This window comes from Ursus arctos, unplaced genomic scaffold, assembly GCF_023065955.2.
Source record: "Ursus arctos isolate Adak ecotype North America unplaced genomic scaffold, UrsArc2.0 scaffold_39, whole genome shotgun sequence".
Lineage (NCBI taxonomy): Eukaryota > Metazoa > Chordata > Mammalia > Carnivora > Ursidae > Ursus > Ursus arctos.
In genome coordinates, this window is record NW_026623055.1 from 1,322,842 (window position 1) to 1,394,930 (window position 72,089).

The following is a 72,089-nucleotide window of genomic DNA, read 5'->3' on the forward strand; positions in this document are numbered from 1 at the left end:
TCTTACAGCATACACAAAAATAAATTCAAAATGGATGAAAGACTTAAATCTGAGACAGAAATCCATCAAAAGCCTAGAGGAGAACAGAGGCAGCATCCTCTCTGACCTTGGCTGCCGCAACTTCTTGCTAGACATGTCTCCCTCCAGAGGCAAGGGAAACAAAAGCAAAACTGAACTATTGGGCCTTCATCAGGATAAAAAGCGTTTGCACAGCAAAGGAAACAGTCAAGAAAACTAAAAGGTAACTGAAAGAATGGTAGAAGATATTTGCAAATGACATATCAGATTAAGGGCTAGTTTTCAAAATCTATGAGAACCTATCAAACTTCAGCCCCTGGGTGGTTCAGTCAGTTAAGCATCCACTCAGGTCATGATCCCAAGGTCCTGGGATTGAATCCCACTTCAGGCTCCCTGCTCTGCAGGGAGTCTGCTTCTCCTTCTGCCCCTCCTCCAATTAGTTCCCTTAATATCTCTCTCTCTCTCTCAAATAAATAAACTAATAATATTTTTAAAAAAAGAACTTATCAAACTCAACACCCCCAAAATTAAAAAATTCCATCAAGAAATGGGAAGAAGAAAGGAGGGGTAAACAGAAGGGAGAATGAACCATGAGAGACTATGGACTCTGGGAAACAAACTGAGGGCTTCAGAGGGGAGGAGGTGGGGGAATGGGATAGGCTGGTGATGGGTATTAAGGAGGGCATGTATTGCATGGTGCACTGGGTGTCATAAGCAAGTAATGAATCTTTACATTGAAAACTAGGGCTGTACTGTATGGTGACTAACATAAAAAAAAGAAAAAAGGAAATGGGCAAAAGACATGAACAGACATTTCTCCAAAGACATACACATGGATAACAGGCACATGAGAAAATGCTCAACATCTCTCTTCAACAGGGAAATACAAATCAAAACCGCAATGACACACCACATTTCTAAGGTCAGAATGGTTAAAATTAACAACTCAGGAATAATAGATGTTGGTGAGGATGAGGAGAAAGGGTAACCCCTTACACTGTTCTTGGGAATACAAACTGGTGCAGCCACTCTGGAAAACAGATGGAGTTTCCTCAAAATGTTAAAAATAGAACTACCCCACAACCCAGCAATGCCATTAGTAGGTGTTTACTCAAAGGATAAAAAAATGCTGTTGAATGGGCACATGTACACCAGTGTTTAGAGCAGCAATGTCCGTAATAGCCAAAATACAGAAACAGCCCAGATGTCCATCCACAGATGAATGGATAAAGAAGATGTGGTATATAAACACAATGGAATATTATTCAGCCATCAAACAAATGAAATCTTGCCATTTACAACCAGGTGAATGGAACTAGAGTGTTATTATGCTAAGCAGAATAAGTCCATCAGAGAAGACAAATGCCATATGATTTTCACTCACATGTGGAATTAAAAAATAATACCGAGGAACGCCTGGGTGGCATAGCGGTTAAGCGTCTGCCTTCGGCTCAGGGCGTGATCCTGGCATTATGGGATCGAGCCCCACATCAGGCTCCTCTGCTATGAGCCTGCTTCTTCCTCTCCCACTCCCCCTGCTTGTGATCCCTCTCTTGCTGGCTGTCTCTATCTCTGTCAAATACATAAATAAAATCTTTTTAAAAAATAATACCAAGGAACATAGACGAAGGAAAGGAAAAATAATATAATTTAAAAACAGAGAGGGAGACAAACCATAAGAGACTCTATAAAGAACAAACAGGGTTGCTAGAGGGTAGGTGGGAGGGGTGATGGCTTAATTGGATGAAGGGTATTAATGAGGGCACTTGATGTAATGAGCACAGGGTGCTGTATGCAACTGATGATTCACTAAATTCTACCCATGAAATAGTTCACTGTATGTTAACTAATTGAATTAAAATCAAATATATATAAATGTATTGTGTATCCCAATATCATTTGCTGTTCCAACAAACAATGAAAAATTAACAAATTAAATATTACAAGACAATATCATTAGTGGGCATAAAAGCAAAGTGTCCTGAATATATTAGTGGGTACAGCCCATGATACACTTAGAATGATTGAACGTTACAATCAGGGAAGATGTTGATTGGCACATGTTCAGAGTCTCTGGAGGTTGGTGTGAATGAATGCTTCACGGACATTAGATGTGAGGTAAGTGATATGCAGAGTACATCAGCTTCCCCAGTTAGGGAGAGAGGCCCTGAGCTCTCAGCTCTGAGTCCCTGATAAAGTCTGGGAGAAAAGGGTGGAGTCACTGCACACATTGTCTTGGAACTCACTGATATCCTAGCCCAGGGCTGGAGGAATGAATTGGCATGCCCTTCAGAGATTAAAAGCCCAGCCCTAGGAAAGCTCATGGCTGCCTCAAGTATCATCGCTAGAGGACACTTGGATAGCTACTGTTTGACCTTCTGCATTGTGGGGGCTCCTGGTGCCCTGGTTCTGGTCCCTCATCCAGCTTCCCACTTCTCCCACTCACCACTAGCTCCCACTTGCCACCTAGACAGTCCTCAGGCAGAGTAATTCAATAATGCAGACCCATGTAAACATCTGCAACAATAAGCAACCTTGTCTCAGGGATCCCTCTAGCCATCAGGGATCCTTCTGAAAACTATGGCAACCCTGCTTATTCCTGAAGAAATACATAATACATGCAGTTCTGGGGTCCCTGATCACTTCTCTGAATCCATCTCTGGGAACAGAGCCACCTACACCATCACAGGGGCCCAGCCGGAGGAGGAGGTGGACTGTCACTGTATGCTGTATATGGAGAGTAGCATTCCACAGTGACCAAGTCTATGAGGAAGTGCAACCAGCACCTCCTCTGGGGCTCAAAATGGCTCAGCCTTAGAGGTGGGAGAGAAGGTGAGGGGGGAATAGTCAACACCACCATGGGAATGGAGGCTCCCTGGTCCCATTCTCCTGTCCAGTGGTTCCTGACCATGTGCCCCAACCCAACTCTCCCAGGGTGTGTCCATCTCTCCAGTGTGACCTTCCAGGGCTCTTATTTCTCTCTGCATCCCCACATATGATGATGGGGAGGGGGGTCAGCTCCTAAATATATTAATCAATAGTGAGACTCAGAGACCCCACTGCTCTCTGTGAAAGGCTTCTTATTCAGATGGCATTAACTGACATGTCCTCATTCAGTATCTCAATAATGGGAGACCAAGTTAATATTGGACATTTCTTCATCTGGACAGACATGAGTTGGATCCATAGCCCATCTGCTGTTCTGTTCCATGTGCCAGATGCTTCTAGTCAGTGTGCAGTGAAGATCATGAAGAAGCAGCCTTTGGAACAGTTCTTGTGTGAATGCATGTGAAAAAGTTAATTGTCTTCCAATACCCATGTCCCACATTTTTCACCTCTTCTGATTTGAGACTTCACTTAATTACCTATGACAGAGTTGATCGTTTTAATGGTGTAATTTAAAAGATTCTTGAAAGCTAATATTAACAATGTGGCAGAGTTTAAAAATTATTTATTCCTTTTGGAAAGTATTTTCTGTCTGAGAAATCATATAATCAATTTATATAAGGAACTTGGGTCACAGCAGGCACATGGGTGTTTATGGACTGGCAGTGAGCAGGTTGTCAACCTTGACCCCAACATCATTTCCCCCAGTGCTGAAGTTTGGCCAGTGGCAGTAGGGGTTGCTGAGGACCTTCCCCAACACTGCACAGTGAGAGTCCCAACTAAGTACCCCCACAAACTTTCCAGGGCTGGATAATTCATGCCTGCAGGTGCTGGTGAGGACTCAGCAGTTTTGTCGTTTCTGGTTAGGCAGAGTCTCCTGCTCGCAGGTCTGTGAATGTTCCCCAGCAGCTGCTTCCTTCCTGGCCCCTTCTAGAAGACAAATTCTGAGACTCGCCCTCAGACTCTAGTCTGTCTAAGTACCAAGATCAAACTTCAGCTCATGCTCAGGAAAAAGTTCATTGGAGAAGCTGTCCCCTTTCAGGCCACTGGAGAAGACAAAAGAGGCCTGGTGACCCCGCATCAGCTTGGCCCTCAGACAGCTGTGTCCTCACGGCCTGGATTACTGTCCTTTTCATGCACCCCTCTCATGGTCACACAGGGAGAGGCCTCAGATATCCAAGCATGGTACCTGTGAAATCAGATGACAGGAAGGGATTAGAAAAGAACAAGATTGTCCCAGGGGTTTCTGTTTATAGATCACTGGGAAAGGAGTTGAATTGGGAGGGAGAGACTGCAGTCATGGGTCTGACCTACAAAAGCAGACAGGGAAAGAAGGATCAGGTAAGAAGGTCTGGAACCACAGGTCTGCACACGTCAGCAGGGATGAGGAAGGTCTTGGGGCCTGGCAGTTGAGGGCGGGGCATTAGAGGAGCCTGCTTCACCCAGGAAAGGCCTGACTCAGTAACTCCTGAGCTCATATTTGGCTGGAGCCACCCCAGGAGCAGTGAGGCTGTCACTCACCTGAAGGTTCTCCTGGCCAGATGCTGAGGGCTACACTTCCAGAGCCACCACCACTGGCCTTTCCTGCTTTATGCCATTCTCAGGACAGGGGCCGTGCCCTCCCACCTCTGCCTCCTCCTACACCTGGACCCCAAATAAGCCAGAGCTGCGGTATCTGAGCACATTAGATTCTTTGTCCCCTGTAGGCCCCTGCAGGCACAGAGATAACTACCTCTGCACCAAGCTGCATATCTTGGAAAGACGGTTCTGTGGAGACACACCCCTCCTAGCAGTCAGCACCTCAGGGGACATAATTCAGTCCTCAAACTCTGTACCCATGGGACCATCTAAATCTTGCTCATTTGCCAAGCCTGTCACGCTCCAGTGACTGAGCCCTGTCCCTGAACTCCATTTTCCCCAGTGTCTAAATCATGTGGATATTCCATATATATCTGTTTAAAGAATGAGTGAAGGGTGCCTGAGTGGCTCAGTCATTAAGCATCTGCCTTCAGCCCAGGGCGTGATCCCACCATTCTGGGATTGAGCCCCACATCAGGCTCCTCCGCTGGGAGCCTGCTTCTTCTTCTCCCACTCCCCCTGCTTGTGTTCCTTCTCTTGCAGGCTATCGCTCTGTCTGTCAAATAAATAAATAAAATCTTTAAAAAAAAGAGTGAGTGAGTGAGTGAGTGAGTGAGTGAGTGAATGAATGGATGAATGAATCATGCAGACTAAGCTCTCACATAGGCAGATACTGTAACACCTGCATCCTTTCTATGGCAGAAGGAAGGTGTCCTGCTACCCCTTGTTGTCTGTGAGTGTTTCCACACCTCTCCAGATGACACACCATGGTCTCAACATTACACAGGGACAACAGAGCCATGACCAGCCCTCTACCTGCTCTCCCACCTGACCTCACCTGTGTCACTCCAGTCATCCCTGTCTCCTTGGGAGTTGCCATCTACCCACCTGATACTCTGTACCATCCCTCCCCCTCCCAAAGACCAGGGTCCAATCAGTCACCTCCCAGTGTCACACCTGGTGACAAAAACCATTTCTCGGGGAGAAAAAAGATGGCAGAGGAGTAGGGGACCTTTTATCAGCTGGTCCCCTGAATTGAGCTGGGTATCTACCAGATCATCCTGAACACCCATGAAATCAGCCTGAGAGTTAATAAGAAACATCTGTATCTCTACAAACAAACATCTCCAGCGCTGAGTATTGAGGTATGAAGCGGGGAGCCGTGAATCTGCACACAGATATTGGAACATAAACGGAAGGGGGAGGGACCCGCCGTGCTTGGGCACCAGGAAGCAGTAGTCACCTGCACTGGGTAGTAGGCCAGACTTGCAGACCAGTAGCCCCTGAAAAAGCAGACTGAAACCAGGAGAATGGGAGCTCGCATGTGACCAGACTGAAAACCAAGGGTCCAGAGCGCACACTCGAACTAGACTGAAACCAGGAGCTCAAGAGCACACGCACATCCAGACTGAAAACTGGAGCTCTGGAGTGCACGTGAACCACACTGAAACAGGGAGATTGGGAGTGCACATGGGAACCGGGGGCGGCTGGTGTTGTTAGAAGCACAAAGGACAGAGACATGCCAACCCTAGAAGCGAGGACTGGGAGAATTGCTGTGGGGCCCACAATCTGGGATGCTGCAGGGTTTTTAGCAGCACCAACAGAAACAGAGTTAAAGTGGCCAGGAGAGCTCAGTGGAGAGTGGACTGCGATCTCTCTGTTCTGAGACAAAGGCCAGGATACGGCCACTGCTGCTCTTTCAGAAGAGTCACAGAAAATTGCCAGGGAAAGCTGCCAGAGAACAAAAGACCAGAAATACCAGTACACATTGTGCTCATCACCCCCTGCCCCGCAGGGGACCTGGAAACTATACCCAAACAGGGTTGCCTGAGTATCAGCGCAGCAGGCCCCTCCCCCAGAAGACAGGCTGAAAAAACAAGAAGCCCACATCCCTATGGTTCCTGAAAACAAGTGCACACTGCTTGTGTCCTGGTCAATAAAATGTGCTCTGTGCATCCCCGCAACCTCTCCGTATCAGAATGACAAGAGGAGGAACCCCCAACAAAGCAAAAAAAAAAAAAAAAAAAAAAAAAACCGAGACTGTGGCCTGTGCCACCGAACTAATGGATATGGATATAACCAAATTGTCAGAAGTGGAGTTCAGAGTAACAATGGTCAAGATGATGTGTAGGCTTGAAAAAAATATTAACAAGAATATAGAATCTCTAATGAGAGTGAATCTCGCAGAAATTAAAAATGCTGTGAATCAGATGAAGTATGAACTGGATGCTCTGATAGCCAGGGTAAATGAGGCAGCATAACGAATTAGTGAGTTGGAAGATGGGATGATAGAAAAGAAGGAAAAAATAGGAACATGGCTCAAAAAATTCCTATGTCAAGAATGTAGATTATGGAAGATTACTGACTCAATGAACGTTCCAATGTCAGAATCATCAGCATCCCCGAGGGGGTGGAGAAAGAGAGAGAGGTCTAGAAAAGGTATTTGAATAAGTTGTAGCTGAGAACTTCCCTCATCTGGTGAAGCAAACAAACATTCACGTCCAAAAGACAGAGAGGACCCCCTCCCAAGATCAATGAGAACAGACCAACTCCAGGACACATAATAATACAATATGCAAATCTTAGATCGAAGGATAAAATCTTGAAAGCAGCCAGGAGTAAGAGAATCCTCACCTACAGAGGGAGGAACATCAGAATAACTTTCAAAATCATTAGCCATTAGGGAAATTCAAATCAAAACCACATCAATTTTTCATGCTATTGTAAATGGAAAGGATTCCCTATTTTCTCTTTCTTCAGTCTCATTGTTCGTGTATAGAAATGCAACTCACTTCTGAGCATTGATTTTGTATCCCACCACATTACTGAATTGCTCTAAAACTTTTAGTAGTTTGGGGGTGGATTCTTTTGGGTCTTCCATATAGAGTATCATGTCATCTGTGAAGAGAGACAGTTTGACTTCTTCTTTGCAGATTTGGATACCTTTGATCCCTTTTTGTTGTCTGATTGCTGTTGCAAAGACTTCTGGTACTATGTTGAACAATTATGGCAAGGGTGGGCATCCTTGTCTTGTTCCTGACCTTAAGGGAAAGGCTTTCAGCTTTTCCCCATTGTGAATGATGTTTGCTGTAGGCTTCTCATAGATGGTTTTTATGAGATTGAGGAATGTACCCTCTATCCGTACACTTTGAAGGATTTTAATCAGGAAAGGATGCTGTATTTTGTCAAATGCATCTATTGAGAGGGTCATATGATTCTTGACTCTTTTGTTGTTGATATGTTGAGAAATCGTTCTTTCTGATAGCTGAGTAATATTCTATTGTATATATTGGAAAAGTGTCTGTTCATATCTTCTGCCCATTTTATGATTTGTTTATTTGCTTCTCATGTATTGAGTTTGAGAAGTTCTTTGTAGATCTTGGATACCAGTCTTTTATCTGTAGTGTCATTTGCAAATATATTTTCCCATTCAGTATATACAATGGAATATTACTCAGCCATCAAAAAGAACGATTTCTCAACATTTACTGCAACATGGATGGCACTGGAGAAGATAATGCTCAGTGAAATAACTCAAGCAGAGAAAGACAATTATCATATGGTTTCACTCATTTATGGAACATAAGAAGTAGGAAGATCAGTAGGAGAAGAAAGGGATAAAGAAAGGGAGGTAATCAGAAGGGGAAATGAAGTATGAGTGACTATGGACTCTGAGATACAAACTGAGGGCTTCAGAGGGGAGGGGGGTGGGAAATGGAATAGGTTGGTGATGGGTATTACGGAGGGCACTTATTGCATGGAGCACTGGGTGTTATACGCAAACAACAAATCATGGAACACTACATCAAAAACTAAGGATATACTGTATGGTGACAAACATAAGATAAAAAAATATTTAAAAATGAATAAATAAATAAACTTCTTATATTGTTTTTTCTAAAAAATATATTTTACCCAAACTTTAGGTATTTGCACATGGAATCTATAGATTCTTTTTCCTCCTTGAGAATTAAATGATGCTGCACCCACAATGATTCTGAACGCATCCACAGAGACAAGATCGGTTGCACATTTCAAAATATGTCATCCTTTTTCTTCTGCCCCAAATCTGTGTTTCCTAAGGACTCTCCAGACAGTACCTTCACCCCAGAAACATTTTCCTCTGGTCCCTGAGTTGCATGCTTTAGACATTTTCCCCCTTAAAGTCACCACTATCCTCTGGTGACCCCAGGTGGACACCTGAGGACACAAAGGACTGTGGAGCACAGTGGGGTGTGGGGGCAGGAAGGAAGGGGTTGTGTGCTCACCCCTGTCCTGTCCTCCCTGACACCTGGAGACCCCACAACTGTGGAGCTTGTGTCTGCAGAGATAGACATGAACAGATCTCTGTGCCTCAACAAAGCCTGGACTTCTGGTTCAGTGAGTTGTTAATGAGTCTGCTCTCACATGAGTGCTCACTGTCTAAATAATCCTGCTTCTTCATTGTTAGAGGTGACTGTGTGTGTGACCTCCCCATGTGCACTGGGATACCTGGCATCAGGGTCCTTCCCCACCGAGGTAGGTTCTGTAGGAGCCAAGTCTCTTCTTCATCCCAAGGTGATCTGAGGCTTCCACCAGGATGCCAATGAAGCTGTGGACACTCAAGTTTTGGGGACACTCAGATAAAGAAGATCCTTCTCCCAATGGCACTGAAGGAGTACGTAGAATTGTAGATGAGTTTGTCCCCACATTTGGGTGTGGGGAAAACAATCCTGGGGCTCCTCCAGCCCTAGCCTGTGGTCCTTCCCTCCTCACCCTTCTCTCTGAACAGGTGAGGGGTGAGGATATTTGTAAATGGGTCATCAGGGTCACCTTCCCTCTTCCTCATTTCCATCCCCTAATATGCTGTCAGTACGTTGCTCTGGTTTCAAATATCACTTAGATGTGAGGAAGGGAGGCTGTGGTGACCACAAAGTCTGTCAGAGTGGCCTGCCCAGAGCTCTCCTGGACTCCATCTGTGCCTCGCCGTTGGCCTCATTCCCCTTGGGTCTCCATGGCCCATCCGTGAACATGGATTCAGTTCTGGCCACATCTCCCCCCAGAGTGACTGCTGACCCTCCCCCCATCATGCCTCCCTTCTAGGCCTCTTGCTCACTTAATTTATTAATATTAGAGTATCACAGGAGGGGCCACTTGCCCTGACCACAGCCCGACATCCATCCCGCTGTCCCTGCCCTTCCTCTTCTGCTTCTCCTGAGGCTCATGAGAGGGTGCAGAGTTGGGGCCTTGCTGAGCCCATCCCTGTAATTTCCCCAATAAAACCTGAGAGGTGGGGACACCACAGGATATTCTGGTGTTGTGTCTGCACATGTTGCCAAGTGAGGAAGATCACCCCTCCTTAGTATGGATTTTTGGGACCATGGATGCTCTGAGTCATTTCAGGGAGCAGGGAACCCCACCACCCCCAGACATTAACAGTCACCCTCATCCTGTCTCCACCCAGTGACTAGTAACCACTGATCTGCTTGCAGTCCCTACTGATTTATCTACTGTACATGTATTTTACATAACGAAATTAAGTAACATGAAGCCTTGTGTGAATAACTTATTAAATTTGATTTTTTCACATAATGATTCAGAAGCTCACCCATGTCATATTTCCCATGTTAGGCATTCCACAGATTGTCTATCCATCCATCAGCTCATGGATATTTGGGTTATTTGCATCTTTTACCAATTAACCATACTGCTGCCATAAACATCCTTGTACTCGTTTCTATGTGTGCATATGTGTTCATTTTTCTTGGGTGTAAAAATATTTAGAACTACTGGATCATATGGTAATTGGTGACATATCTTTTGAACCACTGTCAGATTGTTTCCCAAAATGGCTGCAAGGTGACATATTTATCAAGGCTGTAATGAGAGACCATTTGTCCCACTTTTCAGCCACCAATTGTAATTGTATGTCTTTTTGACTATGGTCATCCGACGGGAGTAAAGTAGTACCACATTGTGGTTTTGTATCTTTCCCTAATAAGTAACATTTGAATATTTTTTAAGTGCTGTATAGATTGTTTTTCAAGCTGTGAGCAGCCATAACTTAAACATACTACCCATGTGAGAGTTAATCCACAGGGAGGGCAAACTCTATCCCAGAGTGCTGAGTACTAATCTCATACACACACACACACACACACACACACACACACACATTCTCTCTGTTAATGAATTAGAAATTGAGACATTTAAACTCAGGTGTGCCTGGTGCCAGCATCTATCTTACCAACAGTAATGATACATGAAGTTCTTAAATCAATACACATAGTTATATGACAAACATGAAAACCCATTCTTCCAAAATGTGAGTTTTCATTTCCCCTAAATATTTCCTGAATTAGAAAATGCTCTAGTGGGCAGAAAATGCCATTCTGGGAAAGGTGAGCATCCTGGGGAGGAGTTCTGGCCTCACAGAACAGGTTATCAGCAGGAATCTGTGATGTGGCATGTGAAGGAGGGCCATCAGTTCTGCCCTTTGCAACAAAGACTTGGGTTTGGGGAACACATAATAGGTGTGCTGGGAATAGGGCCTTGCTAGGGGTCTGACACATTGATAAGCTGTACGCTCTCTCCCAGGGACCTCTTCCTTCACCAGGGAAACAAAGGCTGAAGCAAATACAAACTCCTATTCAAAGAGTACTTTCTGAGGGATCTGAATCCTGGGCTCCCACTGAAACTGGCAGTGGTACAGAAGGTCACTCTGTACTTTGGAGAAGTACTCACTGGGGACACTGGAACTGCACTGTCAACCTCACTTTGAGATTGGGGACAACCCAAATGAAGACAGACATGCACCCAAACTCACAAAGGCTAAAGCCAACCCTGATGATATCTGCTGGGGATCAGAATTAGAAGGTGCAGTCCTGCTAATTCAGTTAAACCTGGAATATTCCTTGTGGTTCCTCAGATGTCTTCCTTTAGGCCCTCAACTAGGGTGATCCCTGGTAACCAGTGGGTCATGGCTCCAGGACCAGAGCATTACTGTGGATCACAGGTCCCAGAGAGATTGTGCTCCTGCATCCAGCAAGGGGTGATGTGGGGATGTCTTGAGAAGCAATGGTTCTCTGCTCCCCAAGACTGGAAATTTCTTTGGACTTGACTTTGAACAACTTTATTTTCATCCAGAAAAAACTATAAATCTTTTCCAACTAAAAGTAAATCTGTCCACATCATATGTCAGCTGAATGTGTGCTCCTAGTTCCAGCCCCTAAAGAGGAGCTGTGGGAGGGGAAAAAGGATGGACCAGCTGCCGCCATGGGGACAGGTGCCTTTATGAGGCTGGGGCTCCGAGTGGGAAGTAGAACCCAAGACACCTTATCAGTGTGAGTGGAGTCTGATTTGGAATTTGCAGAAGAAGTAGGAGTGAGAGAGATGGAGGCACATAGATCTGACAGCTCCAGGGAGAGCAGGGTTTAACACTGGAACACTGGTCATTAAATAAATGGGGAAATTGCAGGTGTCCTATGCCTGGATGACTGGAGTGAGGAAGGGTGGCAGGAGGAGCCCCTGGAGGTGACCTGGGGGAACTGAAGGGGCAGGTGGAGACCAGGACAGCAGGATCATACACAGAGTGGCATCTAGAACCTGAGGGGGCCTTCTGCTGTGCTGACAGCAAGGCATGTCCTCCCTTAGGGGCCAAGTCCCATGATCCCACCCTTCATTAATGTAAAAGCATGAGGGAGGATAAGGGTTAGCACCTGAGAAGGCCAAAGTAAGGAACCGAGATGTGTATGCTGGTGAAGTGGTACAGCCTAGTGAGGGGCCGTGGGATGAGGGATCCCTCCTATTTGTGAGGAGGGTGCCATTGAATTGACAATGGTCTGAGAGGCCCTTGCCCTTCTCCCAGGCAGGATGCTAACATTGCCTTTCACACACCATGTAACATGCACCAGGGCCAAGCCAGCAGGAGGCGGTATGGGCAGGTGTCCAAGCCACAGCTGTGAGCCAAGGCCTGTAGAGCAAGAACCAGTCTGTTTGGCTGGTGCCCTCAACTCAGGGTGCCTATGTGTGGTCTCAGCAGGTGCTTCCCCCCAGGGTTCTCCTCAGGGGATGAAGCTAATGCCCATCCACCATCTGAGGCATAAACTAAGCTCTAGCACCAGGGTTCAGGGTGGAGCTGGGTAGTCGCTGGGTGGTCCCAATTTGCATAGACAGACCTTCCTTTTTTTTTTATGTTATCTTCACAACCTTCATTTAAAAACCTAAAACTTCTAAAATAAGTTTATTTTTAATAATATCAAAAATCATTCACTGGGTGTTATACGCAACCAATGAATCATCGAACACTACATCAAAAAGTAATGATGTATTACTCGTCGAGTAATTGAACATAATAAAAAATCATTCAATATAATTCATCATAGTAACACAAAAGAGGGGAAAACATTATATGATCATCTTAAAAATAAAGAAAAAGTATTTTATAGACTACAAAACCTATTCCTCATAAATCTCATGGGAACTAGGAATTGAAAAAAAATTCTAATGAGATAAAAAGAATTTACAAAAGAGATCAATTGAAAAATCATTGATAACAATTACATTCAAAGCTTTCCCCCTGAGACTGGGAATAAAGAATTTTTTTTTTTTTAGTATTTCAACTGTTTGTTTGTTTTGTTTTGTTTTTTATTTTTTTATTTTTTAATGTTCTTTTATTACATTATGTTAGTCACCATACAGTACATCCCTGGTTTCTGATGCAAGGTTCGATGATTCATTAGCTGCGTATAACACCCAGTGCACCATGCAATATGTGCCCTCCTTACTACCCATCACCGGTCTATCCCATTCCCCCACCCCCCTCCCCTCTGAAGCCCTCAGTTTGTTTCTCAGAGTCCATAGTCTCTCACGCTTCATTCCCCCTTCTGATTACCCCCCCTTTCTTTATCCCTCTCTTCCCCTACCGATCTTCCTAGTTATGTTCCATAGATGAGGGAAATCATATGATAATTGTCGTTCTCTGCTTGACTTATTTCACTTAGCATAATCTCCTCCAGTGCCGTCCATGTTGCAGCAAATGTTGAGGACTCGTTCTTTCCGATAGCTGAGGAATATTCCATTGTATATATGGACCACAGTTTCTTAATCCAGTCATCTGTTGAAGGGCATCTCGGTTCCTTCCACGATTTAGCTACTGTGGATAATGCTGCTATGAACATTGGGGTGCATATGGCCCTTCTCTTCACTACGTCTATATCTTTGGGGTAAATACCCAGTAGTGCAATGGCTGGATCGTAGGGTAGCTCAATTTTTAACTTTTTAAGGGACCTCCACACTGTTTTCCAGAGTGGCTGTACCAACCTGCATTCCCACCAACAATGTAGGAGGGATCCCCTTTCTCCACATCCTCTCCAACAATTGTTGTTTCTTGCCTTGTCTATTTTTGTCATTCTAACTGGCATAAGGTGGTATCTCAGTGTGGTTTTGATTTGAATTTCCCTGATGGCTAATGATTTTGAACATTTTTTCATGTGTCTGTTAGCCATTTGTATGTCTTCATTGGAAAAGTGTCTGTTCATATCATCTGCCCATTTTTTGATTTGTTTATTTGTTTCTCGTATATTGAGTTTGAGAAGTTCTTTGTAGATCTTGGATACCAGTCCTTTATCTGTAGTGTCCTTTGCAAACATATTCTCCCATTCCGTGGGCTGCCTCTTAGTTTTTTTGACTGTTTCCTTGGCTGTGCAGAAGCTTTTTATCTTGATGAAGTCCCATAAGTTCATTTTATCTTTTGTTTCTCTTGCCTTTGGGGATGTGTCATGAAAAAGGTTGCTTTGGCTGAAGTCGTAGAGGTTGCTGCCTATGTTTTCCTCTAGAATTTTGATGGATTCCTGTCTCACATCAAGGTCTTTCATCCACTTGGAGTTTATTTTTGTATATGGTGTGAGAGAGTGGTCAAGTTTCATTCTTTTGCATGTAGCTGTCCAATTTTCCCAGCACCATTTATTGAAGAGACTGTCTTTTTTCCACCAGATGTTTTTTCCTGCTTTATCAAATATTAGTTGCCCAAAGAGCTGAGGGTCCATTGCCCGGTTCTCTATTCTGTTCCATTGGTCTATGTGTCTGTATTTGTGCCAGTACCATGCTGTCTTTGTGATCACAGCTTTGTAGTACAGCTTGAAATCCGGCATTGTGATGCCCCCAGCTTTGTTTTTTCCTTTTCAGCAGTTCCTTGGAGATTCGGGGCCTTTTCTGGTTCCATACAAATTTAAGGACTGTTTGTTCCAGTTCTTTGAAAAATGTCCTTGGTATTTTGATCGGGATAACATTGAAAGTGTAGATTGCTCTGGGTAGCATGGACATTTTAACTATGTTAATTCTTCCGATCCATGAGCATGGAATGTTTTTCCATCTTTTTATGTCCTCCTCAATGTCTTTCAAGAGTGATTTTAAGTTTCTAGAATATAGGTTCTTTACGTCTCTGGTTAAGTTAATTCCAAGGTAATGTATGGTTTTTGGTGCTATTGTAAATGGGATGGATTACCTAATTTCTCTTTCTTCGGTCTCGTTATTCGTGTATAGAAATGCAACTGATTTCTGAGTATTGATTTTGTATCCTGCCACATTACTGAATTGTTCTATAACTTCTAATAGTATGGGAGTGGATTCTTTTGGGTTTTCCATATAGAGTATCATGTCATCTGCGAAGAGAGACATTTTGACTTCTTCTCTGCCGATTTGGATACCTTTGATCGCTTTTTGTCGTCTGATTGCTGTTGCAAGGACTTCTAGTACTATGTTGAATAATAGTGGCGAGAGTGGGCATCCTTGTCGTGTTCCTGATCTTAAGGGAAAGGCTTCCAGCTTTTCCCCATTGAGAATAATATTTGCAGTAGGCTTTTCATAGATGGCTTTTATGAGATTGAGAAATGTACCCTCTATTCCTACACTCTGAAGGGTTTTAATCAGGAAAGGATGCTGTACTTTCTCAAATGCTTTTTCTGCATCAATTGAGAGGATCTTATGGTTCCTGAGTCTTTTCTTGTTGATATGATGTATCACGCTGATCGATTTGTGAATGTTGAACCACGCTTGCATCCCAAGTATGAATCCCACTTGGTCATGATGGATAATCCTTTTAATGTACTGTTGGATTCTATTAGCAAGGATCTTGTTGAAGATTTTGGCGTCCATATTCATTAGGGAAATCGGTCTGTAATTCTCCTTTTTGAGGGGGTCTTTGCCTGGTTTGGGGATCAAGATAATATTGGCCTCATAGAATGAGTTGGGTAGCTTTCCTCTGTTTCTATTTTTTGAAATAGCTTTAGGAGAATAGGTATTATTTCTTCTTTGAATGTTTGGTAGAATTCCCCGGGAAAACCGTCCGGGCCTGGAGTTTTGTTATTTGGAAGGTTTTTTATCACTGACTCAATCTCTTCATAATTAATTGGCCTGTTTAAGAAATCAATTTCTTCCTATTTCAGTCTTGGTAGTTTATAGGTTTCCAAGAAGGCCTCCATCTCTTCCAGATTGCTTAGTTTATTGGCATATAGCTGTTGTTCATAGTTTCTAATAATCCTTCCCATTTCGATGGTGTTGGTCATGACCTCTCCTTTTTTATTCATAATTTTAATAATTTGGGTCCTTTCTCTTTTCTCTTGGATAAGCCTTGCCAGTGGTCTGTCAATTTTATTGATTCTCTCAAAGAACAAGCTTCTAGTCCTGTTGATTTGCTCTACTGTACTTCTGGTTTCTAATTCATTGATTTCTGTTCTTATCTTGGTCAACTGCTTCCTCGTGAGTGTATTAGGCCTGTCCCTCTGTTTCTGTTCCAGCTTCTTGAGGTGAGAATATAAAAACTGCATTTTAGATTTTTCCATTCTTTTGAGTGAGTCTTGGATGGCTATGTATTTCCCCCTTAGGACTGCCTTTGCAGTATCCCATAGGTTTTGGACTGTTGTATTTTCATTCTCGTTGGTCTCCATAAATTGTTTAAGTTGATTTTTGATTTCCTGGTTTATCGAGTCATTCCTGAGCAGTATAGTTCTTCGTCTCCAAGTGTTTGTGTTTCTTCCAAAGTTTTCCTTGTGGTTGAGTTCCAATTTCAGAGCGTTGTGGTCTGAGAATATGCAGGGGATAATTTCAATCTTTTGGTATCGGTTGAGACCTGGTTTGTGTCCCAGAACATGGTCTATTCTTGAGAATGTTCCATGGGCATTAGAATAGAATGAGTATTCTTTGGTCCTGGGCTGTAGTGTTCTATATATATCTATGAGGTCCAACTCGTCGAGTATGGCATTCAAAGCCCTTGATTCTTTGCTTAGTTTTTGCCAGGGTGTTCTGTCTATTTCTGATAGTGGAGTGTTGAGGTCCCCTCCTATTAATGTATTTTTATCTATATGTCTCTTTATTCTGGTTAAGAGTTGGCTTGTGTATATTGCTGCTCCCCTGTTGGGGGCATATATATGTATAATTGTCATATTCACTTGTTGAATACTTCCCTTAAGAATAATATAGTGCCCTTCTGCGTCTCTAACTATAGTCTCTAGTTTAAAATCCAATCTATCTGATATGAGAATTGCTACCCCAGCTTTCTTTTGAGGTCTGTTTGCATGAAAGATGGCACTCCATCCCCTTACTCTCAGTCTGAATGCATCTTTGCGTTCGAAATGAGTCTCTTGTAGACAGCAAATGGATGGGTATTTCTTTTTATCCAATCTGCAACCCTGTGGCATTTATAGGAGCGTTTAAACCATTTACATTGACACTAAGATCTGAGAGATAGAATTTTAATGATGCCATGTTGCCAGTAAAGTCTTTGTTTGTCCCCTCTGCCAAGACCCTTACATGTCCCCTGATTCTGTCCCCGGATTAGCTGATCATTTCCTGACTCTGAAACTAGCAAGTCTGTGTTTCTCTCTCTCCTCCAGTGGTGTCCTGGGGATCATGGAAATACCCCAAAGCAGGAGATGACCCTTCCCCTTTGAGGGCAGGGCCCTCAGACATGCTCACTTCCCCCATTTTAATCCCAGAGTTCACATACTTTTCTCTCTCAGGTTCCTTAGTTCGGATGATGTTAAATAAATCTGTTACTGCAAGTCTAGATCCTGTAAGCCCAAACCCCATTATCAGATAAACTTGTCACTATAAGAGAATTTCTAGAAGGTTCTAGTTTTCTAAGTGATGATCCATGTTGCTCTCAACAAACTTGATGAGGCCTCATGCTGCTGGGTAACAGGTCACGGGGGTCCTGCAGTACAGAAATGGATGGATGGAGTGCCTGGGTGGCTCAGTCGTTAAGCATCTGCCTTTGGCTCAGGGCATGATCCCAGCATTCTGGGATCAAGCCCCGCATCAGGCTCCTCTGCTGGGAGCCTGCTTCTTCCTCTCCTTCTCCCCCTTCTTGTGGTCCCTCTCTCGCTGTCTGTCTCTTTCTCTGTCAAATAAATAAATAAAATCTTTAAAAAAAAAACTGGATGGAGGATCTCTAAATCCAAGGAGGTTCCACTTTTAGTAATGATTTTTTATACCAATTGTCTTACTAAGAACTATTACAAAACCCCACTAGAAATACGTTAAGCATATCAGAGCAGCAAAAGAAAATAAGGAATTTCCAGGCTAGCAAAGACAAATGGAAACCAAGAGAGGTAAGAAAGAGCAAAAGACACTTTTCCTGACAATGTTACAGTCTCATGACCAGTATAGATATCAAAGGTCAAGTCCTATACAATAAGCACTGGCATAACCTAACAGGAGACCCTTATACCAACAAGGGCAAATCACAGTGAGACACCCTATAAAAGGAACCCAAGTACGATCAATTCCGTGTATGAACATGGGGGAACTCAGGGGAAGATTAAAGCCTTAAATTTGGTTCAAGCTGTTCATTGGCTGAAGAAAATCCAAATGCCAGGTTATCATGAATATCTAGTAACGTAATCACTGTGCAATACATTCTGTGTTTAGCTTTCTGAAGTTTGTTAGTGACCTGGAAAAAATTAATCATGGTGTAGGAGACCTACTCATTGTATGCCCCTGGGCAGTCACATCAGAAAAATCCAGCTGAAATCTGCATGGTCCAGAAGAGCTGGGTGATGTCAGGCAGGCTCAACTCACCAGGGGGCACTGCTGAGCTGGTCCAGAAGGGACAGTGCTTTGGAAAATACTCTCCTGAGTGTTGCATTACTGACCAAGCAGTGTCTCAGTGAAGTGAGAATTTCTGTACCTGGGGACCCCAGAAGCCACATGATCACTCAGCTCTGACTCACACCCCTACCTCAAGTTTCATCCTCCATCATCATGAGTTGTTGTCCTGGCCCAGGTCCAAGCAGAGATAGATGGACAGTCACACACAGGGACCAGATTTGCATGAAGAAACGACCTATGAGGGCATATGGCCATAAGATCAGCTGCACCTGGGAATGGGAAGGTCGCAATTCCAAACATTTGTCCAAGCAAGCAGAGTCTGGGCGCTTCAGCAGGGCCAGGATTTCTCTGCCCTTCACAGTTCTCAATCATTAGATAAGAAGTTCCATAGAGACACAAGAGAAAAGATTTTGTGGGCACAGTTCAACTGTCTTTTGGTCCCATCAGCTGGACACAAGTAGCCAGTCATCTTTATCCTTCTGTCAACTTCTAACCCCTCTCCCTGGGCAGGTCAGGTAGTTTGGATTCTGCCATCCACAGAGTCTGAATATTTGTTTGAAAGGAAAATATTGAAATATGTCATGTAAACTAATTTCATTTTGTTGCTCCAGGAAACAATGAAAAAGTAACAGACTTGAATATTACAAGATAATTTCAGTAGCACACACAAAAGCAAAATGTCCTGAAAATATTAGCCATTAGAACCCATAACACATGGGAAACGTTCACTCTTACCATCAGAGAAAATACAGGCAGGGCCATTTGCAACCTCTCTGGAAGATTGTGTAAGTGAATGTTTCAGCAACATTAGATGTGAGGTAAGTAATATGCACGGTACCTCAGCTGCCCCAGATAGAGAGCCCCTGAGCCCTCAGCTCTGAGTCCCTGACAAAGTTTGGGAGAAAAAGGTGGAGTCACTGCACACATTGCCTTGGGACTCACTGATATCCTAGCCCAGGGCTGGAGGAGTGTATGGGCATATCCTTCAGGGATTAAAAGCACAGCCCTAGGAAAAGTCTTGGCTGCCTCAAGTAGCATCGCTAAGGGACACTTGGAGAGCTACTGTCTGTCCTTCTGCATTGTGAGGGGCTCCTGGTGCCCTGGTTCTTCTCCCTCATCTAGTTTCCCACTTCTCCCACTCACCACTGGCTCCCACTTACCACCTAGTGGGAGCCAGTGGTGGGAAACTAGACAGTCCTCAGGGACAGTAATTCAATAACGCAGACCCATGAGACTGACTGGGACAATCAGCAGGGTTGTCTCAGAGTTCCCTCTAGTGGTCAGGGATCCTTCTGAAAACTATGGTGTTCCTGCTTATTCCTGGTGAAATACACAATACATGCAGCTTCCTTCCTTTATCAGCAATATCTGGATTCACACTAGTGCGTTACCTCTCATCCACTTCAGCATTTGTGGAGACTGATGAGAACTGATATTTACATCCTCAGAAATTGTAATTATCCTTTTTAACTCTTTGTTGTCTCTTAAATTTTAGGTCCTCATCTTTGTCTCAAAATTTGATACACGTAGTTATAAATTTTCACTCCATTCTCAGTAATAGCTTTGTTTAATAGAAAGAATTGAATTTCATATGAATCTTTATGTCTGATTTGAGTTAAGGCTCTGAATACCAATGATGAGAAAGAAAAAATATGACCATGCAAATTTCATTAAACAATTTACTAGAGATTCAGAAATGAGCATTGAATCACATTTAAATGGTATCATGGGTTGACCTCCAATTTTGTGCTGTCCCTCTGACCTATTACTCCAGAAATTGTGTGTTCCTCCCAAATCTACCTCCACTTCCCCAGCCATCCTTCTAGTTCTTTCTGCTCCATAGTGAGTACACAAAAAGGGTATTTTATAATGCTCATGTTGTTCACGCAAACGTTTTCAGGCAGTGTCATTCCTACTTTAGACTAGGAGGCATGTATTTCCTTATTTTATTTTTTTTTCTGATATTGGAATGAATCTCACTATTAGTGGTGATATGATTACCTTCCCCTCAAAACTCCAGCAGTTACATCAATGTTACTTCATATAATGGTTTCCGAGAGCAAAGGAGGGTAACATCACAACCTGGGGTGCCCCTTGTTGTGGGCTACCCCAGCCCTGGTCTCCTGTCCCATGATACATGGTAAGGGGTCCAGGACTGAGTCAGAGGTGACCCTGTCCCTTCACCTTGACATGGGCTCTGAGATTCCCAGTGGACTCAGTGCTGGAGCAGTGACCAAAGAGACAAGAAGAGATTTCACTGAGGAGGGCAGAAAATGTTTCCAGAGATGGGGTGGATTTGGGATGAACTAGAAGCAAGACCAGGAGGAGGATAACACACCCATTCAGTCCCATACTTTCCAGAGAAGAAACTAGGGACTGAGGAGCTGCTCCCATGGAGCTCAAGGCTCATGGGGAAGAAGAACAAAACCTCCCTGTGTTCACAAGGCTGGGCTGTCACTCCTTCATTCACTACTGTGACCGGTCCTGCTAGGATGGACCTCTGCCGAAAATTCTGTCCTAACTGAGGGCCACAGGGTTATGACCTCAGACACAGTCTCTCTTATCTCTGCCTCTCCACCACTCAGATGTGGGACTTTTGACAGAATCTTCTAAATTCAGTTGGCATTGAATAATTAAAAAAAAAACCACCTCTCTAGTTATGGGTGGCTGAATGAGCAATTGCTGTATCCTGAACATGCTAGATACAAGGCATAGGGACTACAGCTGTGTCCACCTGAGGCAAGTATGCCTGAAATGACTCCATCCTGGAAAGTCTGTCTATATTTAGTCATTCCATCAGTGTGATAGCTCTGAGGTTCATAGGAACAAGCCCGTTGTGGGGACCACTAGGAAGTATATCATGTTTTCTATCTGCAGGTCTAGGCCCATGATACAAAACTCGTGAAAAAAAATTATAATAATAATAAATCAAGTAATTCAGATAGAAGTTCATAAAAACCTGCACAGCTAAGTATGGAAGGCATTATTCTCCATTGTTTCTCCATCCATCTTTTTAACCACAACTTCTACACATATTCTGCTTGCAACAAGAACAGATCTGGAAAAGTATTTGAGTGATTACACTTGCATTTTCAAATTGACATTGCCATTGACTTAAAATCAATCTTACTGAGTTGAAATTTGTTTAAACAACATGCATCCATTTTAAGTACACTGTAGGCTAAGGTGTAACTGATACATAAGCCTTGTCACCATGTCCCTGTCAGAGCATCTGCAGTTGTCACTCCTTCCCTCCTGGAACTTCCAGCATTTGCCCCTTGTGCTCTGAGGACAAGGCCACACACAGCTGCACGTGGCAGGGCTCCTGCAGACTTCTGTTTCTGTGCTGGGACAACAGAGCCTAGGAGGGAATCACTACCCACAGTGTGTGGGGAACTGTTGTTTCAAGCAGGTGGAAACAGGGGTGGCTGGGTGGATCGGTCATTAAGCGTCTGCCTTCGGCTCAGGGCGTGATCCCAGAGTCCTGGGATCAAGCCCCACTTCAGGCTCCCTGCTCTGCTAGGAACCTGCTTCTTCCTCTCCCACTCCCCCTGCTTGTATTCCCTCTCTTGCTGGCTCACTCTCTCTCTCTGTCAAATAAATAAAATCTTAAAAAAAAAAAGCAGGTGGAAACAGTGACAGGTGACAAAGATTTTCAGTGTGTAACCCTGTAGGAATGCACATGAGGTCTTCTACTCACAACCCAGAGAGAATTGTTCTCTGTCTCCTCAGTGCTGTGGGAACCTTAGAGGAAGGAGAGCTCAGAAACCAGAGAGAACTCACACAAGAGAAAAGACACAGCATCTTGCACAGAAGGGGCCATGTGTCCCTGGGATCCTGGCACTGTTCTGGACTGGATCCAATCTAGAGGAGTTTGTGTAGAGACAACATCTCAGTCCTGACCCAAGAACAGATAACGGAGCTGTCAAAAGACACACCCTGAGGAGTCTGAGTACAGCATAAAGTCTATTGATGAGATGGGAAGCCACACAAGGACACAACTGACAGGGTTCTAACACAGGGGACAGTGATCAGAGTAGTGGGGAGGAGGAGTCATGCCTGATGGGCTCTGGTCACCATTTCACACAAATGTATATCTGGATCTGACACCAGGGGGCCATCAGGGCCAGTTTCTGAGGTGTCAGGGGTGATCAGAGCTGGAACCTTCCACCTGACACTGCTGTGCCCTCTGCTCAGGGCTCAGAGCTATAACATCCCCACCCCCTGGGCCCACAGAGAACTTCCCCTGCCTATCCCCCTGATAGCCTCAGCGAGAGGAACCCAACCCAGGTCCAGTGAGGTGTCAGAAAGCTGGAGGTCTCATTTGCATAGACAAACCCTCCCTCTCTCAGAGGATGAAAAGGGAAGGAGCGATTAGGGGAGGCTCTGCTCAGCTGTAAGCCACAGAAGGCAGGATCGATGATGGTCCTCACCATGGCCTGGTGCCCTCTCCTTCTCGCCCTCCTTGCTCACTGCACAGGTGACTGGACGTGGGGACAGGGGAAGGGACCCTGGGAGGACATACAGGCTTCTGCTTCCTCCTCTTGTCTCCAGATCCCAGTGTCACCCTCTCTGTGTCTCTCCCACTTTCAGGATCCTGGGCCCAGTCTGTGCTTACTCAGCCGCCCTCCGTGTCCGGGGCCCTTGGCCAGAGTGTCACCATCTCCTGCACTGGAATCCCCACCAACACGGATTATGATGGAGAGGAATATCAACCTGATGTGAACTGGTACCAACAGTTCCCAGGAAAGGGACCCAGACTTCTCATCTATAATGATGAAAACAGAAACTCTGGGGTCTCAGATCGGTTCTCTGGTTCCAAGTCAGAAAGCTCAGCCTCCCTGACCATCACTGGGCTCCAGGCTGAGGATGAGGCTGATTATTACTGCCAGATCTATGATCTCAGTGACGGTAGTCACACAGTACTCAGGGCCTATGGGGAAGTGAGACAAAAACCTGCTGTCCCCTCAGTAACGGGGTTTCCTGTGCATCCCCTACTCCTTGGCTGTCAGCTGGTTCCTTCCTTTGCTTGGAGTAAGCTGGAGTCTGAGACACACTCTAGGGAATTTTGTCTACAAAATCTGTCCCCATTCTCTGAAATTCAGCTTCCAAAGCCTGTCTTTGACACGAACACATTACATGATTTTCTCCAATTAAGCAGACATTCCTGGGTGCCAGGGATAGGCTGCCCTAGGGTATGAGTTCATGACAGGTCAAGAGTGAGACAGGCATGCAGAATCCAGGCTTGTGTGAGACATGACACATCACGGGTGTACAGTATGTGTCCTGGTACCAACAGCTCCCATGAATGAACCCGCAAATCCTCACCTATTATAATGGTTAGACCCTGTGGGGGTCCTGACCCATTCTTTGGCTCCATGTTTGGCAACTCTGGCTTCCCAGTCATCACTGGGCTGTGGTCTGAGGATGGAGCTGTTCCTCACATCCCCTCCTGTGACAACATTCTCAGGACTCACACAGAACCCCAGACCTGTGATTATTGGGAGCAGAACCCCTTTCTCATCTGCTGGGAGAAGGAGCTTGGCCTGTGGCTTCTGCTTCTGCTGCTCCTGCTGCTGCCCTCATGGGGCCAGGTCCATCCAGGGCACCACCTGAGAGTTGAAGATCCTCCTTCCCTCTGTCCTCAAAGTCAGACCCTTTCTAGACAATGTGTCCAAAAACGCACAGAAAGGACATCCCCCATCAGGTCGGGGCACAGAATGTCTTTGCTCTGAAGTTCATGGACTGGGAGTTCCAGGTCCAGTGTGCTCATCTCACTCCTGACTTCTGAGGATTCATTTACCTATTTGTAGAAGTTTCCGGAGCTATGCCATCCTCTCATTAGCCATCAGTAGGAATGCCTGTTGTTTGTCCATGTTGGGGAGATATCTTGTATCTGGATGGCACCAGCCCTGGAGCATCTATTGCTGAATTGTGCATTTGCATCTTTGGAATGACTACCTGTCTATTCCCATCTATGCTAAGATCCAACCAGTGATTTTCCTTGTATAATTGCATTGTATATTATTTGCAGAATGAGATGACTAATAATGAAGTTAAAAGTCACATTTTCCTGTTCCTCATCTTGTGGAAAAATATTGTCCTGCACCCCATTACTGAAGGCCCTGGCTGAGGCACTACATATAAGTGTGGAAAAGAATATGGTACCAAATTGCAAATATATTTGACTGCTTTTACTTTAGATGTCTTTTCATGAGGAATTTGTTTTATTTATTTATTTATCATTTTAATGTTTTTTTATTATATTATGTTAGTCACCATACAGTACATCCCTGCTTTCTGATGTAAAGTTCAATGATTCATTAGTCGTGGATAACACCCAGTGCACCATGCAATACATGCCCTCCTTATTACCCATCACCAGTCTATCCCATTCCCCCACACCCCTCCCCTCTGAAGACCTCAGCTTGTTTCTCAGAGTCCATAGTCTCTCATACTTCATTCCCCCTTCTGATTACCCCCCTTTCTTTATCCCTTTCTTCCCCTACCGATCATCCTAGTTCTTATGTTCCATAGATGAGAGAAATCATATGATAATTGTCTTTCTCGGGTTGACTTATTTCACTTGGCATCCTCTCCTCCAGTGCCGACCATGTTGCAGAAAATGTTGAGAATTCATTCTTTCTGATAGCTGAGCAATATTCCATTGTATATATGGACCACATCTTCTTAATCCAGTCATCTGTTGAAGGACATCTCGGTTCCTTCCACTATTTAGCTACTGTGGACAATGCTGCTATGAACATTGGGGTGCATATGGCCCTTCTCTTCACTACATCTCTATCTTTGGGGTAAATACCCAGTAGTGCAATGGCTAGGTCATAGGGTAGCTCAATTTTTAACTTTCTAAGGGACCTCCACACTGTTTTCCAGAGTGGCTGTACCAACTTGCATTCCCACCAACAATGTAGGAGGGATCCCCTTTCTCCACATCCTCTCCAGCAATTGTTGTTTCTTGCCTTGTCAATTTTTGTCATTCTAACTGGCGTAAGGTGGTATCTTAGTGTGGTTTTGATTTGAATTTCCCTGATGGCTAATGATTTTGAACATTTTATGATGTGTCTGTTAGCCATTTGTATGTCATCATTGGAAAAGTGTCTGTTCATATCTTCTGCCCATTTATGATTTGTTTATTTGTTTCTCACATATTGAGTTTGAGAAGTTCTTTGTAGATCTTGGATACCAGTCTTTCACCTGTAGCATCATTTGCAAATATTTTCTCCCGTTCAGTGGGCTGCCTCTTAGTTTTTTTGACTGTTTCCTTGGCTGTGCAGAAGCTTGTTATCTTGATGAAGTCCCACAAGTTCATTTTTCTTCTGTTTCTCTTGCGTTTGGAGATGTGTCATGAAAAAAGTTGCTCTGGACAATGTCAAAGAGGTTGCAGCCTATGTTCTCCTCTAGAATTTTGATGGATTCCTGCCTCACATCGAGGTCTTTCATCCATTTGGAGTTGATCTTTGTGTATGGTGTGAGAGAGTGGTCAAGTTTCATTCATTTGCATATACTTGTCCAATTTTCCCAGCACCATTTGTTGACGAGACTGTCTTTTTTCCACTGGATGTTTTTTCCTGCTTTGTCAAAGATTAGTTGCCCAAAGAGCTAAGGGTCCATTTCTGGGTTCTCTATTCTGTTCCGTTGGTCTATGTGTCTGCTTTTATGCCAGTACCATACTGTCTTGGTGATCACAGCTTTGTAGCATAGCTTGAAATCTGGCAATGTGATGCCCCCAGCTTTGTTTTTCCTTTTCAACAATTCCTTGGTGATTCGGGGCCTTTTCTGGTTCAACACAAATTTAAGGGCTGTTTGTTCCAGCTCTTTGAAAAATGTCATTGGTATTTTGTTCAAGATGGCATTGAAAGTGCAGATTGCTCTGGGTAGCATAGACATTTAACTATGTTTATCTTGCAATCCATGAGCATGGAATATTTTTCTATCTTTTTGTGTCTCCTTCAATGTCTTTCAAGAGTGATTTGTAGTTTCTAGAATATAGATACTTTACATCTCTGGTTAAGTAAATTCCAAGATAATATATGATATTTGGTGCTATTGTAAATGGGATGGATTCCCTAATTTCTCTTTCTTCAGTATCATTGTTCGTGTATAGAAATGCAACTCTTTTCTCAGCATCGATTTTATATCCCGCAACATTACTGAATTGCTCTATAACTTCTAGTAGTTTGGGAGTGGATTCTTTTGGGTTTTCCATATAGAGTATCATGTCATCTGCAAAGAAACACATTTTGACTTCCTCTTTGCCAATTTGGATACCTTTTATCCCTTTTTGTTGTCTGATTGCTGGTGCAAGGACTTCTAGTACTATGTTGAATAATAATGGCGAGAGTGGGCATCCTTGTCATGTTCCTGATCTTAAGGGAAAGGCTTTTAGCTTTTCCCCTTTGAGAATGATATTCACCATAGGCTTCTCATAGATGGTTTTTATGAAATTGAGGAATGTACCCTCTATTCCTATACTCTGAAGGGTTTTAATCAGGAAAGGATGCTGTATTTTGTCAAAAGCTTTTTCTGCATCAGTTGAGAGGCTCATATGGTTCTTGTCTCTTCCTGTTGATATGATCCATCACACTGATCGATTTGTGAATGTTGAACCACCCTTGCATCCCAGGATGAATCCCACTTGGTCATGATGGATAATCCTTTTAATGTACTGTTGGATCCTATTAGCTAGGATCTTGTTGAGAATTTTGGCGTCCATATTCATCAAGGATATCGGTCTGTTATTCTCCTCTTTGATGGGGACTTTGCCTGGTTTGGGGATCAAGGTAAAACTGCCCTCAAGAATGAGTTTGGTAGTTTTCTGTTTCTATTTTTTGAAACAGCTTCAAGAAAATAGGCATTATTTCTTCTTTGAATGTTTGGTAGAATTCCCCGAGGAAACTGTTATGCCCTGGACTCTGTTTTTGGGGAGGTTTTTGCTCACTGCTTCAATCTCTTCATAATTAATCAGTCTCTTTAAATAATCACTTTCTTCCTATTTTAGTGTTGGTAGTTTATTGGTTTCCAGGAAGGCATCCATTTCTTCCAGGTTGTTTAACTTATTGGCATAAAGCTGTTGATAAAAGTTTCTAATGATCCTTCCTATTTCATTGGTGTTGGTTGTCATCTCTCCCCTTTCATTTATAATTTTATTAATTCGGGTGCTTTCTCTATTCTTCTGAATAAGTCTTGCCAGTGGTTTATCGATCTTATTTATTCTTTCAAGGAACCAACTTCTAGTTCTGTTGATCTGCTCTAATGTGCTCCTGGTTTCTAATTAATTGATGTCAGCTCTAATCTTGATCAACTGCTTTCTTGTGTATGGGTTAGGCCTGTTCTTTTGTTCCAGCTCCAGCTTCTTGAGGTGATTATGCAAAAACTGCATTTTAGATTTTTCTATCCTTTTGAGTGAGTCTTGGATGGCTATGTATTTTCCCCTTAGGACCACCTTTTCAGTTTCTCATAGGTTTTGGACCCATGTGTTTCCATTCTCGTTAGTCTCCAAAAATTATTTAAACTGATTTTTAATTTCATGGTTTACCCAATCATTCTTGAGCAGGATGGTTCTTAGATACCAAGTGTTTGAGTTTCTTCCAAATTTTTCCTTGTGATTGAGTTCCAGTTTCAAAGCATTGTGGTTGGGGATATGCAGAGAATAGCCTCAGTCTTTTGGTATTGGTTGAGACCTGTTTTGTGACCCAGGATATGGTCTATTCTGGAGAAAGTTCCATGTGCATTAGAGAAGAATGAGTATTCTGATGTTTTGGGGTGTAGGGTTCTGTATACATCTATAAAATCCATCTGTTTCAGAATGTCATTCAAAGCTCTTATATCTTTGTTGATTTTCTGCTTAGGTGATCTGTCTATTGCTGATAGTGGAGTGTTGAGGTCCCCTATTATTAACATATTTTTATCTATATGTCTCTTTATTCTGCTTAAGAGTGGCTTATGTATCTAGCTGCTTCCTGTTGGAGGCATAGATATTTATAATTGTCATATCCAATTGTTGGATACATCCTTTAAGAATAATATAGTGTAACTACAGTCTTTAGTTTAAAATCTACTCTGTATGATAGAAACAAAGACTTTACTGGCAATATGGCATCATTAAAATCATAACTCTCAATAATCAGTCTCAATGTAAATGGCCTAAATGCTCCCATAAAATGCCTCAGGGCTGCAGATTGGATTAAAAGACATGACCCATACATTAGCTGTCTACAAGAGACTAATATTTGAACTTAAGATACATCCAGACTGAAAGTAAAGGGATGGAATACCATCTTTCACGCCAATGGACCTCAAAAGAAATCTGGGGTAGCAATTCTCATATCAGACAGATTGGATTTTAAACTAAAGATTATAGTTAGAGACACAGAAGGGCACTATATTATTCTTAAAGGATGTATCCAACAAGTGGATATGACAATTATAAATATATATGCCCCCAACAGGGGAGCAGCAAGATACACAAGCCAACTCTTAACCAGAATAAAGAGACATATAGATAAAAATACATTAATAGTAGGGGACCTCAACACTCTACTATCAGAAATAAATAGAACACCCATGCAGAAAATCAACAAAGAAACAAGGGCTTTGAATGCCATACTCGAAAAGTTGGACCTCATAGATATAGAACACTACACCCCAGAACCAAAGAATACTCATTCTATTCTAATGCCCATGGAACATTCTCAAGAATAGACCATGTTCTGGGACACAAAACAGGTCTCAACCGATACCAAAAGACTGAAATCATCCCCTGCATATTCTCAGACCACAATGCTTTGAAATTGGAACTCAACCACAAGGAAAAATTTGGAAGAAACTCAAACACTTGGAGACTAAGAACCATCCTGCTCATGAATGATTCGATAAAACAGGAAATAAAAAATCAACTTAAACAATTTATGGAGACCAACGAGAATGAAAACACAATGGTCCAAAACCTATGGGATACTGCAAAGGCAGTACTAAGGGAGAAATACATAGCCATCCAAGCCTCACTCAAAAGAATAGAAAAATCTAAAACGCAGTTTCTATATTCTCACCTCAAGAAGCTGGAACAGCAACAGAGGGACAGGCCTAATACACTCACGAGGAAGCAGTTGACCAAGATTAGCAGCAATTAATGAATTAGAAACCAGGAGTACGTTAGAACAGATGAACAGAACTAGAAGCTGGTTCTTTGAGAGAATTAATAAAATTGACAGACCTCTGGCAAGACTTATCCAAAAGAATAGAGAAAGGACCCAAATTAATAAAATTATGAATGAAAAAGGAGAGGTCACAACCAACACCAATGAAATTGGAAGGATTATTAGAAACTTTTATCAACAGCTTTATGCCAATAAATTAAGCAATCTGGAAGAGATGGAGGCCTTCCTGGAAACCCATAAACTACCAAGACTGAAACAGGAAGAAACTGATTTTTTAAACAGGTCAATTAATTATGAAGAGATTGAGTCAGTGATAAACAATCCTCCAAAAAATAAAACTCCAGGCCCGGATGGTTTTCCTGGGGAATTCTACCAAACATTCTATCCTAAAGCTATTTCAAAAAATAGAAACAGAAGGAAAGCTACCAAACTCATTCTATGAGGCCAATATTACCTTGTCCCCAAACCAGGCAAAGAACCCAACAAAAAGGAGAATTACAGACCGATTTCCCTAATAAATATGGACGCCAAAATCCTCAACAAGATCCTGGCTAATAGAATCCAACTGTACATTAAAAGGATTATCCATCATGACCAAGTGGGATTCATTCCTGGGATGCAAGGGTGGTACAACATGCGCAAATCTATCAGTGTCTTAGATGTTATCCAGAAAGAATAATTCAAAAATCATGAGATTCTCTCAATAGCTGCAGAAAAAGCATTTGACAAAATACAGCATCCTTTCCTGATTAAAACCCTTCAGAGTGTAGGAATAGATGGTACATTTCTCAAGATCATGAAAGCTATCTATGAAAAGCCTACAGCAAATATTATTTTCAATGGGGAAAAGCTGGAAGCCTTTCCCTTAAGATCAGGAACACGACAAGGATGCCCACTCCCACCATTATTATTCAACATAGTACTAGAAGTCCTTGCAACAGCAATCAGACAACAAAAAGGGATCAAAGGTATCCAAATCAGCAAAGAAGAAGTCAAACTGTCTCTCTTCGCAGATGACATGATACTCTATATGGAAAACCCAAAAGAATCCACTCCCAAACTATTAGAAGTTATAGAGCAATTCAGTAATGTGGCGGGACACAAAATCAATGCTCAGAAATCAGTTGCATTTCTATACATGAATAATGAGACTGAAGAAAGAGAAATTAGGGAATCCATCCCATTTACAAAAGCACCAAAAACCATACGTTACCTTGGAATTAACTTCACCAGAGACGTAAAGGACCTATATTCTAGAAACTATAAATCACTCTTGAAAGACATTGAGGAAGACACAAAAAGATGGAACAATATTCCATGCTCGTGGATCGGAAGAATTAACCTAGTTAAAATGTCCATGCTACCCAGAGCAATCTACACTTTCAATGGTATCCCGATCAAAATACCGATGACATTTTTCAAGGAACTGGAACAAATAGTCCTTAAATTTGTGTGGAACCAGAAAAGGCCCCGAATCTCCAAGGAACTGTTGAAAAGGAAAAACAAAGCTGGGGGCATCACAATGCTGGATTTCGAGCTGTACTACAAAGCTGTGATCACAAAAACAGCATGGTACTGGCACAAAAACAGACACATAGACCAATGGAACAGAATAGAGAACCCAGAAATGGACCCTCAGCTCTTTGGGCAACTAATCTTTGACAAAGCAGGAGAAAACATCCGGTGGAAAAAAGACAGTCTCTTCAATAAATGGAGCTGGGTAAATTGGACAGCTACATGCAAAACAATGAAACTTGACCAGTCTCTCACACCATACACAAAGATCAACTCCAAATGGATGAAAGACCTCGATGTGAGGCAGGAATCCATCAAAATCCTAGAGGAGAACATAGGCAGCAACCTCTCAGACCTCAGCCGCAGCAACTTCTTGCTAGACACATCTTCAAAGGCAAGGGAAATAAAGGCAAAATGAACTTTTGGACTTCAACAAGACAAAAAGCTTTTGCACAGCAAAGGAAACATTGACAAACTAAAAGACAACCAAAAGAATGAGAAAAGATATTTGCAAATGGCATATCAGATAAAGGGCTAGTAACCAAGATCTATAAAGAACTTATCAAACTCTACACCCCAAAAACAAATAATCCAATCAAGAAGTGGACAGAAGACATGAACAGACATTTCTCCAAAGAAGACATACAAATGGCCAATAGACACATGAAAAAATGTTCAACATCACTCAGCATCAGGGAAATACAAATCAAAACCACAATGAGATACCACCTCACACCAGGCAGAATGGCTAAAATTAACAAGTCAGGAAATGACAGATGTTGGCAAGGATGCAGAAAAAGGGTAATGCTCTTATACTCTTTGGTGGGAATGCAAGCTAGTGCAGCCATTCTGGAAAACAGTAAGGAGGTTCCTCAAAAAGTTGAAAATAGAGCTACCCTACGACCCAGCAATTGCACTACTGGATATTTACCCCCAAGATACAAATGTAATGATCCAAAGGGGTGTCTGCACCCCAATGTTTAGAGCAGCAATGTCCACAATAGCCAAACTATGGAAAGAGCCCAGATGTCCATCGACCGATGAACGGATAAAGTTGTGGTTTGTATATATAATGTATAGCTCAGCCATCAAAAATATGAAGTCTTGCCATTTGCAATGATGTGGATGGAACTAGAGGGCATTATGCTAAGCAAAATAAGTCAATCAGAGAAAGAATTTTATCATATGATCACACTGATATGTGAAATTTAAGAAACAAAACAGAAGATCATAGGGGAAGAAAGCAAAAAAATAAAACAAGATGAAAACAGAGAGGGAGACAAACCATAAGAGATTCTTAATCATAGGAAACAAACTCAGGGTGGCTAGAGGGGAGAGCGGTGGAGGGATGGGATAACTGGGTGATGGACATTAAGGACGGCATGTGTTGTAATGAGCACTGGGTATCATATAAGACTGGTGAATCACGGGCGTGTACCTCTGAACCAATAATACATTACATGTTAATTAATTGAATTTAACTAAAAAATTTTAAAAACAAGATTTATGCTTTTGAAAAGTCTGAATAGCGTACATCGATGAAAGCCTTTTATCTGAGTACACAATTTAACAGTATATCCCAAGTTTTTTATGTAAAGATCCATGATTCATTACTTGTGTATTACATCCAGTGCATCATGAAATGCCTTTTTAGGACACATGACATAAGACACAGGCAAAGGAAAACAAAGACCAACTCTGGGAGGAGATGGATCAATAACCAAAGAGTTATCTAGCAAATTCAACCAAACTGTCACTAAGCCCAAGGAACTAATTCCACAATATTTCCTCCTGGAAATCTTTTTTTTTTTTTAAGATTTTATTTATTTATTTGACAGAGAGAGAGACAGCCAGCGAGAGAGGGAACACAGCAGGGGGAGTGGGAGAGGAAGAAGCAGGCTCCCAGCGGAGGAGCCTGATGTGGGGCTCGATCCCAGAACGTCAGGATCACGCCCTGAGCCGAAAGGCAGATGCTTAATGACTGAGCCACCCAGGCGCCCCTCCTCCTGGAAATCTAAATTAAGAAAAGGAAAAATCCTCTCACCACTCCCGCTCCATCAGACTCCACAGACAGAGATTCCAGGAAGCCGACATGGTAGGAAGACTTACCTTCTACTGGCTGTACGTCAGATGTTCCAGGATCTCCGCTGTAGCATACAGGTGAAATGTGTCCAGCAGTTGACGTGTCCTGCCCACTACACCAACTGCCACGGAGGAAGTATTTTCTCTGTCATCAAAGATCCTTCTAGCTGGACCAAGAATCAAAATGACATGGGACAGATTAACAGAAAAAAAATCAAATTTAATTTCATAATGATGGGGAATACACACAGACACAAACTTCCCAAAGATAGTCGGGCAACGTGAGGCTTATCTGGCAACCTGAGCTAAGGAGGGCAGGGGTCAGGGTATACAAAGGAGAGGAGGACCCTCAGCAGGAAGGTGAAAGGAGATGTTTAGAAAACAAAGGTTGCCCTGTTATGCAGATAGGTTTCTTAGGTAAAGAGGTAGCTTTATTAATAGCCTGTTCCTGAGACAGGTGTGCAGTTGTTGAGGGTGAGGGGTGGTAAAGAGCTTTTCCTGGATTGATTGAGTTGTGATTGCTTTTCTTTTTTTTTTTTAAGATTTTATTTATTTATTTATTTATTTATTTATTTATTTATTTATTTATATTTATTTATTTATTTGTCAGAGAGAGAGAGAGAGCCCAAGCAGGGGGAGCTGCAGCAGAAGCAGAGGGAGAAGCAGACTCCCCGCTGAGCAGGGAGCCCCATGCAGGGCTCAGTCCCAGGACCCTGGGATCATGACCTGAGCCGAAGGCAGATGCATAACCAACTGAGCCACCCAGACGCCCCTAGGAAGATCATTTAGATGTGTATACACTGGCAATAAACATGTGAAAACTAAAATGAATTATACCATTAAAACCACTCAACAATGCAATCTTTAGGTGCATATTTAATAAAACATGTAGAGCCATGGATGCTGAAATGCTGGTACATATAATCGAAGTGGATTTTAAAAATAGAGAGACGGGTTCTGTTCATGGATGAGAAGACTCAATAGTAAAGACATCAACTCTTCCCAGATTGTATAAAGTCTAATTCAACCCCTATTACAACAAGATAGAGTGGTATGGATGGAGGGTAGACACACTGGTCAATGGAACAAAACAGAAAACCCAGAAATGGACCCAAGAAAGTATGGACAAGTACTTTTGACAAAGTTGCAAAAGTCTTTCAGAGGAGGGAGGATTGCCTCCTGGAGAAATGGCCATAGAACTACTGGCTATCCATAGGGGGAAACGAATCTCTCACCTAAAATTCTCACTTTATGAAAAAATTTACTAAACAGTCATTGACATAACCGTAGAATATAAAGCTATATATATATATATATATATAGAAGAAAACAGGAGAGAATCTTCGGATCTAGAGTTTGTATAAACATGTTTAGACAAGACACCAACTGCACGATCTATAAAATAAAAAATGATATTTTACTTGATCAATTCATTCTTTTTCCTTTACTTTGTAAATTAGTAAGAGGATGAAATTAGGTGAAAAGTAGATAATTAAAATAAAACTCAATTTATAAGAGAGTTGGAATCCCTTGCTTTAGTGCACAGGAGTTTTTTGGGGTTTGTGGGGTTTTTTTATGTTCAGTTAGCCACTGGATCATTAGTTTTTGATGTAGTGTTCAATGATTCATTAGTGCACAGGTGTATTACAAGGCTGAAAACATACATATTTTAAATCCCAGACCAATGGAGAAAGATGATGGGAGCAGTGATCTTCTCTGGGTTGCCAGAAACTGAAGTTTTAATTTAGGTAAATGTTTGCATCTCCCATAACCCAGGACTCCTCCCAAGAGTGCAACATGCAACAGTATTCATGGGCAGCACTATGGGACACACTTTGTATGAATCAGACCACTGATGTGAATATCGATCCAGACCTGGTGAGCTGCAGAAACCAGCTGGGCTCTCAGGCCTTAGGGCCTCCGTGAGTGTGTACTGTGACCAGCAGGGGATGCTGTGGGACTGCCCTGTGGTCCTTACACAGCTGTGTAGTGAGGACCATTCAAGCAAAGGAGCCTGGGCTTGGAGGCCACATCCTGTGCTCCCTGATGTGGATGCAGCAGCTGTGTCCTCTCAGCCCTGGCAGAGTCCCCTGAGCAGGGACCTGTGTGTGGTCTCAGCAGGTGCTTCCTCCCAGGGCTCTCCCCAGGGCTGAAGCCACCTCCATCCTCCCCAGTGTGTGGTGTGAGCTGAGCTCCAGCACCAGGGATCAGGGAGAGGCTGGGAAGTCACTGGATGGAGCCCATTTGCAGGGACAGCCCCTCCTGTGGAAGAGGGTGGAGGAGAAAAGGAGGTCTGGGTCAGCCCAGCCAACTGTGGGGACCAGGGTGTGTGTCACTGTGGCCTGGACTCCTGTCCTCCTTGTTCTCTCACTGCACAGATTGGGACAGACCTCAGGGACACAGGGAAGCCCTCCAGTTGGTATCTGGCCCTGTGGCTTAGATCCTGAGAAGCTTTGCCCTGGCCTCTGCCCCATTATCCATAGTGTCTGTGTTTGCAGGTTCCCTGTCCCAGCCTGTGCTGACCCAGCCGTCCTCCCTCTCTGTATCTCTGGGATCATCCGTCAGACTCACCTGCACCCTGAGCAGTGGCTTCAGTGTATACTGGTTCCGGCAGCAGCCAGGGAGCCCTCCCCAGTATCTGCTGAGGTTCTACTCAGACTCAGATAAATACCAGGGTTCCGGGTTCCCAGCTGCTTCTCTGGGTCCAAAGATGTGTCGGCCAATGCAGGGGTCCTGCTCATCTTTGGGCTGCAGCTTGAGAAGGAGACCGATTATTACTGTGCATTCTGGCACAGTGGTGCTGGTCACAGTGACACCCACAGATGCGGAACTGGGACAAACACCGGAGCCTGCTCGGGACCATGGATGCTGACTCTCTTACAATTTAAAATACCCTGAATTCATACTGACTGTACTTGGAAGTAGCTTCTGCATCACAATGTCCTTCCTCCCAGTTTCCTATACAACTTTTGTGAACTCTGGAGAAAGAAAAACAAAAGACAACACAAACCCCATGATGATACAAAAATTTTGCCTGGTGGTCCATGTTGTAATAATCAGAGCCTGTTGAGCTGGTGTTTTTGTTTTGTTTTGTTTTTTCCTCTTTAAACAGCAACCCAACTTTTTTAGGTCTCTTGGTCAGAGTCTGAGGACCATCCCAGCAGGGGGAGAGTCCTCCACAGCATGGCCTCTTCCATTTCAGGGGTCAGAGCAGAGACCCTCTCTTCCCTCCCAGGCTCCTGTCCTCAGGGCTGGCAGAGGCTCACTGAGTCCAGGGACAAAGCACTAGAATGTGAGATGCTGTGTGAGGATCCAAGTCAAAGAAGAAATTCAGGCACAGAGCCGGCCTGGAAGCCTTGCTGGGTACCTGAGCCTTCAGTTGTGATGTTGGGGATGGGCGGTTAGGCAAAACTCCCCAAGTCAAGAAAAACAAAGAAAGATTGAAAACCTTACACATTGGAGGATTTCAGTATGTCATGAAGAATAAATGCAGTGTGGTTACTTGGACTGGATCCCGGAACAAAGAATGACAGTAGTGGCAAAAACTTGTGAAATCTGGATAAAGTCTGCAATTTCCTTAATATCATTGGACCACTGTTCAGTTCTTGTTTTCATAAATATGCCATGGTCATGCACGATGTTATCGTTAGAATAATCAGGGTAGGGGCGCCTGGGTGGCGCAGTCGTTAAGCGTCTGCCTTCAGCTCAGGACGTGATCCCAGCGTTCTGGGATCAAGCCCCACATCAGGCTGTTCTGCTGGGAGCCTGCTTCTTCCTCTCCCACTCCCACTGCTTGTGTTCCCTCTCTTGCTGGCTGTCTCTATGTCAAATAAATAAATAAATCTTTTTAAAAAAAAGAATAATCAGAATATAAGAGATCTTTGTACTATCTTTGCATTTTTTCTGTCAATGTAAAATTATTACAGAATAAAAAGTTCAACACACAAACACGTGGGGAAAAAAAGAATAAAAATATATCCTGTTTTCTCTTCCATGTTTAGGAGATCAAAGCCCAACATTTATGCTGTACTGGGTCCCAGCACTGCCTGTAAAACTTTTCACACCCAACGCTTGCTCATGTAATGCATTTTGTTTTTATTATTCTGTGAAGAATAATGTAAAAATAATGTTCAAATTACCTATCTGTTATTTCTATAGCTTGGGGACCAGGATAAATCACTTCCACAGCAGCAGCTAAGCTGGATCTCCACCTTCCTCGCACTGGAGGAAACCATTCAGAGCAGACACCACAAGGATCCCCAGTTCCGAACAAGAGGAATGCTCCCAATCAACCAGGTCCTCTCATTTCCAACTAAACATTTCCGGACGAAATACAAACAAATATGGGAAGACTCCAGAAGGTGGAGGGAAGACATTCTACAAACCTCAACTGTTGAGGAAAACACAGCAGTGAGTTCCCTGGGTTTCTTTTCTTCTATTACCTCCCCCACATGTAAGACAAGACGCGGCAGGAGTCTCCAACCAAGAATCACCCAGAGGGCCAGAATGGGGGGAAAAATAATAAAATCCACCAAAACTCTAAAAAGGCCAACCCCCATGGTCAGGGGATCTGGATATAAGTTGGCCTGAGCAGACAAAATATTTTTGACAAACCTGCCCATCACCTGCCTGCACACACTAATGAAGCCCCAAACTGCGCCCTCATGCAGGGCTCTCAGCAGTGCTGAGCAGACACCTCGTGTCCCTCCCCTCCTGGCAGAAAAGGGCAGTGTCCCATTGCCCACCTTGTGTAGTGGCAGTGATCTCAGTGGAGAGCTGAGCCTCCGTCCCACAGGAGCATCACCAAGCCTGGGCAAGGCGGGGCCAGTGGGCTACTTAGCATTCTGGCAAGTCCTGGGAAGCTCAGCTGAAGCCCCTCCCTCAGCAGGGATACTGAACGGGGTGCTATATGGCAGAGCTGGTCTGCACTCCTGTACCCCTGGTGGTGACTATGGGGCCAGTGAAAAGTGGACCCTGGACCCCCACCTGGCATTAACACACTGAATAAGGGGCTGGGAGGCAGGGGAGCTGGCCTGCAGTTGAGCCCTCCCCTCCCTGGTGTCAGGGAGGGCACAGAGCCCTGGACTTGCTGAGCATCCATCCTCTGCACCTCCATTCAGGCCTGGGCATCCCTCCCAGGGTCAGCAGAGCCCAGCTCAGAGCTTGTCCCACGACACCCCCACCCCCTCGTCGGGCACAGGAGGTGACACTCTTACAGCAGAGCTCTGGGAGTGAGTGGTCCACTCCCCTGGGAAACTGACATACAACCCCTGACCTCCCGCTGCTCCTTAAGGGGAGGATCACCTGACGGTTGAAGGAAGGTAATTGGGTACCAGCATTACATGGTACAATATCCAAAAATATCCAGGATCCAGTAAAAATGATCACTTGTCTGGTCAGGAACCAGGAAAATCAAACCTTGAACGAGAAAGGAGAATCGACTGCCACCAACACTGACATCACTCACATGCTGAAATTATGGGAGAGAGATTTTCAGGCGACAGTCAGAAAATCCATCTGATAAGCAGCTACAAACACTCCTGGAGCACATGGAAAGACAGAGATATGCAATTGAAATAGAAGTCATCCAAACACACCAAGTGGAAATTATAGACCTTAAAAATACAACAGATAAAATTGAAAAAGAAAACTCTCTGGAGAGACTCAGGAGTAGGTAACACCTGTTTATTGTGTGTTTCTTGAAAGCACAAATGGGCTGCATGCCTGCGTCATTCCCACGAACCGTGACTACTCTCCTGAGGACGTCACTAGGGGGCGCTGTGCACCTGCTCAGAGCTGGCGAGCCCTGAAACCAACTGAAATGGTTCCACCCGACTGGGCCCTGCACATGTGCTCACGGCCTGAGTGAGAGTTACCAGCAGCTGCTTCCTCCCAGGGGACACACTCAGAGTTCTTAACTGCCCCAGCCCTCCTCTTCGGATTTTAGCTACAAGCTGGGCCTAGGACCCAGAATCAAATGGCCTTGTGGGCTCCTATTTGCATAATGTACCATGAAACACACCCTTTATCCTGGAGCTCAGGAGGACATAAAAGACACATCCCAGAGACCAGCACCAGCTGTAAGGCCAGGGGACCTTTGGGAAGTCCACACCATGAGCTGGACTCTTCTCCTCCTCCTCCCCCTCCTCACCCAGTGCCCAGGTTCAAGGAGATTTCAGAGGCCAAACTTTGGAAGGGTCCCTCTGCCTTTATTCTACATTCTTAACATGCATCTATTTTCATTTCAGGGACCAGTTCTGAGGCTGTGGTGACTCAGGAGCCCTCACTGACCGTGTCCCCAGGAGGGACAGTCAGTCTCACCTGTGCCTCCAGCTATGGAGCGGTCAGCAATGCTCACTATCCATGTTGGTTCCAGCAGAAGCCTGGCCAATCCCCCAAGACATTGATTTTCAACACAAACAGCAAACCCTCCTGGACCCCTGCCCGATTCTCAGGCTCCCTCCTTGGGGGCAAAGCTGTCCTGACCCTCACAGGGGCCCAGCCTGAGGACGAGGCCGAGTACCACTGCTTCCTACAATACGGCGATGGGAGGCACAGTGAGAGACCCAGATGAGGAAGGAAGACATAAACTTTTGCTTCACAGTGTGTGGGTACAAATAAGATCACGTGAGGTTGGCATGCATGGCCAGACACCTGAGCTCTCACGGGCAGAGCAGCCTAAATGTTGACCATCCTTAGAGAGACAGAGATACAAAGTGTCTGAATTGCTTCCCATCCCTGTTTGAGTCCTAAAGTGGAGTAAATATACGAAAGTCTTGGGAGGAAGTGGTCCACAAAAAGCAGATTTCAGTTACTTTGTATTAGACAAGGATCCACATGTCCCTGGATCAGAACTAAAATTTGAGGTAAAACACATTTCCTCCAGAAAAAAGGAACATCTTCAATATTCCTTGTCAGGTAAGAACAGAGGAAACCCTCATTTAGTGTATTTCTAAAGTTTCACGGTGCGCTTGGCTGGCTCAGTCAGAAGAGGGTGGGACCCTTGATTTTATGGTCTGAGTTTAAGCCCCACAGAGATTACTTAAATAAATAAATACCCCCCCAATAGTTTTAAAAAATAACAAAGTTTATTTTATTAGGTTGCATTTTAATGCAATGTAAGTATATTCTATACTTCTTTTAAATATTAAAAATTATACACATTTTTGGAAGGATTCCTCTTCCTTAATACTCTGGGATAAATTGCATCTTCCCAAAGAACATATGTTGAAGTTGTAGCCCTCAGGGCCTAACAATGTGTCCTGATCGGAAAATAGGGTTGTCAGAGATGTAATGCGTTAAGATGAGGCGATACTGGAGGAAGGTGGCCTCCTAGTCCAGTATGAGTGTTGTGCTTATAACAGGACAGCCACATGGAGACAAGGAGGGCCCGGTGGGAAGCTGGAGGCAGAGTGTGCAGTTTGCAGCTGCACCCAGGGAATGCCAAAAATTGCACTCCAACCACTAGTAGTCAGGGGGAGGCAGGGCAAGATTCCCCTACAGGTTTCAGAGGGAACATGGCCCCACCCCATGGATCTGGGGCTTTTAGCCTCCAGACCTGTGAGACTGTAACTTTTCACTTAAGCCACTCAGTTTGTATACTTTGTTAATGGCAGCCCTAGTGACGAGTTCGTAGAATATACGTGAGGTTCAGTGGGGTCGAGTCCGGAGACGACGACCAAGAAAGAATTCTTGAGGCGTCTTTGGTGCAAAATCGTTTATTAAGGCACGGGGACAGGACCCGTGGGCAGAAAGAGCTGCTGCCCCGGGTTGTGAGAGGTGGTTGTTATATACCATGGGGTTGGGGGAGGTGAGGAAAAAAAGGGAGGTTGAGAAAATACTTTCATGTTAAAGACTCACAGGATACCAGAGGCCTTGCTATTGTCAAGTTAAGGTTGTTGACCCCTCTAGCAAGTGTTAATAGTAAGACAGTTGGGAGCTTCCCTGGAGAATGTTACTTTCCTCCTATCACGTGCCCTTATTAATGGACTGCAGGTCCAGAAAGAAATTCCGTTTTATTTACATTTCTTTCTGCCTCAGCTTCCCTCAATTTTATGGAAGGGAAGGTAATGTTAGGGCTTCAGGAAACTGAATTACGGGTCTCTGGAAGTTAGTCTATTGATAAGAAAGCTTCTTCCTTGTAAATCACTAGGACACGTGTAAACTGAGGGAGACCCAGGCCTCCCAGGATTGTGATCTCTGTCAGTTAATCATTTGTTTTTTTTTTCCTTTCCTTCGTTTTAGGGCAGCCAGGAGTGCCGAGGAATGTTGCATACATGGGGGGGGGGGGGGGGTTGCGGGGTGTCAGCTTCTGCTTTGTCCTCAGCTTGCCTTCTGTTCCCTCATCACTAGGAACCTAAACATCAAATGGTTAATATATTTCTGAATTTGAACACTTTCTTCCCAACGGGTTTTTAATTGTTACACAATTGTGATCATAGTTTTTATGACATTTCATAATTTTGCTCATGTTTTGAGCACGGCTAGTGTCATGGAAGGTTACTACAAGTAATTTATCCTGAGTTTAAAAGTCTATAAATATACAATTCCTGCTTAATAGTACTTTAAAAACTTCATTAAAAATATAAACAGCCATGAGGTGGTTCCAATTGATTACCAGTGCTAAGGACTCTGACGTTTTAAAGTTGTGAAGATTATCTTCTTGTATTAGAATGCATCTAGATAGAGAGAAAAGGGAGATGCCTACTATCTTCAGTGGGAAACCCTGTGTACATTACTCTGGACATGAAATGCACAAAATGGTAAAACAGAGAGTTCATGTCCTGGAGAGGCTTATTAGAAAACTGAACAGACTGAAACGTGAAAAGCCGTCAGTCACCAAAAACAAAGTGTGGCCTTTCTACATGTGTTAAATCAGTCAGTCTCAAACTTTAACATGCATATTGACAAGGGAACAGAAGGCAAGCTGAGGACGAAGCAGAAACTGACACCCCACAACACCCCCCAACCATGGGATGTAGGTGACATTCCTCAGGCACTCCTGGCTGCCCTAAAGGAAAAAGAAATAGTTAACCTATAGACACCACAATCCTGCAAGACTTGAGTCTCCCTCAGTTTACCAATGTCTTAGCAGTTTACAAGAACAAAGCATTTCTATCAATAACCGAGCTTCCAGAAGGGAATGTAAATACAATTAAATGTCTTTATAACCTGCAGGCCATAGACAGACACTTCCAGGAATTCAGGAAGTTCCCAACTATCTTCATGTTAACGCCTTACTAGAGGGGTAAACAACTTTAACTTGACAAGAGCAAGGCCTCCGGTATCCTGTGAGTCGTCTTTAACATATGAAAGTATTTTCTTGAAACCTCCCTTTTTCCTTACCTCCTTACCAACCCCATAGTAGATAATCAGCCACCCCTCACAACCCGTGGCAGCAGCTCTTTCTGCCCCCGGGTCCTGTCCCTGTGCTTTAATAAACCATCATTTTGCACCAAAAGAATCTCAAGAATTCTTTCTTGGTTGTGGGCCCTGGACTCCACCCCGCTGAACCTCACGAATATCCCACAACCTCATCAATATGAACCATCTGGAATCTTATAAAATTTGGGTTTGGATTCCTTGGAGTCTGGAGAAAGGCCTGAGATTCTGCATTTCTAATTCATGGAGAATGGCCTAAGAGGGAAGAGCTGAAGAAAAAACTGACAGAAAGAACTGAAGTCTGTGGATTACAGAACAACCCCAGTCCATGTATCCCAGGGACAGATGCCTCCTGTCCAGACAGAAGCCCCCCTGCCCTTCCCTCCTCTCTCTCCTCCACTATGTCATTTCTAGGACTTTCCCTCCATAATCCATGCTTCTCAGGTCCAGCTCTGACCTAGTCTGATACCTGAACATCCAGAATATCCAGGAAGAAGATGATAAGGACTCCAAATGTTCAACACACCATGGCAGTGGGAGCAGTTTCACCTACCCACAGTGTGACCGCAGGGGTAGTGAGACAAACCCTCATGGCTCATCTCCCCTGGACCCATGTGCCTCCCGTTGGCTGACTCACTGTTCCCCTCCTCATCCTGCTTTGAGAGTTTTCACCTTCTGAGATATTTTGGTAATCGGTACCTGTCTGTGACAACCCTGTCTCTGCATGCCCTACCTGGTCTTGGTCCACAGCACATGTTGCGTGCATTGCAAAATATTTTCTCAGGCACTTCTGGAATCATGAGAGTGAATACATGGACAGGTTTGCTAGTTGCGACTCACCTGCTCCCTGACGGGTTTTTAGTTTTGAGGATGTTGAGCCTTTCACAGACGTGCTCATAGTATAAACAGCATCCTTGGTTCCTCTGTTCCCATTGACCTCGTTGCTCACTCATGTAGTCCTTGCTTGACCAGGGCTCATAGTAGGAATCCATTACTGAGTTGTTCCCTCTGATAGCAACAGGAATCTTATGTTTGCTAAAAATTAGAGGGCAGAAAAATGTTCTAATTAGAAGAGGGTGGATAAAATTATGGCAAAGAGCAGCAGTCAGAGAGGACTAACACAGAGAATGCAGCGTTCCAGGTTACAGGGCAGATAGTAGCCACTGAGGATGCTGTCAGTCTATGCAACTGAAAGATAAAGAATGGATGTACAAGGGACAAGGTGTAGCCACCCCAATAAAATAATATGTTTTATTGCCCAGATTATTGATTCAAGCCATTTTCCATGACTTGAAGATTTTTTAAATTTTTCATTTATTTTATTTTATTTTACTTTTAGATTTATTTATTAATTTATTTGAGAGAGAGAGAAAGAGTATGAGAGGTGAGATGAAGATGCAGAGTCCCCGCTGAGCAAGGAGCCCTACTCGGGACTTGATCCAAGGACTCCAGGATCATGACCTGAGCCGAAGGCAGATGCTTAATGAATTGAGCCATCCAGGTGCCCCTAAGCTTTTTTTTTTAAAGATCTTATTTATTTATTTATTTATTTATTTATTTATTTATTTATTTATTTATTTTTATGAGAGAGAGAGAGCACACATGCAGGGGGAGTGGCAGGCAGAGGGAGAGGGAGAAGCAGACTCCCTGCTGAGCTGTGAGCCCAATGCTGGGATCCATCCCAGGACCCTGGGATCATGACCTGAGCCAAAGGCAGCCACTTAACCAACTGAGTCATCCAGGTGCCCACCTTGAAGCTTTTAACTGAAATTTAGGCCTTAAACTCTGTGAGGAAGTCACCACTTGGTCAACAGACTTGCTAATGATTCCCCCACTGCTGCTCCAAAGTGACCTCTGGGTCATTTAATGGACCATACCTCGGAGAAGAGGAACTATCCAGATATTTTGAGTATTATTGAATACATGGTTCAAGTGACATTCCTACTCATGAACCAAGAGCATCACCACGCACTCCATTACAGTGGGGATAACTGGATATCCCATCTGCTAGAGGTTCAGCTTACAGCAGATCTATTGGGTCCATAGAATCACCCAGGGGACATACTCCCTTAACTGCCAGGAGAATCTCCATACTTACTTATTGGCCTGGTGAAGTAGGCCAAGAAGTAAGACTATGGGTACCTGAGAAGGCAACAGAAAGCCTCTGGAACCATGTCTTGTTCCATATTCTTCAAGATAGAAATTTACAAAATATTATTATTGTGGGAAAATAGCAGAGATTAGGGTTACCCTTAATGATGCATTGGTATCAGTCCCCAACAGGCCGGCAATCCATTCATCAATCTGGCTTCTAAACAAAAACTGCCAACAACAACCACCAAAGCACATGGATCCTGCCAGATGAAGGTGGACAATTATAACCTCAGACGAGCAGTATCCCAATCGAAGCTGTTCTGCCTGATGTGGTATAGTTTCTAGAGCACATTAATTAACACTATTTCAGTTAAATAGTAGAGAGTCATAGATCTGGTGAATGCACACTTTTCCATAACTATCAGTTGGCATACAGAGTATCAGATGCTGTTCACACTCACATAGAGTGGACAATAGTACATTTAAATTGTTCCCCCAAAGCTCTTTTTACTCTTCTTCATAGAAGAAACTGGACCATTCACATGTTGTACAGATCCTCACAATGATGCATTAGATTGCTGACATTGATTTATTTGAACAAGACGAGAAAGAGGTGGAAGTACATCAAAGTCTTTGGTAAGACCTCAAAGTTCCTGAGGATGGGGGACCCATCCTATAAAGAATCAGGGGCCCATCACACCAGTGAGTCCACCAGTCTCCTAGGGATTCCCTAGTCTAGAACATTGCTGGATACTTCTAAAATATAAAATAAAGTATTACATCTCACAATTTTCATCCTCAAAAAGGAATCACAACACTTCACTAGGCTTATTCTGGTTCTGGAAGCACATATTCCACAATTGGAGAAATTGCTGTGACCTATTTTCAGGTGACCAAGAAAGAGACTAGGTTTAAAAAATCAGAGACAAATGAGTGTTCTCCACACTCTGTATGAGGCAAACACTTCAGCCATTGGAGCCATATGACTCTGGGTTAGTAGAGCTATCTGTCATGAGAAAAAGAGAATAATAAAAACATCAGGTGGAATACTTGACAAGCACTAATAAGATCATTACCATGTCATCTATTACAGACCTGGAGCAATAGGAAACTATAAAATATTCAAACGTAATTTCTGGAATGTTCCTGAGCTCTGGAAGAGACTTCTATGGGACAGTTGACACATTATGTGTCTAGATATACACAAGAGTAGCTAGGTTTAAGGGGGACCTAAGCTGAGACACCGGCAGCACCCAAAATCCTGGCTCTCCCACTCATCAGGCATGGCTGCTGTGTGAAGTGGACTGAAGAAGAAAGAAAGGCAGTGGTACATTTAAGCCACCACATCCCCAGATTTTTTCACCGGGTTCCTATATGGAGACCCCAGGCACTGAAAGTCACCTTCTCAGAGAACTACAAAGGGTAGACCTGAGAATTTAGAGGGGGAGAAAAAGGGAACACCTGTAGGAGTGCATCTTTCCAACAACAAAGGACACGAATTGGGGGTTGGGAGGCAGATGTGGGAGAGGAGGGCTGGTCATGGGTCTTCCAGGCCAACAGTCTCACTGACATGCAACAGCTCAGTAGCTGTGACCTGGCCATGTTGTTGCTGAGGACTCCTGGGAGGGAAGCACGTCTGCATGAGAGCCCCACCCCCGCAGGTGGTAGCAGTTATCATGGGAGCTTTGCAGGCTGACTCAGCTGAGGGGTGTTGAGAAACTCAGCACTGGAGCATCTCCACCATGGTCTGGCTTCTTCTCCTGCTCACACTTCTAACTCACTGCATAGGTTAGGGGGATTTGGGGAATTGGGGGTGGGAAAGGCCGCACTGCAACTTCATGCCCTAGTCCTTCCTCCAGACCTTTGGTCTCTCCCCTGTTTTCAGGAGCCACTTCCCAGGTTGTGGTGACTCAGGAAACTTCACTGTCCACAATTCCTGAGGAACAGTCACAATCACCTGTGGTTCCAGTACTGGGGCCGTCACCACCAGTAACTATGTCAGCTGGGTCCAACAGAAGCCCTACCAGGTACCCCAGGGTCTGATAAGTAGCACCAGCAACCTAAACCCAAGGTTACCTGCCCAATTCTCTGGCTCCCTGTGGGACAGAAGGCTGCCCTCACCATCACTGGGGCCCAGACAAAGGATGAGGCCCAGTATTACTGTGCTCTGTGGTACAGCAACTATTACCACAGTGACAGAGGCAGGTGGGAAAGTGAGACACAAACCACCAGACTCCATCTCACCCTCTGCTCCCAATATCACCCATCTTCTGTTGACAGGGGCTGCATCTAGCTACTGTGGGTCCAGGGAGCTTGATCTCCATGGTCACAGAGGAAGCAGTCAAATCCATTGCTGTAGGTTTCAAAATGTCTTGTTTTTAATCCACTATTTTTTTTATAACAATCCATGCATAAAACCCAACACAAAGATATATATCATCAGTTGGCAGGTTATTGACTGAAGTGGCAAAATAAATACACACACACACACACACACACACACACACACACATACACCATACCCAACTGATTTGGGTCAGCCAGCATTTATTTACCAAGAGAAAAGTTTCATATTATGCAGCTATGATTCTATGTGTAATGATAAACTTACCAGCAGAATATATAAGGTGACACTTCAGTGGAACCAGGGAAATAATCATATTTTCTTCTCAGTGACTTGTAGGAAAGTCTAAAATAGAATAGAATGAAAACAATACAAAAAGAATAGGGTTAATTCCAAAATATGGTAATAAATGCAAAATATTAATGTAAGTATAAGATGATTTATACTCTAGGGAATGCAGTTTCTTTCTCTGCATTTTAATCCAATTTACAAAACTGATCTTCCCTGTGTCTTGAAGGCAGAAAAGAACTTTAGAAAAGAAAAGAAAAGAAGACTAGCACTTGCCTCTCTGCCCTCTGTGTGTGTTCCCTACAGAGACTGAAGGATTCTCAGTGTTTCCTGAAAGGTGTGATGGTTAGGCAAGATGATGGGGAGGTTGGGGATTGGACCAACACAGGGCAAGGGTCTGCAGGGAACATACATTAGAGAGGCAAGTGTCATTTCTCTCTAAGTCAAGTTTCCTTCCCCTATGGTTGATCTTTATTCCTTTCCCTAAAAACATCTTGTAAAAGACTTGCAAAGTAATGTTTAAAATTATAAAAGAATGTGCTATCAAGGAATTTTGCACAGGAGAATAATATGGAGTGGAGATATCAAATCATTTTACACAATGGACGCATATAAGGAGGCCCTCTCTGCAAATTGATCTGACAGAAGGGAAATTCTGACATCTGGTAGCCTGTCAAGGAGAAATCTCATGAGTTATGAGCCAGTTTTTACTAATGCATCCCAAAAGAACACAGGGTTAGGTTCTCAGGGGCTGTGTAGAAATCATGAAATAAACAGGCCCTTTGGTCAAGAGTTTTAGTAAGGATCAGTTGAACCTTTAGTTTCTTGCCTCAATTAATGTATTACAGTGATTGTGTCTCACCCACCCCAGTTGGTACCTATGTCAGCATAGGTATGTCAGCATAGGTAACTCAGATCCCCCTTCAAAGAAATGCTTTTTGCCCCTGCTATTGTGAGGGCTCAATGGTCAACTTCAAGCTGTCAGCAATTTAAGGGTTAACCTCATCTGCAGAGAGTGACATGCTGATCCCAAGCAATCCCACATTCAATGACAGACTTGAAGATATAAATACCAAGTCAGTTGAAATTGCAGCAGAGATACCAACCCAAGACACACCTTCTGCTTGGGGAGCCATATTTGAGAATGCATATTCACCCTAAGGCATAATTAATTAATGGTGATATGCCCTGCACTGAAAAAATTATATGGCTCCTGGTACCACAGGGCACATGTAGAAGAAGTCCCTCTACTCATCACAACTGGTGATCCATTTGGGGAATATGTGTGCTCATTCCCTACAACTCTGAGGGTATGGGTTGGAGGTGAAGATTCCTGTACATGAGTGCATACATGAGAAGACACAGCAAGAGTTCCAATAAACTTTAGTTTCAGCTCCACTGAATCACTTGACACCCTTTATGACAACAGAACAACAGACCAAGAGAGAAACCACCAAATTGGCAGGAACGGTTGAGCCTGATCATCAGGATAGAGTAGAGGGTGCCTGGGTGGCTCAGTCGTTAAACATCTACCTTCAGCAGGGTCCTGGGATCGAGACCCGCACTGGGCTCCCCGCTCTGCTCGGAGCCTGCTTCTTCCCCTCCCACTCCCCCTGCTTGTGTTCCCATTCTCCCTGGCTGTCTCTCTCTGTGTCAAATAAATAAAATCTAAAAAAAAAAAAAAAGGATAGAGCAGAGAAATTTTTTTGGCTGACATGAATGGTATCCATTGATATGCCTTCTTTGTCTAATTTGGGTGGTAAGTGGATAGATCTAACAATATAGTTCCGAGAAAGACACGGTGACTGGGTTCACACTCAAGTATGAGAATCTGGGTAAGCCCACCTGGGAAGGCACCTCAACTTGCCCAGGTGCTCATCACAGTTGAGGCAAATCTAAAATGGGTGGTGGAGACAGAGAACAATTACCATTGGTTACCTTCTTGAGCCGAACTTCAGCAGCAGGATCTGCATTTCATCCCAATAAATGACCTCTTTCAAGTTTCCATCTGGAAAAGAAGCTAAAACACAGCCAGGAGGAATTGCTCCCAAGACTCATTGTATGAAGCTTGGGGATCTGAGGTTGGGCACAAGGTGGACTGTAATGGATGTAGTGGTGCCCTGCCATAATGCCCCACTCTAGGACTGAACCATGCCTTCTCCAGCAGCTGAGTTTAACCAGCCAACAGGTCTCCCCTGAATCATGCTATGAGACTAACCCTTGTTATGGGTTATGATATGGGTTCATCCAAGCCCACTAATTCTTCCAGGTGCAACTTGCATTCAAAGACTGAATGATGCGTAGTTACCAGGTTCTACGCCTCTCATCCCACTTCAGGACCCTGAGAGGACTTGTCAATTCTAGAGTCCATCAAGGGAGTGTCTACTTTGTTGCAACTACATCACAATCATGCCTCCTTCACTTCTCCATATCTGGTTGCCCTGGGAGAGTTCCCCATAATCCTTGTGGACAAACTTGCCATCTCAAAGTCAGGAAATTACTGTGACAGAGTCTGATAGCTCAGAAAATTCAGGCCAGAGAATGGCACCTCCATCTACTCTCCAGCTGAGGGGAGGTGGAGTGGAGAGCCCTAATGGACAGGGAGAATGTCATGTGCCATCCATGCCCTTGTGGGTAGTAAACATGCAGCTTATTTATGGGAGGGTCAGGAACGCCTATGAAACGTATCTGCAGCTAATCAAGGGTAGTGGTACAGGCATATCTTATTTTACTGCACCTTGCTTTATTGTACTTCACAAATATTACATTTTTACAAACTGAAGTTTTGTGGCAACCCAGCATTCTGCAAGTGTCTCAACACCATTTTTTCCAATATGTGCTCACTTCATGTCTCTGTGTCACATTGTGTTAATTCTCAGAATATGTCAAACTTGTTCATTGCTCTTAATTCGTTCTGGTGATGTGTGATCAGTGATGCCTCATACTGCTGTTGTAACTGTCCTGGTGCACCACAAACCCTGCCCATGCAAGATGGCAAACTTAATTAAAAAATGCATTTTGATTGCTCCACCAACCAGCCATTCCTCCATCTCTCTCCCTCCCATCGGGCCTCCCCATTTCCTGATTCAGAACCATATTAAAATTAGGTTACTTAATAAACCTACGACGGCCTCATGATGCTCAAGTGAAATTAAGAATTGCACATTTCTCACTTTAAATAAAACACTAGAAGTGATTAAACTTCATGAGGAAGACATGTCAAAAGCCAAGAGAGGCTGAAAACTCAGTCTCTTGTGCCAAACAGTTAGCAAAGTTAGGGGGGCGGGGAGCCTTGAAGAAAATTAAAAGTGCTATTCCAGTGATACACAAATGATAAGAAAGCAATACAGCCTTATCACTGATCTGGTGAAACTGAGAGTGGTCTGGACAGAAGATTGAACCAGCCACAACATTCCCTTAAGCTAAAGCCTAACCCGGAGCAAGGCCCCAACTCTCTTCAATTCTGTGAAGGCTGAGAGACATAAGGGAGCTACAGAATAAAAGTTTGAAGCCAGCAGAGGTTGGTTCATCAGCTATAAGGAAAGAAGCCATCTCTATAATATAAAAATGCAAGGTGAAGCTTGTTGAGATGACAACAGAGGATGGAGAATATCACACAAACTTACTTCTAAAGCAGCAGCAGGCTTTGAGAGGACTGACTCCAACTATGAAAGAAGTTCCACTGAGGGTAAAATGATGATAAATAGCATTGTGTGCTACAGAGAAATCATTCATGGAAAAAAAGTCAATCGACATGGCAAATTTCATTATTGTCTTATTTTAAGAAATTGCCACACTCCAACCCTTAGCACCCACCACCCTTATCGGTCACCAGCCATCAACACTGAGGCAAGACCCTCACCAGCAAAAAGATGACGACTCATTGAAAGCTCACATGATGGTTAACACTTCTTAGCAACAAAGTGTTTTTTAATTAAGGTAATTAAGAGATTTGGATTTGCCTTATGGCAGGTGACTCAGAATGATGTCACTGATGTCACAAAACAAACTGCTGTGAGCCTAGACCCTGAAAAATCCAAGGGTGTCCCAAAACACCCTTGATTCCGACACCAATTGCAAGCTCCACAGTTCCTGAGACCACCTCAGTTTTGGTAATTCCCTAGATGGACCCAGATAACTCACTGAAACCTGTTGCATCCATAGATATGGCTTATTATAACAAAAAGATGCAGATTAAAATCAGCCGAAGGGGAGGCACATGGGCTGGGGCCAGGAGGATTCAGCAAAAGCTTCCAGTTGTCTTCTGTCAGTGGAGTCATATAGGCAATGTTAACTTCTCCTGGCACCAGTGCATGATACTATGCATGGAGCACTGCCAACCAAGAAAATTCACCCAACGTGGGTACCCACAGTGGGGAGGGCGGGGTAGTGTGCTTAGTCTTACAGACTTGCTTGACCATTCATTCAGCTGACTTTAGTCTCGTCCAAATTCACGGTAAAAGCTTTAACCCTCAATCTTTGGTGGTTTTCTTTCTTAAAGTTCTCTAAAGTAAATTATCAAAATTTGACTTAAACCAGCTGTTTATTCAATATAAGGTTCAAATTCATGACCTCAGTAGAGTCATCTGGTCATGAAACAATTCCTTTAATCACTCAAAAGACTCAGATAAGAAATTAAGACTAGGTAACACTACAATTGACACTGGGATGGCATCTCAACAACTGGAGAAGGAATGAGCCAAGAAAAGACAAGCAATGAATGTAGAATGGCTTGGCAAATACAGTTGCAATGTCAAAAAGGTAAATCAATAGTTATTTGTTAAATAATGAGACCACACAGCCTCAGCACAAGGACGCCAGCAGGGGACACTGTGGATCTTCTCAGAGGACTGGCAGGAACTCAAGTGGTTCCAATTTAATGGACCCTGAACAGTTGTTCACTGGCCTGTGTAAAACCTCAGAGCAGCTGCTACCTCCCAAGGAGTAAATCCAGGGCACACAGCCACCCCTGGCCTGCCCCCTGCCCCCTCCACCCCACCCCCCCCCGTCACTGTAGCTACTGTCAGGGTTGAGGACCTATGCAGTGGACAGGGTGGTAGAGGGCTCAGATTTGCATAACGCAGCATTCAAACACACCCCCTGCCCACAGAAGCTCAGTAGGAGATAAAGAGCCATCAGAGAGTCTAGCCTCAGCTCTGGGGCAAGGGGTCCTTCCAAAGTCTAAATCATGGCCTGGACTCCTCTCCTCCTCCTCCCCCTCCTCACCCACTGCCCAGGTTCGTGGAGATTTCAGAGGCCAGCCTTTGGAGGGATTCCTCTGCCTTAATTCTTCATTCCTAACATGGGTCTCTTTTCATTTCAGGAACCAGTTCTGAGGCTGTGGTGACTCAGGAGCCCTCCCTGACTGTGTCCCCAGGAGGGACAGTCACTCTCACCTGTGCCTCCAGCACTGGAACAGTCACCAATGCTCACTATCCATACTGGTTCCAGCAGAAGCCTGGCCAATCCCCCAGGACATTGATTTTCAACACAAACAGCAAACTCTCCTGGACCCCTGCCCGATTCTCAGGCTCCCTCCTTGGGGGCAAAGCTGCCCTGACACTCACAGGGGCCCAGCCTGAGGACGAGGCCGAGTACCACTGCTGGCTGGTACATGATGGTGTTAGGCACAGTGGTAGGTTCAGACGAGAAACCAGGACAAAAATATGCCCCAGCCCTTGTGATAAAGAGATCACATGATCAGACGCACCAACCCTCAAGCAGCCTAAATGTGGACCATGTATTGAAGGTGAAGGGAAGGGTCTGGATTGACTCTTCTAACTACCTTAGCCCTAAAGCAGAAGAAATACATGAATGATTTGGAAGGAACTGATTCAGGAAAAGCAAAACCCAATTATTTCATAACCCAAAAGGAATAGTAACAGCTGGGTCAGATCTAAGGGCTGAGATCAAACACATTTCTTCCTAAAAGGAGCATCCTGCATGATGTACTTTCCTGGCTAGGTGCAAAGAGAAGAAACACTCTGTATATACTAGCATTTATGTAATTGGGTTACATTTAATGCAGCATTCATGTATAAAATCAAAAATATTAAAAATTACCAAGTTTTCCAAAAAGGTCCTTTATGCCACAACTTTACTAATACCAATATAACTACAATCAATGTAAACTACACTTCTGAATTTGAATGTATTCTTTAATTTTTGTTCTCAATGTTTCCACAATTGTTATCAAAACTTGCACTCATATTTCTGCATTTTATATACAGCTCCTGCCATATAAGATTAATGTAGTAACTTCCCATTTATTAAAAAGTATACAGGGGCACCTGGGTGGCTCAGTCAGTAGATTGAGCATCTGACTCTTGATTTCAGCTCAGGTCATGAGCTCAGGGTCCTGGGATGGAGTCCCATGTTAGGCTCCTCGCTCAGCAGGAAGTCTGCTAGAGATTCTCTCCTTCCATCTCCCCTTACCCCTCCCCCCTCTAAAATAAATAAATAAATCTTTAAAACATACATATAAAGATTTGAAAGACTGCTTATTATTATTTTGATTTGAGTGTTGATGCAATATTATAGGATTTAGGTAATTCCAAATCTTTACTAGCCAAATAAAGGAGTGATGTTACATAATTAATCTTATTATTAATAAAACACTCCTGGTCATTTCTGTGGATTTTGTGAGATCAGGGGGAGACGCCTGCCATTGTCAATGGGAAGCCTCAAGTCATTACTCCTGACTATACAATGCACCAAAGAGGAAAACAGGAAGTTAGTAACTGCACATGTCTGTTGGAAGCAGAATAGTTTGAGACATGTGGGACAATGCATAGCCAAGACCACACCATTGTCTTTGAGCCTGGATTAGACCAGTGTCTCTCAAACTTCACCTGAGGATCCTGTAAAATGTGGATTCTGGTTCAGTGGGCCTGGAGGGAGGGCAGAGACCACATTTCTAAAAGCTTCCTGCCCCACAAATCCACATATATGTTTTAATAATAGGAAATCTATATGAGTAGTATAAATAAAGAGAATCATTGGCAGACAAGAACCTAAGAGAAATCTCTGACATAAAGAACTGAGTTTGCATTATAAAAGCGCTATCCCACCCCCTACCCTGGCCCTCCCTGCATGGATCCTGCCAAGAGAACAGAGGCCCCTCTTTCTTCAAGAACAAAAAACAAAAGCAAATAAACAAACTAAAAAAACTGAACTCTGGAGCTCCTGCTGAATCTCCCTCTTGGTTTTGAAGTGCAGACTCTTCCCTACCTCTGATTCAGACTTCTCTTTCTAAGTTCATGGCCCTCTCTCCCTTTCCTGCCGCCCTTCTCTCCTGTCCCTCCGCAGTTAATTGCCAAGGCCTTTATAGCAGGAAAGCAACTGCCGTTGTCCAGATCTTTACTACTTGGAAGCGGACACTGACATTCCTTCCTCCTTTAGTGTCTCTATTCCCTTACTTCTGAAAAGCCCTAGGTGTGCTTATTCTCTTTTGTTCACTTCAGCCAGTACCTTCTCCTTCTACTTCCCTGCCCCCCCCCCCATTTCCCAGTGAATACAGTGAACCACACAAACATGTTAATTTATCTTCCCAAATACTCACCACTCTGCCCTAGGTGCTGATCTATGAGGAATCAAGTAGGAAGAGAAACTTGGATATGAGCAGCCTGGGAAGAGGGTCTGATGGTTGAACTCTTAGCTGGGAAACCAGACTCCTGTGGCCCTGTCTCTGCTTAGGGGCCCATTTGTGCTTAGGGGCCCAGCAGCTATGTCCTCCCAGAGTCACTAGGGAGTCACGGACCATGCCCTCCCCACCTCCAAACAGCTCCACCTCAAGATGAATGGCTGACTCCATGCCCCATGTGAGGAAGCACAACCAGGGGTAGCAGAATATATTTACAGAATCCTCTCCCTCCCCAGTGGTTGGGGAGGAAATAAGAGAGACTGGGGGCTGTTTGCCAGCTCTGTGACTTGAGAAGCAGAATTCTGGGGTATCTGCACTTGCGGCTTGGACCTTTTTGTTCTTAACCTTACTCACTGCCCCAGTGCGTGGAGACTGGGCATTAGGAGCTCGCACTGGGAGGGTCTAGGGCTCTGTCTTGCTTCCTTGGTCCACTGACCTGCCTCACTCACCTCCTGTCACTCTCCCATCTGAACATTTAAATTTATTGAACACCTACTATGTGCCAGGCTCAGGTCCATGGCTCCAGATACAGCATTGACAAGATAGATAGGGTCCCTATCCTCATTGGGCTAACACCTTGTGTGGCTGACAAAGGGACTCATCACTTTCCTTCGTTCCTATTCACTGAGATTTATTTGAAAAGTCACTTTTCATATGGCGAGAAAGAGCTGGTTACTTGCTATTGAGTGAAAGCTCTGAGAGGGTCCCAGAGTATCCTACAGAGCACACAGGGTGCCTTTGGGATGCACTTACACACTCAAGGAGCTCTTTGTAAGAAGAGCTCAGTCATACCTTCTTTGTCCCACAGAACTGTGGCTGCATGTCCCACTCTCCCTAGCTCTTGGTGGACACGTAACAAAGTCCTAGCAAATGAAGAACAATCTCACTATTCTATAGGACTTCTGGAAGGCTTTTTTTTTTTTTTTTTAAAGATACATTAGCTTTGGGCGCCTGGGTGGCACAGCGGTTAAGCGTCTGCCTTCGGCTCAGGGCGTGATCCTGGCGTTCTGGGATCGAGCCCCACATCAGGCTCCTCTGCTATGAGCCTGCTTCTTCCTCTCCCACTCCCTCTGCTTGTGTTCCCTCTCTCGCTGGCTGTCTCTATCTCTGTCAAATAAATAAATAAAATCTTTTAAAAAAATAAAGATACATTAGCTTTGCTTTTGTTGTATCTATATAAGCTCCTACTGGACAGAGCCTTAGGCAGATATCAACTACGCCTTCTGGAAAAAATGTTAAAAAGCAATTATCTTGGGACGCCTGGGTGGTGCATTCTGTTAGGCATCCAACTCTTGGTTTCGGCTCAGGTCATGATCTCGGCGTTGCGAGATCGAGCCCAGCATCGGGCTCTGCACTTGCTGCGGAGTCTGCTTAAGACTCCCTCTCCCTCTGTCCTTCCCCCTCCTCTCTCGAATAAGTAAATCTCAAAAAAACCAAAACCAACCAAACAAACAAATCTAAGTATCTGAATACCAGACAGTGAAGAAAATGCAGGAAGGTCCTGGATGGAAATTAACATTTTTTAATGGGTATGGTAAAACAGAGTTCCCAATTTTTATGGCTTTTAGACTGGAGTTAGCATGAATTGGCATGGATAAAACTCCTAAAGTAAACCCACAGTCTGTGTTGAAGAAGCAATCAATTGACAGACTTCGGGGAACCACAGCCACTGGAAAGGAAGGGAGGAGTGCTGTAAAGAAGAGAGCCACAGAGGGGGAAACTGATATTTGTGCATAATTTCTGCCTAAATCTCCAGCTCATTTCTGAACAAGGCATGTGGTTAGGTATTTCCCAAGAAGCCTAAATAAGGACAAAAGGATTGACTGAGATTTGAGTTACCTACCATCCAAGAGACAGGGTCTTCAGTGTGAACCCAACCAAAATTTTGCCTGTTCTAAAAAATCAGAATTACTGGGACACCTGGGTGGCTCAGTCAGTTAAGTGTCTGCCTTTGGCTCAGGTCATGATCCCAGGGTCCTGGGATGGAGTCCCGCATCGGGCTCTCTGCTCAGTGGGGAGCCTGCTTCTCTCTCACACTGCCTCTCCCCCTGCTTGTGCTCTCTCTCTCTATATATAGGACAAATAAATAAACAAAATCTTTTAAAAAATCAAAATTTCTTAGAGGACTATAATGGATCTGACATCAATGCAATATAACATTCATAAAGTTCTGAATACAATCTCAAATTATTCAGCATCAAAGAAACATGGTTAGTGAGTCTAAGGATCTTAAGTTGGTGGAGGAAAAGTGCAAAAAGTGCTGTGACAAGAGGGGCGCCTGGGTGGTCAGCTGTTAAGCGTCTGCCTTCAGCTCAGGTCGTGATACCAGGGTCCTGGGATGGAGCCCTGCATCGGTCTCCCTGCTCAGCAGGGAACCTGCCTCTCCCTCTCCCACTCCCCCTGCTTGTGTTCCCTCTCTCGCTGTCTCTCTCTCTGTCAAATAAATAAATAAAATATTTTTTAAAAAAGTGCTGTGACAAGAGGACAGTAACACACAGAGAGGTTTGTTTGGGTGGCACTTAGCAAGGTCGGGTGAGCAGGGAAATCCCTCACAGCTATAAACCTTCCAGAAAGTGTGGCACAGGGCCAACACCCAGAAAAAGAAGGCAAAGGGTTCCCAGGTAGGAAGAGAATCAGAGAAAGGCTCATGTGTCTAGGGGAGGCCATTCAGCAGCACAGCCTCCAGGTCAGACAGCTGTAAAGCAGTTTGGGGTCTTTTATAGAGCAAGGATTTTTCTTATCAAGGTTATCAGATGTCGAGTGCAGTTTCATGGGGCATGCAAAGCAGACAGGCTCCACATGGCAAGATACATGCTCATTTGGTCTATATTTAAAGCAATTGGTTGTGTAAAAAATTGATTTTGTGCAGGCAGGGAAATGGCCACAGTCTGCACTGAAGAAGAAGAAAAAAGCGTAGGGGCCAATACATTGAGCCTGTCTTTAATCTATTTGTATAAAACTGGATTCTAACAAGTAGAATGCAGAAGTGATGGGACGCTCACACTGATAAAAAGCTAGTGGCCTGTCTTGGCTGCTCTCTCTTGCTTTCTCTTGGGTCACTTGTCCTGTGGGAAGCAAGACACCCTGCCCAACACAACCTCATGGAGAAGCCCATATGGGAAGCTACCAAGGTCTGCCAATAGCCACAAGAGAAAGAAGATACTAGTACTCCAAACAAGACTTCCGTTGTCTGTGGCTCACTAGTGACAGCTCACCCACAACTAAACACTAAGTGCTTTAGCAAACTCTCAATTCTTTTTGGTTCCACTCCCAGTGCCCAACCCACAGCATCCTCACATCACAGGTACTGTTGAGTATTTTAGGTCCGGGTTGGTATGAATATGTTCTTTTATTCTTCCTTTCTTCCCTCCCTTCCTTCTTCCCTTCCTCTCTCTCTCTGCCTATCTTCCTTCTTTTTTACCTTCTGCCCTCGCTTTATTAGACAATAAATCCATGAGTTAATTCCTTATACCTTATTCCTACATCTCTTGCACTTCTTCACGTGCTGATCTAGTTCAACAAGTATTTATGAATACCCGCTGTGAGTCAGGCCACGTTCTAGGCACAGATCAATGACCTCATGGAGAATATGTTTTCAGAGAGGGCAGAAAGATAAATTGTGTGGTACGTTAGAAAGTGGTAAGTGCTGTGGATAAAAATAAAGCAGAGAATGGGAATAAAGAATGACATGAAGATACAATTTTAAATAATCTGATCAATAGGCCACACTAAGATGATACTTGTACAAAAATTTGAAGAGGTTGGGAGGAAGCTATGCAGGGCATGGAGGACCCTTCTAAGTCTTTTGGTGCAGACAATCCTCTCAAATCCTTTGTTTCCATTATTTTTCCCAATTTTATCTTTGAGAACATTACACTTATTTTAAATCTTGATGTTCTAGGGGCACCTAGCTGGCTCAGTCCGTAAAGGATGCAACTCTTATCTCAGGGCCTTCAGTTCAAGCCCCATGTGGGGCGTGGAGCCTACTTAAAATTTAAAAAAAAAATTGAAAAAAAATCTTGATGTTTTATTTCATTAGTTCTAACTCACGTTAAAATGTTGAGTTGATGCCTCTTTTTATATAGTGTATATGTTTCTATGTGTCTTTTCATTTTTGTGACCATTCTACAGGGGTATCAGCTATTTAGGTTAGAAAGGTGTAAGGAGAAGGCACTGAAGTGTTACTTCTGTCAGTTTAAGTAAGGAGGAGTGATCTGCTCAGGAACAGAGCCCAGGGCTTATTCTGTTGGTTTTGCCCCATCTGGGTGACTGTAGACCCCATGCCCTGTCTCCCTTTCTCTCCTGAGATTGCTTTTTACGATCTGTTCGTCTTTTTTCCTTGTAAATTTAGGGCGTAGAGGAGGATGAGTGAAGGAAGAAATACGGAAACACTGCCTGCTGTGCTGCTGATCCCTGGTGCCCCATTGTTAGGCTGCAAATCCGTTTGGCCTGAGCTGGGGTTTTGGGTTTTTTGTTTCTTATCTCTCAGTGGTGAAGTACAAGCAGCAATCCAGCCAGGATAGCAAGGCGGGGGCGGGGGGGGGGGGGAGAAAAGAGCTTAACTCAAAAGCTATTTTCCAATTCTTGCTCTCGCAAAGAAGCCTGGTCCTCTAAGTCCTTTGCCCCAAGATGATGCTTTCTAGATGTAAACAAGGTCTCTATGCCCCGATTCCCCACCCAGTCCCTCTTCCCTTTAAAACAAAACAAAACAAAACAAAACAAAACAAAACAAAACAAAACAAAACAAAACAAAAACAGAAACATTTCCACGGTTTGGTGCTTGCTCCTCTCTTCTGAGGTCTTTCCATGGAGGAGTGGGGGTTGTGCTTTGCTATTCTACACACACACACACACACACACACACACACACACACACACAACCTATTCACTTTTCAGACCTCTGCAGAAGGTCTTCCCTGTCTGTTACCTCCTCAAGTGCTCTGGTTAATGATGCCAGGAAGGAGCTTCTAATCGACAACTTCATGGTACATTTTACTTTTCATCTAACTTTCCCCCTTACTATCCGTTAAATGTACTGACATCTTCCTTCTTGAAAATATCTTTTACTTTAAGTCCCATGAGAGGGCTCTCTTCTACTTGTCTCTTTCAACTTCCCTCACTCTCCTTTTCCTTTCCTTCTTTCCAAACCCACCCCCTGTATTTCATGTAGTGTTTTCCTAAACTACAAGTATGATCCTGACACCTCTCCCTTCAAAAGTCACATACACAATCTAAGACATGAAGTCCAAAAGCCTAACTAAGATATTCTCAGACCTTTCCAGCATCTGTGACCCAAATTCTCAGCCCCGCACTTCAGTCCAGCCAAGTCAACTTACTTTGAATTATTTGGATAACACATTTCTTTCTTATCCCTAATACTTTATGTAGGATGATCTCTCATCCAGAATGCACCATCTGACCAACCCCCACTCCTCTGTCCAGCACCCCCATTATGTCTGTTTCCATGCTAGTCTTTCTGAAGGTCCAATTTCATTCAGATTTTTACCTCCTCTGGAAAGTGTCCCTTGACTTCTCCAGACAGATTTACCCCCACTTATTCATGTGTTATGATAACGTATTTTCTGAGCTACGTATTTTTCCCAGTCTCTTCTCAAATAGACTCTAAATTCAAGAGGGTGGAATTTGTTTTCAAGTCATCTTCTGTTTGTAATAAAAATTTTACGAAGTTGAATGAATGGAGGAATGAATACTTAAATCCTTTAGTTTCCAAAGGCTCTATCACATCAGCACCTCCATGACTGTAATCATCCTGACGTACCCCAGGAAAATCTAAACAATCATAGCCTCTAATTTCAGAGATGGTCCAGAAGTGGTTGTGCTGCAAGACTATAAACCCTTTCATGACAGGATCTGTTGCCATTCTGCTCCCTGATATGTTCTTCCTGGTACCTAGAAGAATGTCTCCAGTACAGGAGCCGATGACTTTTCATCCAATGACTGAACTCAGGCATGAATATATTCTTGAGTGGAAGGTTCCCCCTCAAGATACGCCCATCAATTATTTTAGCAGGAAACTCTGCCTATAAGGGTGAAGAAAGAATCCAGGACTAGGTGTGTGAATCCTGGGCCCGGGAAAAAAACATTTCTTTTGTGCCATCCTCAAAATATCTTAACATACAAGTCTTAAAAAGGCCTCATCAAAAATGACAGTAGTCAGGGCTTATGAGTGGTTCCAAGTGTTTATTTCATTCTTCTAATCTTTGTGTATTTCCATCACTGTCAGCAATTAACATGTGTTTCTTCCGTGATAAAAGATTTTTGACAAAACTTCAGAGATGGAGAGACCACATTAGGGTTGCCAGGGAACAAAGATGGGAGAGGTGTGCAAATATAAAGGGGTAGCATGAGGTGATCCCTTTGTCATGCTGGAACAATTCTGTATCTTGACTGTAGTGAAGGTTACACAAATGTAAACTTAAGATAAAATTGTATAGAACTACTTACAAACACATACCACACACACAAAAATGTATGCATGTAAAATATGGTGAAAAGTAGACAAGGTCTGTAGTCTAGTTAACAGTACTATACCAACTTCAAGTTCCGGTTTTGATATTGTTTCATGTATGTTAGATGTCACCAATTTGGGAAGCTGAATGAAGGGTACTCGGGACTCCATGTACTATTTTTGCAACTTCCTGTGACTATATGATTATTTTAAAATAATTTTTATGGAAAGTTTTTTTAATTTCTGTTTTTCAAGAAAATATAATCCAAAATTTGGAAATGCAACAAAAAGGTAATTGTATGACTCTGGAATGTCACACTAGAGATTTTTTTAAATGGTCCCATCTGACCTTAAAAAATTGTTTAATTTTATTTGTCTAAGGATTGATTAGGGCCCAGATATTTTATAACTGGTACATTTACATTAGCATATAGAAAACACATTAGAAGTAAAATACAAAAGATAATCCCAAGGGTTATAGTTTTAGGATTTCTAACCAGCTTTGTATTTAATTTAGCAGATCTACTTTAGCTATCTTATTTCAACATTTTCCCACTGACTATATAAACACAACTCTGAAAATAAATAAAATAAAATAATAAATAAATGTATGTATGTATGTATGTTACTCTGTATGTCCTTATTGAATCAGCTTTGCATTCTGGTTGTTCCTTCATTAACGGAATACATAAATTAGGCATGTGCTCACTGTTTATATAATAACTATGTTTTCAGTAATATGAAAATTATGCTTTCACAGTACATGAAAGTACCACTGAAATGTGTTTACCTCATGAAAAATCCCTGGGATAGTCCCTATGTCAAAGAACAACATGACAAGCATGCTTTCTAGATCCTTTATGTTTCCCTGAACTTCATGGTTCATGAAGTTTTAACTGGTATGTAGAAAATAGTATTCATTTTCAGAGCTTGTACATGCCAAAGCCTGATGACCTAACACGTCTACTGTTCAAACAGAAATACTTGCAACTTCTCCCAGAAAGTGCCAACTTGTGCTGTCATATTTTAATGACTTATTATTACATAAAAAGTAAAATATATGTTACTAGAAACTTCGTTCTTAAAAAGCCATTAAGATGTTACCAACGAAAGTCTGTGAAACATTTTTATGGAAGGGACGAATCTCATCTAATGTTCCTCACTGAGGTGAATCCTGAGTTAAATCTGATATTTCATTTTGTTAAAAAAAAAAAGTGAGAAAGACATAAAAATTGGAAAGGAAAAAGTAAAAACTGTCTCAATATTTTTAAGATATTAAATATCTCCAAGTTGGAATAGACATGCAAACCAATCTCAAAATTGCAATGGGTTGGCAGAAATGATTAAATGATTTTTAACTTACGTGGAAATCTAAAGGACCTAGAATAGCCCTAGTAATCTTGAAACTTTCTACAAAGTTATAGTAATCAAGACTGTGTGGTATGGGTGTTTCAAAAATAAACCAACACTTTATACTGTATTGTATACTTTAAATTTGCTAAGACAATGTATCTTAAGTGTTCTCACCACATGGGGCACCTGGGTGGCTCAGTCCTTAAGCATCTGCCTTCGGCTCAGGGCGTGATCCCAGAGTCCTGGGATCGAGCCCCATATCAGGCTCCTCCATTCAGAACCTGCTTCTTCCTCTTCCACTCCCCCCTGCTTGTGTTCCCTGTCTGTCTGTCAAATAAATAAATAAAATCTTAAAAAAAATTTTTTTAAAAAGTGTTCTTACTACGTACACACAAAAAGGTAATTATGTGAGGTGATAGAGGCATTAATGAACTTAATCATGGACATCTTTTCACAATGTATACGTATTACCAAATCATCACACTGTACACTTTAAATACATATAATTTTATTTGTCAATTATACCTCAATAAAGTTGGAGAAATAAACAAATAAACCAACATATTTAGAAGTGTTACAAGTTACAAGTGTGACTACTTGATTTTTCAACAAAGCTACCAATGAAAGCCAAAGGAAAAAGTGCTTTTAATAAATGTTACTAGAATAACTGGATATTTGCATTAGAAAAGGAAAAAAGGAACTTTGACCCCCTACCTCATATCAAACACAAAATTAATTCAATACGGATTATGGACCCAAATGTGAAAGAAAAAACAATAAAGATTTAGAGGGAAAAAAAAGAGAGAGAGAGAGAGAATATTTTTATAAGCTTGCCATGGGCAAGGCACAAAGATACCAAGGATATGAGGGAAAAAAAATGATAAATTGGACTTCATAAAAAGTAAACCTTGTGGGGCACCTGGCTGGCTCAGTTGGTAGATGCGACTCTTGATCTCAGGGTCATGAGTTCAAGCCCCATGTTGGATATAAAGCTTACTTAAAAAAAAAAAAAGTAAAAGCTTCCTCTCATCCAAAGATAACAGGAAGAAGGTGAAAGGCAAGCTACAAGTTGTAGGGGGGAAAAAAATCAAAGGAATTAAAACAATATTTGTTAGTTGAATGAATAAACAGATGATCCTTCATTCTCCCTATTTCCCATCACCTCACTGTTCACATTCTCTTGAAGAAGCCCCCACGAAGCCCTCATATGGCACTATGCATTCCCTCAGAAGTAAGCACAGTCTGAAACAAACTCAGAGCTCCAAACTGAAAGGGTTCTGGACTCAATGGCCCACGTAAAAGGTTGCTTCATCAGGTAAACTTGTTCCCTGGCAAGGGAACTGCTTTTTGAGCTGAGGACACAGTTGAGGGACTAGCAAAGGGAAAGATAGGCACAAGTACCACACACATATCCTTCACCCAGGGTATTCAGAAGGGAATAAAAGAGCCAATAGAAAGCTCAGCATCATCTAAGAAGCCAGTAGATCCTTGGGATGACTGCATCATGGCCTGGGTCACTCTCCTTGTCTTCCCTCTACTCATTCATTGTCCAGGTTCATGGAGATTTCAGAGACTGGTCTTTGGAGTGATCCCTCTGCTCCTGTTCTTCATTCCTGTGTCTGTTTTCAGTTTCAGAGACCAGTCCTCAGGCTATGGTGACTTAAGAGCCCTTCTGGCCATCCCCAGGAGGCACAGTCACTCTTACCTGTGACCCCAGCACTGGAATAGTCACTAATGGTAAATATCCACATTGATTCCAGCAGAAGTCTGGACAAACTCCCGCAACACCGATTTATGACAAACACAACAAACACTAATGGACTCCCACCCAGTTCTCATGCTCCCTCCTGGGGTCAAAGCTGCTCTCACCTTCTTGGGGTCCCAGCCCGAGGAAGAAGCTGAGTATTATTGTATGCTGGTGTATCCTGGTGCTTGGCACAATAAAAGACCCAGATGAAGAATGGTGGCATGAACCTGCCACCTGGCTGAGCCTGAGTCAACATAGTATCGATCTGACTTAACTATCAAATGGATAGATATTTTAGCTCACCAGGAAACCTAAATGTTGGTTACTTATATGGGACAAAAGTCAAGGGAAGGGGACTAAAATGATTCAGTGAAAGTTTTGGGAGAAAGTGGATATAGGAAAAACAAAACCCAAATATTTTGTCAACTCATAGGGCACAATAGAAGCGGTACTAGTTGAAGAGTTTATGATCAATTCGTGCCCTCTCACCCTGCCCCCCCACAAATAATGTAAGATATATTTCCAACAACTAGTTGGAGCAAAGAAAATAAGCCCCTCATTTTATATGAGTAAAATTTTCAAAACAATGCAAGTTCACTGCATAAAATCTGGAAATATTTTTAAGGAGTACTTGTTCCTACCCCATAAAGACCAAATAGTTCAGAAGTTGGATTACTATAAAAGTTACTCTTTTAGTCTTTTATCCTTCAAGTATTTTCTCCATAGTCAAAATCACAATGTATACAAAACTTTGTATCCTGCCAGTTTTACTTCATACTACTGCAATCTGTCTTTAATAAATATGTGTATATGTGTGTGTATATAACTATTAAACAGAAGTACCAAAGCATTCAATTTTTGAGCAATTATTTCCACTTCCTGTAAGTATAAACTAAAATCTTGGAGTTTCTTGTATGCTACATTTTTGATATATACACATTTTTCCATGAATTTTTACTGAATTTGTAAAAGCTGTCTATGAAAGAATATGACATTAGTGCTTTTTTAATTCACATTTTAAAATAACTTCCAGAATGATTTATAACAATTGGCACTATAACCATATTCTCATTGGCAATAGACATTATACTTTCTAGACCATTAATCAATAAGATACCATTGTTTAATTTCCATTTCTATGTTTACCATTATTTTACATTTATTTATTAAGTAGCTTTATTTCTTCTTTGTGAAATAGCCAGTTTTTTTTTTCTTTACAATAATTTCACATTAGTGCCTTAGAGATTGCTCTTAGTAATATTTAGAAACACTTCAAAAAAAGGGGCACCTGGGTGGCTCAGTGGGTTGAGCATCCAACTCTTGATTTTGGCTCAGGTCATGATCTCAGCGTCCTGAGATCAAGCCCCGCATCAAGACCCTCATCAAGCCTTGCATCAGGCTCTGTACTCAGTGTGGAGTCTGCTTGTCCCTCTCCATCTGCTCCTCCCCTACTCACATACGTTCTCTCTCGCTTTCTAATAAATAAATAAAATCTTAAAAAAAAAAAAAAAAGAAACACTTCATGGGATGCTTGTGTGGCTCAGTCAGTTAAGCATCTACCTTCCGCTCAGATCTGGGATCAAGTCCCACATCGGTCTCCTTGCTCAGCAGGGAGCCTGCTTCTCCCTCTGCCTGCCTCTCCCCCTGCTTGTGCGCTCTCTCAGAAAGAAAGAAAGAAAGAAAGAAAGAAAGAAAGAAAGAAAGAAAGAAAGAAAGAAAGAAAGAAAGAAAGAAAGGAAGAAGGAAGGAAGGAAGGAAGGAAAGAAAGAAAGAAAGAAAGAAAGAAAGAAAGAAAGAAAGAAAGAAAGAAAGAAAGAGAAAGAAAGAAAGAAAGAAAGAAAGAAAGAAAGAAAGAAAGAAAGAAAGAAAGAAAGAAAGAAAGAGAAAAAGACTTCAGAAAAAAGTTTCTAATTAGTCCTTTCATAATTTTAGGTAATGATTTTGCCAATTTATATGCCATAAGACATTGTGAAGTTGTTATAGTTTCAAAAGCAAAAAAGCAAGGTGAGGAAAACTGTATAATATAAATCAGTTACCTTAAAAAAGTAGGAGAAAAAATAAATTAGAGAGCTAAAAAAGAATCTGAGAATTGTTAAATTTTTTGATGTTTGAAGAATGTGAATGTATTACATATTCGAAGTATTTAAACTAATGTACTTACTCCTAAAAGAATCTCATCTCAGGGCTGGCCAGGGTCAGCCACAACAGCAAACTGCAGAGTGGGAAGGTAACACCATGACAATTACCTTGGTTTTAGCTGCATTCCCCGTGAAATGTCACAAAAATTTCTAACGTTCCCTTCTCCCTGACGTAGCCCTGAGATTGCCCCCAGGGAGTCCCCACCCCCAGGTATTCCTGCCCACATGTGGTCAACTTCCATATTATGAATTGGTCTGTGTGACCAATAGTACACAACAGAAGTGATGTTATTCATCTCCCAGCTGGGTTGCAGCTTCCTCCTTGCTCTCCTTGCTCTTCTTGCACTCACTCTCTAGAAGCCAGACACAAGAACATGTGACAAGGAACTGAGGCCTCCTGCCAATAGCCGGGTAAGTTTAGAGGTTGATTGCCTTAGTCCATTCAAGTTGCTGTAACAAAATACACAGACTGGGTAGGTGATAAACAGGAGAAATTTGCTGCTCACAGTTCTAGAGGCTGGAAGTCCAAGAGCAAGGCGTCAACATGGTCAGGTGAGGTGAGGCTTCTTATATCTTCGCATGGTGGAAAGGGCTAGAGAACTCCGTGGGATCTTTTATAAAAACAGTAATCCCACTCAAGAGGGCTGTACCCTCATGACCTAATCACTTCCCAAAGGCCTCATCTACTAATACCATCACTTTAGGGCTTGGGATTTCAATACGAACTTGGGGGAACAAAAACATTCAGACCGTAGCACTGATCCTCCAGCCCCAGTTAAGCCTTCAGATGCCAGAGCTCCAGCCAACACCTTAACTGCAACCTCAGAAAAGAAGCTGAGCCAGACAGAGCTACTCAGCTAAGCAGTTTCCAAATTTTGGACTCCTGAAAATTGTTTTAAACTGGCAACTTTGCCCTGATATTTTACACACTCGTAGATAACTAATACAGATTTTAGCACCTGGAAGGGGAATGCTGCTATAACAACTATCTAAACTACGGCTTTGGAACTGGGCAGTGGGCAAAAGCTGGAAGGACTCTGAGGAGAGTGCTAGTGCAAGACTGAGTATTAAAACAAACACAAAAATTGAACTTTGAGAACACTGCAGTAGGGCTTAAAAGTGAGGAACATGCCAGTGGAAAATTGAGAAAGGGGTTACGTAGTGGCAGAAAGTTTGGTAACACTAACACCTTCAGTTGTATGAAAAGTAGAAAACGTACCGAACGAATTGAATCATCTAGCTGAGGAGATTTCCAGCCAGAGAGCTGGAAGTACCACCTGGCTGCCTCTTATTGTTGCTTATAGTACGATATGAAGGGGGGGGGAGGTTAAGGGTAGGACTGTTAAATAAAACAAGAGCCAGAACTTGCAGGTTTTGAAAATTTCCGGTCTCTTCAGATGGCAAAAGATGCTGAAATTAATGGCTACCAAGCAAAGAGCATACCCAGGGCACTAAAGAAATTGTGGTCTAGAGATGGGAGTTTGACTATAAAATTCTCTGAGGCTCAGAAAGATGAAAGGTGATGAGCCAGAGCACCATCCAGTCAGGTCAAGGTCCTCTAAAGGTCACCTCAATCACACAATAGGGCTTCTACTAAGCTTAGGGGTGTCGTCCCTCAGCTGTCTCGGCACAAAACCAAGATGGACTAGGTCATATCCTGAGATGTGTGGTTGTGGCTTTGGAGTGGACTTCTTTGGCATGAACACCAGTTAGATTAAAAAGCTCTGTGTCATTTTAGCATGACAGAGCTTTTAAGAGAATATACTTGAAGCTTTTAAGAGAATAAACTTGAAGAAATGTCTTTAGCTTGCACCGAAAGGGCCACAGACTAAAAAATGAAAAGAGAACTTTGGACTTCTACCTGCTATGAGCAGGAAGCAGGCTGAGCAAACAACTCAGCTATAACCATGTACTGCCTTTCATAAAAAAGGAAGTATGTCGTAGGGCAGAATCAAGAGTCCTGAGATCAAAGCCAAGAGGATTTCCAGGCCTTGAGTCCTAATCAATGAAGGCATGCACCCAATGGGATTTCAGAATTGCTACTAACAAATGATTGCCATCTCCCCTTCCTCTTTTTGAACAGGCATGTCTATAGAGGTTGTCCTATGCCGGTCCCACCTTTGTGTTAGGTGGGGATGTAGGTGGGCAGATAACTCACCTCTTTGGTTCACAGGTCCAAAGATCTAAAGAAACTGTACTTGAGATACTGCACATAAGGAATACCACCCTAGAACCTGATCCACGTCTAGACCTGATTTAGGTGAGGTTCAGGAGGTGAATGTATTTTGAACACTAGGAGGTATGTAATAAATAATGTGGCCCAAGTATGAAACCTGGTAGTTTAAAATTATGCCCATATTTTTTTCCCTTCAAAGATGGAGCCCAATTACCTTCCCCTTGGTATATGGGCTGGACTTGTGGCTCACTTCTAATGAATAGAATATTGTAGAAACAACAGAGTAAAATGTCTGAGACTAGGTCATAACAGACGGTGCAGCCTCCTTGCCATGCGAGCGAGCCATCTTGGAAGCAAATCCTCCAGGCTCACTCAGGCCTTCATGAGCTCTGAGCCACAACAACCCAACTAAGTTGCTCCTGGATTCCCAACTCTCAGAAACAGTGGGAAATATTTTTTTTAAAGCTCTTAGTTTTGTGGTAATTTGTTATAAAGCAATAGACAATATACTCCCACCTTGGGCTCTGCCTTTAGTCCCGTTTTAGCAAGAATCCTGCTAGGTTAATTTAGGGAAAACTCCCCACCATTGATATCTGACCACCCTTAATATCAGATCAAATTCCTTATTCTACACCCTAGATGTCAGGAATAATTTTTCTTTAACATTTCCAAGTTTTGTTATTAGGAATTTCTTCCAAATGAGTATTTTTATACTTTCACCTTTTATACTATATTCATTTGGGGGGGGACAGATTTCTAGAATTAGAAGTTCATATTTTAATCAAACAGAAATATTTTTTAATAAACCATGTAGTAATTTGAAAAGGATGTGTGTATATAAAGACATTTAGTGTATACCCACACTCAAAGCTCCAAGGAAAATTTAATTCACAGTAAACTGTAAATTCAGTCTAAAACATTCAGCCTGCATACCTTTGGGATTAACTTACTCAAAAAAATATGTAGAATGAAAACTTTAATAAAAATGAAAATATGCCATCAAAATATTTGGGATACAAAGCTATAAACAAAGGTAGGCAAAGTTTAAATCTTCTATTAAAGAAAAAAAATGAAGCTTTTAGGGGCACCTGGGTGGCACAGCGGTTAAGCGTCTGCCTTTGGCTCAGGGCGTGATCCCGGCATTGTGGGATCGAGCCCCACATCAGGCTCCTCTGCTATGAGCCTGCTTCTTCCTCTCCCACTCCCCCTGCTTGTGTTCCCTCTCTCGCTGGCTGTCTCTATCTCTGTCAAATAAATACATAAAATCTTTTTAAAAAATGAAGCTTTTAAAATAAAAGGTCTTTATTAAAAAAAATCCTAAAGAAAGTAGAGGTATATAATGAATCAACACAAAAATAGAGAAAACAAAATTAGTTGAGATAATAAACCAAGGGTTGCTCCTGGGGAAAAGGAAATCAGAAACTGATAAAATTGGCAAATTTAATGAAGGGAAAGGAAATATATTTCAAAATGAGAAAGAGAAAAGGAATGAGATTCTGAGTAGAAGATAATATTCAACCCTAAGTGGAAATATTACTTCAGGAGAGGAAAGGTTTCAGGACCCCTGGGTGGCTCAGTTGGTTAAGCATCTGCCTTTGGCTCAGGTCATAATCTCAGGGTCCTGGAATCAAGCCCTGCGTCTGGCTCCCTGCTCAATGAGGAGTCTGCTTGTCCCTCTGCCTCTCCCCTCACCACTTGGGCTCTCTCTCTCCTGCTCACTCTCTCTAATAAATAAAATGTTAAAAAAAAAAAAAAAAGGAGAGGAAGGTTTCTAATAGAAAAGTTGTGAATCAGGCTGAGCATAACTTAGGATAGTAAAGAAAATGTAAATGACTGTCTCAATAGACATTGTAAATTAGCCAATAAAACTAAGCAATTTTCTTTAAAAATTCTAAAGGCAGGAATTCATTACCTTTAATGGTAAAGCATTTCTCACTAAAACCAAGAGCAGAAAACCTCACTTACATCTATCGCACTGTTTTGAAGTTCTGGCCAATGCAATATGATTAAAAATAAACACAACTGGCAGGATGGCAGTCTCCATAGTGGTACCAAATAAAAATTAACTTCAACTTTACTGGTGAAAAGATAATAAAACGAAAACTTCTTCTTTTTTCAAAAAAAATTTATTACTACAATTGCTATTTTACTTACAATTTTTGGCAACATTAACAAAATAATAAATTTCATCTGAAAGAACAAGCAAAATAGACATGGAAATTCACAAAGGGCAATAACAAAATAGTAATCTTGACAGATATTCAATATATTTGTAAACAAAACAAAGTGACATTGCCTTAAAAAAATATAGAGGTATCAATAGAAAAACAGAGAAAGCTCCCGAAAGAACTGAACTCACTATATTCAGTTTCTTTTGGTTACAGGCACAGAAATTGACTCAAGGTAGCTCAATTCTAAGAGAAGCAAAGCTTTTGATGATTATCTTTTCCCAGCTTTCCGTGAAAACCTAGGAAATTTAACCAGATTGGAGAGGAAAAAGGGAGTGAGGAGGCTTAAAGTGCCTTTAAAAGGGGGAGGAGTAAGAAGGTGGACAGAGATTTCGTTGTCAGTATCTTCCGAACACTGGTGAAGCTCAGTAAGCTAAAGGAAGTGTCCACACAATTAAGTGAGGTAGCCAGCCATGCAGGCCCAGGAGGAAAGCATTCTAAGAGCAGAGCAGTTGCAAAGTCTTTGGAACAGGAAGAAATGTGATTTGCTTAAAGAAAAGCAAGGCCAGTGTGTCAAATTAGTGCACCAGTGGGGAAAATGGTTGAGTAGCATGGCGGAGGATGGAGAAGCGAGAGGAGGTAGACAGGGGCCGTTATCACCAGAACCTGTAGTTGGCAATAAATAACAATTTGTACTCCTTAGGGTCATAGTTTAGTTAAAGAGCAAACAACAGTTGACAGTGTTGGTAATACCAAGCAACCACAAAAAAAAACCAGAACTAAAATATTTCATATTTTTACTGTTTTCAAAACAGAATTTGTTATAAGAACAGAACAAGGGAGAGAAGTATGCAAAAGTCTGCATATCTATTTATACACAAGTTTCCACCTGAGACTAAAACAAGTGTGCACATACACACACATACATACATATTCATTCACTCACAC

The 72,089-nt window shown here is 42.9% G+C and overlaps 1 long non-coding RNA gene and 1 gene segment (V, D, J or C); one reads left to right on the plus strand and one right to left on the minus strand.

Annotated features, from left to right (window-relative positions):
• Positions 1-22,964: 22,964 nt before the first annotated feature.
• LOC113250017 (immunoglobulin lambda variable 1-40-like) lies at positions 22,965-24,700 on the plus strand. The segment is given in 3 exon segments: positions 22,965-23,047; positions 23,161-23,510; positions 24,602-24,700. Coding segments are annotated over 3 exon segments (510 nt in total).
• Positions 24,701-33,374: 8,674 nt separating this feature from the next.
• On the minus strand, positions 33,375-49,333 carry LOC123000527 (uncharacterized). The gene is made up of 6 exons (XR_007191117.2): positions 49,294-49,333; positions 47,428-47,505; positions 43,563-43,757; positions 38,809-38,881; positions 35,913-36,095; positions 33,375-33,508 (listed from the first exon to the last, which is right to left on the minus strand). It is a non-coding gene; the product is annotated as an uncharacterized LOC123000527 (long non-coding RNA).
• Between the last annotated feature and the right edge of the window lie 22,756 nt (positions 49,334-72,089).